This window comes from Rattus norvegicus, chromosome 6, assembly GCF_021556685.1.
Source record: "Rattus norvegicus strain SHRSP/BbbUtx chromosome 6, alternate assembly SHRSP_T2T, whole genome shotgun sequence".
Taxonomy (NCBI): domain Eukaryota; kingdom Metazoa; phylum Chordata; class Mammalia; order Rodentia; family Muridae; genus Rattus; species Rattus norvegicus.
Genome location: NC_141539.1, coordinates 105987607 through 106055296, shown reverse-complemented (window position 1 = coordinate 106055296; position 67690 = coordinate 105987607). Strand labels below are relative to the sequence as shown.

General features: G+C 45.7%; 12 pseudogenes across 1 annotated transcript; 7 read left to right on the top strand and 5 right to left on the bottom strand.

Moving 5' to 3' along the window:
• Positions 1 to 7857: 7857 nt before the first annotated feature.
• On the bottom strand, positions 7858 to 9125 carry LOC148005365 (ornithine decarboxylase pseudogene; annotated as a pseudogene).
• Positions 9126 to 12139: 3014 nt separating this feature from the next.
• On the bottom strand, positions 12140 to 12622 carry LOC148005364 (M-phase phosphoprotein 6 pseudogene; annotated as a pseudogene).
• A 446-nt stretch (positions 12623 to 13068) lies between these two features.
• On the bottom strand, positions 13069 to 13980 carry LOC134479431 (dnaJ homolog subfamily C member 17-like; annotated as a pseudogene).
• On the bottom strand, positions 16695 to 19802 carry Cwc22-ps1 (CWC22 spliceosome associated protein homolog, pseudogene 1; annotated as a pseudogene).
• Positions 23325 to 24043, top strand: LOC134479144 (dnaJ homolog subfamily C member 17-like; annotated as a pseudogene).
• A 62-nt stretch (positions 24044 to 24105) lies between these two features.
• Positions 24106 to 35366, top strand: LOC148005363 (ornithine decarboxylase-like; annotated as a pseudogene).
• LOC134479501 (dnaJ homolog subfamily C member 17-like) lies at positions 28608 to 31391 on the top strand (annotated as a pseudogene).
• A 385-nt stretch (positions 35367 to 35751) lies between the features above and the next one.
• Positions 35752 to 36470, bottom strand: LOC134479503 (dnaJ homolog subfamily C member 17-like; annotated as a pseudogene).
• A 3523-nt stretch (positions 36471 to 39993) lies between these two features.
• Positions 39994 to 42899, top strand: LOC134479417 (pre-mRNA-splicing factor CWC22 homolog; annotated as a pseudogene). Its single transcript, XR_015622500.1, has one exon. The product of XR_015622500.1 is annotated as a pre-mRNA-splicing factor CWC22 homolog, transcript variant X2 (transcript).
• Positions 42900 to 45812: 2913 nt separating this feature from the next.
• Dnajc17-ps1 (DnaJ heat shock protein family (Hsp40) member C17, pseudogene 1) lies at positions 45813 to 46721 on the top strand (annotated as a pseudogene).
• Positions 46722 to 47167: 446 nt separating this feature from the next.
• Positions 47168 to 47759, top strand: LOC134479437 (M-phase phosphoprotein 6-like; annotated as a pseudogene).
• A 3020-nt stretch (positions 47760 to 50779) lies between these two features.
• On the top strand, positions 50780 to 51802 carry LOC134479424 (ornithine decarboxylase-like; annotated as a pseudogene).
• Positions 51803 to 67690: the final 15888 nt, after the last annotated feature.

Sequence of the window (67690 nt, the reverse complement as noted above, 5' to 3'; positions counted from 1 at the left end):
ATTTAGGTGACAAAATGCTTTGGAAGTGTCAACATCTAACTGCAAAACCAAATTTTCCTTTGGATGTGCTCTGGTGACTTTCTTCGATTTCATTGTTAAAAATCTAATGTGGACTCCATTAGTGGCGGTATAGTTGATTTGAGACACTGGTTTACAGGGATTTGCATAAGTAATGCTCTCTGGAGGCACCCAAGCCTCTCCAGCAACAGAATGTCACTCTTGCTTGCACAGTCAAGTACTCTCCCAGTTGCAGCTAGAGCTCTGCTGTCATTCCACTTGTCTGTGGAAGGGAGTTAGTGGGCAAGAGATTTTAGCCACCTCACAAGCTGCTTTTGAATGTCTTCCAGGTCTGCAACATAGAAAGCATCCTTATCAGGGGAAGACTGTTCCTCTTTTTTTTTTTTTTTTTTTTTTTTTTGGTGTAGAATGTCCTTGGCAGTAAAGCCTTCATTGAGGATATGGCAATCAATCTTCTCCTTAGTAAAGCTGCTCATGGTTCTCGATATGCCTACAGAAAATAGCCCTGGGCCACAGCTGGTCAGACCGATGGTGAGGACACCATCCAAACCCTGAGGATCATCTGGCCATTTGTAGAAGCTGATCCCAGGGGCACCAAGCTTCTGCCTATGGTGGCTGTTGGTGATGTCTGCAGGGACTGACCCTCAATGTTCTTGATATTGGTGAAAATGGAACAACACCACCCAAGAGAGGTTATTGAAAATACTGAGGAACTTGGTCAACCAATGTAAGGAGGTGTTGACAGGGGAAGGGAGCCTGTAACAGTATGAAGGGGATGTGGTTATGCTTATGCATCTACAGAGAGGGAAAATGGCTATGAATAGAAGCCTATAAAGATAGATCTGATTAGGAGAAACCTCTTGTGAGCTGAGACAGTGTCTTTCCAAAGCAAACATCCCAGGTGACTCACAGACTGTGTCAGTTACTGGTTTCTCCTAACTGTGCATGCAGATCAACTTCAAAAGGGCTAGCACAGAAATTAGAGAGACAGATTGGGCAACAAATGCTACAGCTACCTTTTCTCAAACTAACCATTCATTTCTCCTTGGGGCCCATTCAGGAATTCTTCACCAAAATTCAGCAGGAAGCAGTTTTCTGAAGATCGTCGCCCTAGTCCCTTAAGGTGGGGGTGGATAGGTTTGGTCATTTGATGTGATACAATAGTTATCTAGGACGAAAGGTTATTATTGGTTATGACCAGAGATTGATAAACATTTAAAGTCATTTTATTGGAATTACTGTATAATAGAACTTTACGGTATTTTTGTTTGATTATGTTCTTAGAAATTTCAGATTTCTGTTTTACCATTACTTATGGAAAGCAATTGAAGTTTTTGTTTGCATTGTATTTTGATGGAAATTTTCAATTGTTTTGAAGTATTGTATATTGATAGAAACCTGAGGTGTTTTTTTAAAAGTATTGTATATTGATAGAAAGGTAAGGTTTTGTTAATCATTTGACTTTACTATACAAGTGGCATTAATAGAAAGTGTGATGGTTCTTAAAATAATTTCCAATGTGTATAGATTGCTAATGATAGTGAATAGGACAATTCTTAAAGAAAAAGGGGTATATGAAGAGGAGACTTCTAGGTCTTTAAAAAGGTAATTTTGCCAAAGGATGTTTTGCTGGGGCACACAGGTGAAAGGATGTCTTGCTATAGCAAACGCACGTCATAGACTTTTCCTGAAGCAGACACAGGTGAAAGGATGTTTGGATATAGCAGACACATGAAAGGGCTCCTGATGAAGGAGCATAAATCTGACCCCACAGACTGTGGGAGATGAGCACTGAGCTTTGGTTTGCTCCACCTCGCCATTCTTCAGTAAAGACACTCCATGCAATTGTTCCCCTTACATAGCATGGTTGAGCTCAACTTGTGATAAAGCTGCCATGGAGAGAAGCTCGCTCCAGAACTTATGAGTTTCCTGCAGCAGCTTGTCACTTCTGTGGCCTGACCTTAGGTCAGTGGCCAGCCTGGTGGTTTCTTCATGATTGAAGTATATCTGCCTGGTGTCTGCTTCCTGAATGGACTGGACTGTGGCTGCTCGTTCGTGCCTGTTTTCTGCCTGCCTAGAGGACTGGTCTATAGCTGCTGAGTCCTGTTTGGTGTTTGCTCTGGAAGAGAACAGCTGCCCAAGGAGAGGGAGCTCAATCCTAGAAAACTGCTGCTGAGCAGGTCCACTTGCCCACATCCTAATAACTTTTCTCTCCACTACCTCTGCTCTCCTGTGGGCTAGAGGAGAGCATTAGAGGTTTCAAAGCATTTATGCCTACAGGTGGCACCCAAAGTGCCTTAGGCATAACAGGTAACTCTGCTTCTAATGTGGTAGAGGGAACTGTAGATGATGAGGGGTGAGCAATGTTACTGAAGGAAATTGGTAAAATGGCAGCTACATTGGCTGGGTGTCCTCTGATAGTGTCCTGGAGGGGGTGTTTTGGATTCGCATATAGTCTTCATCCACCATTTTGAAAATTTGTAATAAAACCCAAAAACTTAAAAATTCACGCGATTCTCTTCTGCTAGAAAAGATTGCAGATTGGCTATGCACATAGAGTGTGTGACTAGAAGTGGAAATGCTTGGAAAGTTAAAAGAGCCAGGGGGAGAACAAGGTTTGGTGAATGAGACTGGGAATGTACCCCATGAAGGAGAGGGAAAGAAATAGACTGGAAGGGAAAGTGCCGCCCTGCCCTGCTCCTCGAGCTTTCACTACCAGGTGCCCAAATGCCTCAGGGAGACAAGGGGCTGGGAAGACCAGGAGGCAGCACAGGCACAAACTGGTAATGTATAAGTGAGTGCATTACCACAACTTTTCCTTGGGCCTCCAGAGGCACCTGCATTCGTCCCAGTGTCTCTGCAGCATGTGTCTGTTACTGATGCTATTCCTGCCACTGAGCTGACCCTTCAACTGATAGAAATGCTAGATTTAAAGCATTTTGAAGAATCTGTTGCTTTGTATCATTTACACTCTTCCTATATTAATGAAACACTAAATAACTAGGCCTCAGAATGAGGTGATCCCACAAGATTAGATGGAACGGGTTGTTGTCAGCTGGTCAACAATGACAATGGTTTTCATGGTGGAGGCATGAAGATACAGAACCAGCCCTGTAATTAACAAGTGGAATAATTGTTACTGAAGACGAGCTGCTTGATGATGGGCATCATGCTGTCTTAGGGGAATAAATCAGATCTGACAGTGAAATTGAACAATGGTGAGTTGCAACGTTAGGAGCTTGGGATTTGGTTGCAGGATCTGGAGGAAATTTTCTTTTACTATAATAGGATTCTGAAGAATCCTTTAGAGAATTCTTACAGAGGTTGAGTTCAACTGTGAATATAACCATATCAGACTTTAAAAACAGAAATTCATTGATAGAAATATGTCTTTGAGAATGCAAACACCAAATGTGAGAGAGCAGTTAGACCATTGAAAGCCATGTAGAGCCCCTATAGATGAATGGATAAGGGAAACCACTGGTATTGCTTGTCATGAGTATAATGCCAACATCATACAGCAAATGGTGGCTAGATTTATCAGCAATCAAAATGCTTGATGTTTTAATTGAGGTCCATTGGGTCATTTACAAAGACATTGTAAGGCCAAAGTATCCAGATTTCAAAATAACAAGTGCAATGATTGTAGCGAATATGGTAATCCTAGCTAAGAACAGGCAGGTTCTGGTTATTGTGAGCTACAGAGGATTCCAGGCTACTGCAGCCTCTGTGCAAAAGGCAGACATTGGTCAAAGGATTGGCAGTCTAAGAGCCACATGGATCTGCTTCATCTCCATCTTCTCTGCCCCTCTCTTCTCTGTCCTTCTCTCTTTGGAGGAAGATGGACATAATAATTGTTAGGGATTTGAATCTTGGCCTGTGCCTGGACAGAGCATGCCAAGCCACCATGTTTCCACGTGGAGAACTTTAATGTTTAGAGTAGTAGAGCCAAAATGTTTGCCGGCCATGGGAACATGAAGTGGGGGATTGGAAAAGGGGCAGGAGCAGTAAAGAAAGAGTAAGAGAGAAGTAAGAGAGGGTAAGAGGGCAAGTAGCCCCTTTGAGAGTGTCAGGCACAGGTGGCTGTTGCCAGGCATTTGTTGGGTGGAGCATACCTGGCTGTTCCCATGTAGCTGTGCTCTTGGAGCTTAGACAGAACACCAACATTCCCCTGTTTTACTTTAATTAAAAAAAATCAGCAGCAAGGGTGAAGCAGGAATTGGGTTGAGGTGATCTGACTACTACTTCTTGCTTGCTCTGTGGTGACTTGTCTCTAGGGAACCTAGAAAAATGGTATGGGGAAGTTTGTACAGTCCTAGAGTTGGCTGTCTCCCTGTTGTCCAGGGTCTGTGGAACCGTCAGAGGATAGGTCAGAAGGAACAGATCCAATAGAAGCATCTGTGTCTGAGAGGAGATTGGAACATCTGGAGGTCTCTTCTCTGGGGCTGTCCTGGGTGTAGTAAGCACCTGGACTTGATGAGGTGCTGGAACATACATACTTATTATAGGCAGAGAATAAAATTAAGCATGTTGCAGGAGATAAGTAAACTTTTTCTTAGATGGAAATTTAAAAACCAGAGGACTCCCACCCTTTGGAATAGGTAGTAAGTGGAGATTTAGGCAGATGCACTTATCTGAGTGGAATCTATTTGGTCCATAAGAATAGGTCTGAGTGGGATTCCTGTAGCTCATAGGTGTCCATTCTTCAAGATCGGCAGAGCAAGGTACTTGCAGTTGGGACAGTGGTGTGGACAGCTGGGGCAATGTGTGCAGTTGGTATTGTTAGCACGCTGGAGCAAAGTCCTGGACAGAAAGAGAGCTGGCTTATACAAGGGTCTTCGGGTCCCAGAGACGCGGAAAACAGGCCTGATAGACAGGGTTCCTCCTAAACGGGGTCAGACCTGCTTTTCACAGGGCAGGAAGCTGGAGCTACAGCAACAAGCATGGGAGAAGAGGGAGGCCTGGGAATGGGGCCAGACAGAGAGAATGGTTTCTGGTTAGTGTAAATTAGACCAAAACATCCCAGGAAATGGGGACAGGCATTGAAGACCTATAGACCCATGGGTGAGAATAGGGATTAATTGCCCCAACTTGTGCTCGGGCTAGATTTAGAGCTGGTGCTCTTGGGCCAGAGAGCAGTCTATCCAGGCCTAGGCTGACATTAATCCATCTCAAAGAGAGAAAGTCTCACTCAAGGAAAAGATCCTAGAAGGAGGCTCCATGAAAGGATCTATCCCCAGAGGTAGCACAGGTAGCTCCAAGCTCAAGAACGCTCTCCTGAAACCCTGTGTGTATACCCCGTGGAAAGTCAAGCTCTGAGGTAAAAAAAAAAAAGCACACAGAGGTGGAGTAAATACTGCTCACCTACATGTGCTTGAAGAGGGCGCTCTGCTTGGTGGGCAGCTAAAAGCAGGGCATCCTGGCCAAGGGGAGACCTGCTGGAGTGGTGTAAGTCCTGAGGTCCCAGGCAGCCAGCAAGCATTGGTGGTTTGATTGGGTCGATGTTGTGGCAGCAGCTGCGATCAAATCACTGTGATGTTCACAGAAGTGGCAGCAGATGTAATGGCAGGGCCCAACAGCAGGACGCTTGGAGGCAATCTCCAGCCATGTGCACAGAAGTGGCATGCATCTCCATTCTTCCTTGCCAAGCCAGGGAGAACGCAGAGCCAATGGTGAGCAACTGCAGCTGTGCCCACAGACCAGTGTGAACTGTGGGCAATGCAGCAACGAGGTGTTAGTGCACAGGTTCCCTCCACCTCCACCAAGGTTCTGCAGGATAAGCTGGCAGTTGCAGCGGGCAGCAGAGGCATGTGTTGGGAAAGGCCTATCCTGTGCCTCAGGGTCAGTAGAGGGATGGTGGAAGAACCAGGCCATGTGGGCAGGGGAAATCAAAATGCTCACCTGGGGGCATCCGAGTGAAGGCACCAATGTTAAGGTTCCTGGTTTGATCCAGGGTTTCGGAACCAGTGTTTGGATTTTGAATCTTGGCCCATGCCTGGACAGAACACACCCAGCCACCATTGTTCCACATGGAGAACCTTAATGAGAGAGTAGCAGAGTGCATAGGCCACTGTCAGGCACATCTGTCTGTTGTCAGGCAACTGTGGGTTAGAGAATATCTGGCTGTCCTGAGGTACCTATGTTTATAAGCATGGGGAGAGTACCAACAGTAATCATGTAAGGGCTCGGGAAAAGCAGGCTCTGCAGCCTTGGGAGGGTGGTCAGAGATACCTGGCAGGAGATGGTAGAACAAGCCTCAAGTTTAGAGGAGGAGGAGACCGAGATAATGAACTGGTAACTCCCTCCTGGAAGGCCTGCATTATCTTTGTGTAGAAATTGTGCCTGGTAGGCAAGTTATAAAATATTTTTTTTAAAGATTACTGCCTGTGAGTACGCTGTCAGGGATAAGAGGTGATAAGAGGGCATGACATCCATTACAGGTGGTTGTGAGTCACCTTTTTCTTGCTGGCAATTGAAGTCAGACCCCTTGAAGAGCAGTCAGTGCTCTTAACCCCTGAGCCATCTCTCCAGCCCTGTATCTCTTCTCCACAGTATCAAAGGTCTCAGGGGCAAGCTGGTTGCAAGAACCCACAAAGCAGTGGTGGAGAGAGAAAGAGGCCGGGTTAGGGTTGGCAGTGGCCAATCCCAGAACTCAGCATCGTGGAAGAAGAAAGGCAGGAGGGGCTGGTAGCATTGATGCAGTCCTGGGCTGAGGTGGTGGTGATTGTAAAACTACAGGCAGCCCTGTAAGCTAGAGACCCCTCAGCAAACAATGGAGTAATTTTCCTTTTTGTCAGTCAGGAGGTACCAAGCAGGCAAGAAAAGTAGGTATTTCTGATCTTATCCATGGCTACAGAGAAAGTGTAGCTTTGATCTGGCCATTGATCTCTCTTACATTATCCCCAAAAGTCACATGATAGAAGTGGACCACTGGTGTCGATGGTCCCTTACCTTCATGGACAGTGGGAATAATCTTGGGAAGAAGTGGATTCACTTCTCATGGACTCATGGTGTATCCAGGGGTAGTAGATGGGGATCCCAAGGAAGAAATAAAACCACCTAAAGGGGAGGAAGGAGATAGAACTGCTCAGCTGTTTCCCTACAACAGGGGGAAGGCTGTTCCTGTGGCATGAACAGGGGCGTTTGGGAGCACTGGGAAACATGTGCTCTGGCACACAGGTCTATGATTATAGATATAGATTGTCCAAATATGGGTGTGTGCATAGAAGGGTTGGTACATACAGGAGCTGATGTTACTTTCCCAAAAGTCTTGGAATCCACATTGGCTACCTCAGGTTTTGATGCAATTTATGGGAGTTTGTTCTTTAAAATAGCATTGTGTCCAATTGATTGCCTGTGTAGAACCAGAAGGGCAAAAAGAGAAATTGAGACCTTATGTGGCTGACATACACTTAAGCTTATATCGGGAAGGGTCGTTTTACAACAATTGAGTTCTCAAAATAGTAGCCCTGCAGTTCCAGGGACAGCAAATGAGGGAATTAGGGTGACATGGTAGTTACTCCTGGGGAAGGATTAATACAGGTAACAGAGCACAGGTTCTTTATAGCCTGGACTTCTTTACATCTTTGTTACCACGTCATAGCTTATGGTAACAATTGGCTTGAAAGGTTGTTCTTCAAAATACCCTTGCATGAGAAAGACAGGGGAAGGTTTGCATTCTCCCTACCTAGTTCGAATAATAGTCATCCGCTAAAGAGAAAACTGCAAAGTTTGTCCAAAGGGAATGTTAAATAGTCCAACTTTGTCATATTTTTGTGTAACAACCATTCACAATTATTTGTAAGCAATTCCCTCCATCTCTCATTTACCATTTGACGGAAGACATTCTGTTGGCTGATTCTGATAAAGATGGGTTAGGGAACATGGTAAAACAAAAGATTCTACTATACTTGGGATTACAGCTTGCTCCAGAAAAAATAAAGGGGAGATCCACTAGTTATCTGGGTTATAAAGTCCAACAAACAATTCAACCACCAAGGATACAGATCTGTAGGGACCAGTTGGGTACCCTTCATGATTTTCCCCAGATGCTGGATGAGTAAATCTTCTGCCCTAGGCCTTCCTATGTGCATGATCATAAGGAATGCAGGTAAATGATCCATACACTCTCCACCATTCACAGAATACATGAAGGCTTGGTCATTGACTCCTCTTCATCATCAGAACAGGCTGCTCCTTCCACACTTTCACTGGGCAATGATGTCGACTGCAACTGTGAAAGCGGAGGAGACACAGTATCTGCCCGGCTCAGCTATGGTTCTCACTCCAGAGTCGGATGGCATGTCCTCGTCCACAGCTGGGTGGATTACACTGTGTTCCCTTCAAATTTAAGCTTTGTATCTTCAGATCCAGGAGAGCCACCACCAATTTCAAGCACATCCATGCTGAAACCAACTTCTCATTCCATGTCAAAGACACAGCGGGTGTGTGATGCTGCCTGCATGAAGGTCTCAGGATCAGTACATCTACTGCCCTCATGGAAGCTGATGGTCTTTTGCCTGTTCCATGAGAAGCCTGCTGGTTTTAAGTGTGGCAACAAACTTGACATTGAGGCGACAAAAGGCTCTGGAAGTGTCAACGTCCATATGTAAAACCAACTTTGCCTTTGGATGTGCTGTGATGACTTTGATTAATTCAATTTCACTGACAAGGTCCTAATGTGGACTCCATTACTGGCGGCATACTTGACTTGAGACACTTGGTTACAAGGATTTGCATAGGTAATGCTCTCTGGGGGCACCCAAGCCTCTACACCAACTGAATGCCACTCTTGCTTGCACAGTCAAATCCTCTCCCACTTGCAGCTAGAGCTCTGCTGTCGTTCCACTTGTCTGTGGAAGGGAGTCACAAGGCAAGAGCTTTTAGCCACCTTAGATGCTGCTTTAGAATCTCTTCGAGGTGTGATATATAGAAAGCTTCCTTATTGTCAGGGAAGAGTTCTTTCTTTTTTTTCTTTTTTTCTTTTGGTGTAGAATGTCCTTGGCAGTAAAGCCTTCCTCAAGGATATGGCAACCAAAGTTTTCCTTAGTAAAGCTGCTCATGGTTCTTGATATGCCTGCGGAAAACAGCACTGGGTCACTGTTGGACAGACCCAAGGTGAGGACTGCACCAGACCCTGAGGATCATCCAGCCATTTGCTGATGCTGATCCGAGGTGGCGCCGAGCTTCTGGCTAGGGTGGCTGTTGGTGATGTCTGCAGGGTCTGTCCCTCAATATTCTTAATGTTGGTGAAAATGGAACAACACCTCGAAGAGGTTATTGAGAAACCTGAGTAACTAGGCCAAGCAATGCAAGGATGTGTTGACATGGGAAGGGAACCCAGTAATAGTATCCAGGGGATGTGTTTATGCTTCTGTATATACAGAATTGAAAACTATGGGTACGAACAGAACCTTTTACAGTTTAGATCTGACTAATAGAAACCTCTTGTGAGCTGAGACAGTGTCTTCACCAACCCCAGGTGATTCACAGACTGTGTCAGTTAATGATTCTTCTACCTGTGCATGCAAATCAACTTCAAAAGGGCTAGCACAGAAACTAGAAAGACAGATTGGGCAACCAATGCTACAGCTACCTTTTCCCAAACTAACCATTTTTTTCTCCCTTAGGGCCCATACAGGAATGGTTCACCCCAATTTAGCAGGAAGCAGTTTTATGAAGATCGTCGCCCTAGTCACTTAATGTGGGGTGTATAGGTTTGGTCATTTAATGTGATATAATTGTTATCTAGGATGAAAGGTTATTATTGGTTATGACCAGGGATTGATAAACATTTAAAAATCATTTTATTTGAATTATTATATATTAGAAATTTAATGTATTTTTTAATTATGTTCTTAGAAATTTCAGATAATTGTCTTACCATTACATATGCAAAGCTATTTAAGTTTTTGTTTGCATTATATTTTGATGGAAATTTTAAATTGTTCTGAAGTACCATACATTGATAGGAACGTAAGGTGGTTCTTTAAATACTGTATATTGATACAACCATGAGGTTTTGTTAAGTATTTATCTATTCTATACATGTGGCTTTTACTGAAAATATGATGGTTTTTACATTAATTCCCATTGCGTGTAGATCACTAATGATAGGAAAAAAGGGACAATTCTTAAAGAAACAGGGAGATATGAAGAGGAAACTTCTAGGTCATTTTGCCAAATGATTTGCTCAGGCACACAGGTAAAAGGATGTCTTGCTAAGGAAACACACCATAGACTTCTCCTGAAGCAGACACAGGTGAAAGGATGTTTGGATATAGCAGACAGGTAAAAGGGCTCATGATGAAGGAGTATAAATCTGACCCCACAGACTGTGGGAGATGAGCACTGAGCTTTGGTTTGCTCCACCTGTCCATTCTTCAGTAAGGACACCGCATGTATTGGTTCCCCTTACATAGCGTGGTTGAGCTCAACCTGTGATAAAGCTGCCATGGTGAGAAGCTTGCCCAAGAACTGCTCGTGAGGTTCCAGCAGCAGTTTGTCACCTCTGTGGCCTGACCTCAGGTCGGTGGCCAGCCTGGTGGTTTCTTCAGGATTTAGGTACAGCTGCCTGGTGTCTGCTTGCTGGCAGGACTGGACTGTGGCTGCTGGTTCGATTCTGTTTTCTGCCTGCCTAGAGGACTGGAATGTGGCTGCTGAGTTGTATTTGGTGTTTGCTCTGGGATTGAACAGCTGCCCAAGGAGATGGAGCTCAATCCAGAGAAAGACTTCTGAGCAGGTCCACTTCCCCACATCCTAATAACTTTTCTCTGCCACTGCATCTGCTCTGTGGTGGGCTAGAGGAGAGCTTAAGAGGAGGTTTCTAAACATTTATGCCTACAGGTGGCATCCAAAGTGCCTTAGGCATAATGGGTAACTCTGCTCCTAATGTGGTAGAGGGAACTGTAGATTCTCAGGGGTGAGCAATGTTACTGAAGGAAGTGGATAAAATGGCAGGTAGTGTTGCTGGGTGCTATCCTACTGTGTAACTGGAGGAGATTTTTGATTTTGCTCTGTATGTTCATAAACTATTCTGGAAGTTTGGAGTGAAAGCTGAAAACTCAAAGTTCACTCAATTCTCTTCTGCTAGAAAAGATGACAGACTTGACTATGCACGTAGAGTTTGTGACTAGAATTTGAAATGCTTGGAAAGAAGAGCCAAGCAGAGAACAATGTTCAGGCTCGGTGAATGAGACTGGGAATGTACCCATGATGAAAAGGGGGAAAGAAATAGACTGGAAGGGAAAGTGCAACCCTGCCCTGCTCCCCGTGCTTTCACTACCAGGTGCCCAAATGCCTCAGGGAGACAAGGGGCTGGGAAGAGCAGGGGGCAGCACAGGCACAAAAGGGTGATGTGTGAGTGAGTGCACTCCCACAAGATTGTCTTAGGCCTGCAGAAACGCATGCATCCTTCCCAGTGTCTCTATAGCACGTGCCTGCTACTGATGCTATTCCTGACAGTGAGCTGACCTGGTGACTGGTGGAAATGCCAGATTTTGAAGCATTTTAAAAATCAACTATTTTCCATCATTACCATAATTGTTAGGAAGTAGTAACAACTCCAGAGGTATCGACTTTTTTATATGAGACACATTTATTATGGAACATTAAAAAATGACCCAGATGACTGTTTAAAATACATAAACCCCACAATTCTATACATAAAGACCTAAGAGCATGCAGATACTCTGGGCTGGAGAGCCATGTCTGTTCCTGGTCAATCACTTCTCAAAGTTCTCAAATACTGAAATCCAAAGCAAATGAATTGGCTTGACATGATTCAAAAAGTAAAATATAAACGTAAGGGCATTAAAACCAAGGCAAGAATTAGTCTCCAATCCTCATTCCTGGAGAGTAACTGAGAGCAGGTGTCGGTGTGTGCCCTGTCTGTGTGTATACTCACACAGAATCAGGCCAAAAGTCAAGGGAGCGGCGTGTACCCACATATGTGAAGCCCCGAATGCCGTCAAAAGGATGTAGAACGTCTATCCTCCTTCTGTCTCAAGAACAGCACATTTCCAACCCTAGGCATCCCTTAGAAGGGACCAGTACCGAGGACAGGAGGGTGAGTTCAGACCATGCTGTTCTCACAGCATCCACTGCATCAGAGGCGTCCATATTAGTCTTCGGGCTTTAAGAACATCTAAATTTTCATGGCTTCTATATTTCCATTTTCATCTTCTTCATCATTGGCTCAGTCCCTATTCTTGGCAAACATTTTCCCAATTGTTCCCTCCAAAGTCTCATATCTTCTTGCCATTTCTTCCTCCGACACGTCAGCCTCTACAGTCTCCTCCTCTTCTGCCGCCGCCACTCTGTTCCTGGAATTCATCTGAAGCATGAACTTCTCAACTTCAGGATTAAAGCCTCTGAATGGCATCCTTCCATAGAGAAGGTCTTCACACAGGGAGAAGCTCTGCTCTTCTATGATGAAGCTCTCCTTCTCCTTCAACTCCGGCAAATCCAGGTACCAGGTCTCATCCCTGATCGTCTTCCGTTCCTCCTCTTCTAGCTGTTTCTGGTTTTCCGAGTCCAGGCCCCTCTGCATGAACTTCATGCGCAGCAGGTTTGTGGATAACTTCGTCTTCTGCTCCGACGCCATGTTGGATACATTTTCAGAGGCTTCCCGCTGTACTGCGCTTGCGCAGGGTCAAGAGGAGAGCAAGATGTTGTGTTCTGTGCTAACTTTTTATTCTGATGTAAACAAGATGGGTATGGCAGGATGTAAGTCAGATAAAATAAGCATGGTGGTCAAAAGTCCACATCAATTCAGAAGTCAGAATTGCATGCTATCCTTATGGTATTGGAATATCCTGAACCTCTTAACGTAATTACTGATTCGTTGAATGCAGGGTTATTTTGCCTATAGGGACTGTTGCATTTGTCCCTGATAACAACGAATTAACTTTATTCAAATGCAACAGGCCATCAGATTTAGAAATTATCCATTACATATTATACATATTTGGTTTTCTTTTTGTTTGTTTTTTAAAAAGTTTATTGGTGATGACTCAGAAAACGGTGTGGGGTAGGAAGGCTGAAGTCGGGCTACGTGGGCCGCACCTCATCTTCCTGCTGCATCTGCGCCATCAGCTGCCGTCACTCAGTGGCCTGACGCATGCCCATCATGACCAGACTCTTATATTCCCTTTCTGACAACACTGAGCCCTTCGACAGTCCTGGGGGACTGGGGTCCACCGTGCCCTGGGGCTGTCCCTCCAACCAGGAAACCTTCAGAGGGTTGTCAGCCAGGCCCACTTCATTTCTGACGGCCAACTCCGCAGCTCTGACAGTTGCAATCTCCACTATGACATTGCCTGGCTTCCTTCCGGAAACGACCAAGTTGAGAACCTCCCCATACTTATATAAAAGCCTCAGGAGGAGGTCTCTGGAGTAGCCCCCTTGGGACTCATCCTCCTTCTTGCACGTCCACTTAAGCTTTAGTTTGGGGTTTCTTTTGCCTTCTCTATTTTCTGTTCTTCCTCTCAGCCTCTGTTCTCGGTCCTGGCGGATCTGCTCCTGGATCAGCCATTGCTGCTCTTCCAACTGACGGGAACCCTCTTCTCGTAATCGAGCCATCTCCTGCTCTAGTGTGGTGGTGTTCCTGCTCTCCTCCTCTTCCTCAGTACCCTGGGCCTGGGTCTCCCACTCCCTGGCCTCCAGGTCGAGCTTCAGTTTCTTCCTGTTCTCGTCAAGTCTCTGGGTCCTCTCTGCAGCCTGCTTCCTGGCTTTCCTCTCCTTGTCATAGGCAGCCCTGGCTGCAGCATCAGTCAGTACCTCCAAGGCCTGGGACAGCTCGTGGAAGAGTTCAGCTGCTCTGGGGTTATCTAGATTTTTATCTGGGTGGCAGGAGAGTGCTTTTTGTCTGTAGGCCTTCTTCACATCTTTGTCTGTCACCTTCTCTTCGAGGCCCTGCAACAGGTAGAGATCCATTTGTACTAGCTCTTTGATCACTGCCATGATTCTGAAAGAATAAAGATTTTAAACTATCCCCCACTGACCCTGCTGTGAGGACAAGTGCACCTCACACTGAAGCACCTCACATAACATGTTTTGGGGATTTAGCCTGTCTATAGCCATCCCAAATCATCTGGCTTCCATAAGGCCTGACTCAACAGTCCTGAGAAAAAAGAGAATTAGGGTCAACTTGCCCCAGAAGCAGGGTGGCCTAGAGTTGAACTCAGCCCAAGTTACAAACCAATGAAATTGCTCTCTGTGACTGTTGCCAACTACCTATGTAATTTTCCCTATAAATACCTTCCCCTAATAGGGCTTAGGGTTGACTCCTCTGTCTCCTGTGTAAGATATGTGTTGTTCCCAGAGCTCTAGTTCCTCAAATATCCCTCTTGTTTATTACATCAAGACTCGTTTCTCATGAGTTCTTGGGGGGTTGCGTCGTCTCGAGATTTGAGTGGGGGTCTTCCCCACCCCATGGTCTTTCATTTAGGGGCTCGTCCGGGATCTCGCAACCACCCACAACTTCAAAGACCTTCTTGGAGGTAAGGGGGTCCCCAATTGTGTCTGAGTGTGCGGCCGCTGTCTGTATCTCTGTTCTGGTTCTGGTTAGTATCTGAAAAGTGCTTTGGTTTCGCCGCCGCTTTCGGAGCTGTAAAGCTCAGAAGCTGTGGTCAACAGACGTGTCGGGAGGACCACAACATGCACCCTGAGGGATGCTTCAGGGCAACAGGAGAGCCAGGGACGCCTGGTGGTCTCCTATTGGGTAGAAGAGGTTCTGTGTTCCTCTTGGAAGAGAAACTTCAAAGACCTCTTCATCTGAAACTGCTTTTGGCTGGTGCCTGTGGACTAGGCACAGCAGTTGTTGTCTGGCTATTGTGGTTTCTTTGTGTTGTCTGTTGTTTGTTTGTTTAGTGTTTTTTTGTGATGATAGGACAGACAGTAATGACTCCCGTAAGCCTGATGTTACATTATTGGACAAGTTAGGGACAGAGCACATAATATGGCAGTTGAAGTTAAGAAGGGAAAGTGGCAGACTTTGTGCACCTCTGAGTGGCCAACTTTCTGTGTCGGCTGGCCCCCTGGGGGCACTTTTGACCTGACTATGATTCTTTGTTAAAGCTATTGTTTTTCAGGAAAAAATGGGAGCACACCTGGACCAGAAACCTTACATCTAGGTCTGGCAAACCCGGTTCAAAATCCTCAGTACCCTCTGCTCCTCCTAAGATCTATCCTGAGGTGGGGGAGCCTCCTGAATGGCCAGCTCCTCCCCCGTATTTATGCCCCATTTCCTCCCCAGCAGCCTTATGACCTCTGCTCCACAGGAAGAAGAAGCGGGGAGTGGGTTTTCGGCTACAGGTACCCGAAGCTGCAGGGCTTGGACCCCACAGAGCCTGACTCAAAAGTAGCCTCGCCTTTGTGCACTTAAGCTGTCCAACCTCCTGAATCCTCTGCCCCTCTGGAGGTCCGGCCCAGGGGATGCAAAGTTGGCTAGCACTCACCCCTGACTCCTCTACTGGCCAGATTCTTGTTTTTCCCTTGCGGGCTTATAGACCTCCCCCTGGTCCAGGCAATGGGATGCAGCCCCTTCAGTATTGGCCTTTCTCCTCCTCTGATCTTTATAACTGGAAACTTAATCACGGAACTATTTACTTCATTCGTCAAAGAGTTTTACTTTGTTCTCTTGGTGCTTAACTTAGAAGTTAAAAATAATTTGCTTGAGAAAAATGGTTTTCTGCCAGGGAGTTTTATCTTTCTCTCTTGAGCCTCCTTACCAAGGAGAGATTCTCCTCCCTTTGCTCCACTTGTCCAGTCTAGCTGCTGTTAACAGTTGTGTATGAAGGACTCCAGGTTAGCGAGTGACCCTCTCTGAAGCAGGCATTATCAGAACCTAAAAGCTTTATCTTAGATCCTGAAGAAAAATTCTCCTGTTGCTTAAACATTCACAGCTTCTAAGGAAGGGACAGCGCAGAGTAGGGAAGTGTGGGGCTGATGGGCAAGCAAGTTGCAGGCTGTGCATGGGCAGGGGCCTGAGCCAGCTGGAAAAGAGTTTCAAGGTAAAGGGTCGGTTGGCCAGGGCTGATGCTTTGACAACAAAAAGAGTGCATTAAGAGAACTTTCTTTGAGAGAGCCTGCCTCCCTCCCCTTATCCGCTGGCCTTATTCTAAGAGAAGAGTCTGTCTACATGGACAGTGCCTTTGATCCTATCCCCTCAGCAGCCAGTTCCTTCCCCTGTGATCCAAATTCCCCAGGTTGGGGTGCAGGGAAGCCCCTAAATGGTTTCAAAAAGAATCTACAACAAACTGTGAAGAACTTTGTTTTGCCAGTCAAAATTTAGAATTCAGGCTTTGGCTGTGGCCAAGGTCAGGATTAATCTTTTCTTTTCCATGGGCCTTTAACCCAGTGTGACAGTTTGGTAATGGGCTGCTACTGAGGTCCTGAAAGTCCCAGGTGAACCGGTTACAATGCTTATGTCAGCCACTTGGCATCTAACACCCAGGTCCTAACCATCTCTCCATCCTTTTGTTATTAGTTCTTACTAGAGAAGAAGGGGAGACTGAGAGAGGTGAGAAGCCATGGCAGGTGATGTTAAGATTCTGCTCTGTGTATTTACAGGTTGTTGTTAATGTTCTCAAGGGATGGATGGTACCGGGCTTTGCATGTTTGAGTGGGCAATTCTATCTTACCAATTGGATCTAAGATTATTGTGTTGTGTGTTCTTTTTTTTTTTAATGATTCAATGAACATTTGTTCCTTTTATTCACAAAACATAAGATTTACCCCTTTGTTGAGTCCCTTTTCTTTATGATTTTACACAAAGAACCTTGAGATATATCAAGTATAAAACATGTCAAAAAAATCTTTACAATTTACAAACAGGTACTTTATACAGAGTTCTCTATAAAATCCATCAATGTAAAAAGGACATTGGACTGAATGTAAGGCGAGTCCAGTTGTCATTAGAGTTATTTGTGTTTTGTTGGAGACTTTTCTCTCCTCCGGTCCTGACTTCTCTTTGATTCTCTAGAATGTTCAGCGTATCTGCTAGGTTTTTCCCAGCATCTCTCAGCACCGTTCTGATACCTGTCGTCATCATCTCCTTTATGACCAGAAGGCTTCCTACTCCTCTCTCTTGACTTGGAGCGATCTTTTCTTCTAACATTATCACTGTCCTGATTTCGGGTTCTTTGCTTCTCATTTTCAGAAAAAGTATCTCTTCTCTCTCGCCGCTTCTTCTTTGGCTCGGCATGCCTGTCTTCTGGCTCTCTGTGCGAGCCTTGTTCTCGGCCATTGCCAACTCTGCTGTAACTATTCTCATGACTTCTGTCCTCCATGTGCTTTGCTGGGGGATCTCGCCAGTCTGCATCTCGTGAGTTCTGAGCTCTGTGTCTTTCAGACCTTGCTCTCTCAGTCCTCCCTTCCTGATGCCTTTGGTCATCTCTGCCTCCTTCTCGCCGCCTGTCACGTGCCTGGTGGCTCCTGGCTAACTTATCTACTTCTTCACCTCTGGCCTTTCCTTGTCTTTTCTTTCTTGTACCTTTAGCTGAGGCAGAGCTCTGACTGCTGGAGGAGGAGGAGTTGCTCGCTTCACTGGAGGACTCTGAGCTGCTCTCGCTGCTGTCAGAATCTGAGTCAGAGGAATCAGACCCCGAGGAAGACTCTGAAGATGAAGATGTCAGGACCGGTTTCTTCTGCTCAGCGTCTGCTTTCTGGGCTACGATGACCTTGGGCGTATTTTTCAGATGTTCTCGAAGTTCATCTGTCAATCCTCCGAGACCTATGGAAGTGAAGAAGTTGATGGCAAACCGGGTGTTGCGTGGGTTGTCTCGGGGTAACAGTCCTTCAAAGAACAGTTGAAGAGTTTCATCCTTTAACCTCGCATTCAGTTTAGGAAGACCCATGTATTCACACAGCTCCTGGAAGAAGATCTTGACAAAAATCCTACTGGATGATGTCGTCGTCTCTTCACTCAGCTTTATACACTCGAGAACACTCCACGGAAGTGAGTCTGTGTATAAAAGGTGAGCGAACATCTTAGCAACATTTCTCAATTTGTTTGTCTCTAGGCGGTGGATGGTGTCGTACTGTTCCTTGAATATACTTTCAAATGATTCCATGTACTCTTTTTTCAGCATACAAAACCGCCCAGCTAACAGGCCAAAAAATTTTTCATAGGTTCTTTGTTGGGCACAGCAATCAAGTATCATGTTGCAGAGTTCTTTTGTTTGGCTCTCAGCAAACTCCATTTTCAGCAACTTGTGTGCACATTCTTCAAAATCTAAACTTGACTGAATAGCAAGATATATTGTACGGCGAAACGAGACTAGGTTGATTTCTGTTTTATCATGGATAGTTACTTTTTGTCCTCCTTCCTCCTCTTCTCCTTCCTCCTCGTCTTCCTCCTCCTCCTCATCTTCACTACTTCCTGCTTCCTGGTCTGTGTTTGAGTCACTGTCTCCTTCATCAAGGATTTCTTTTTTAATAACCTTGTACTTCTCTTCATTCTCCATAAAATTAGGATCCATCTTGAAAACATTAAGAACATCTTCTGGATTGTAGTCATCCTCCAAGGGGAGCATGTGTGTAAACTGATCATCCTCTTCCACTAAGTCAAGTCCTTCCAGAATAACAGGGTAGTCCTTGAATCCATCCTTCCGTACAGCAAACATCACTTCAATCATGTACTGGACTCTTTTGTCAATCTCGGACTCATGCACAATGTTTCGCAGGCGTTCAAAGATTGCATTGATTCCCCTTGGTGACACCTGGGTTAATTTGAGACCACACTCCTTGAGGAAGCCGATAGCTACTTCAACACTGTCATCTGTTGGTCTCTCTAGCAGCAAAGTGAGCATCTCCAGGCACAGAACCTCATGTGCCACATTTTGGTTAGTTAGATGTGCCACAAATTTTGAAGCAGTCAGGCAAAGTTGCTTATCGTTCCTTCGGTATCCTTTTCGAAAATTAATAATTAGTCTCTTGAGGATCAGTTCTCCAATCTGTGGGAACTTTGAGTTGATTATCGCCACCAAAGCTGCATAAAGGTGAGTGAAGATGGGAGAAGCGCTCTGTGCTTGCAGAACAGATCTGGACAGCAGTCCTCTCCCTCTGACGATGTTCTCTTGAAGGAGCTCTTGGATAATGATGCTTATATTCGAGATGTTGACCTTGTTGATGAGACCATTGATGGATTTCTTCAGAGCCTCCCAGCTCATCCTCTGGTATGCTAAGCTGTTTTTTTCCGTAATCTGCTCCTGCATCATCCTGAGCTTTGCAGGAGGAATATACGCTCCCCCGGTGCGGGTGAGCAGCGGGTCCTGCTCATCCTTCTTCTTCTTCTTCGATGTGGGTTCTTCCTGAGTAGAACTCTGGCTCACTCCTCGGTCTGGGCTCCTCCTTTCCGGAGACGGGGATTTCCGGGACCGTTTCCGATGGTCTGCGTCTCTTTCTCTCTCTCTGCGTTTCTCTCGGTCCCTGCTTCGTGATTCCATGCTGTCATCGTAAGAGTATCCTCTTCTGCATCGCTCATAGTCTGACCGGCTGTAATCAGAATAGTCTCTATCCCGGGGGGACCGGTCTTGTTCTGTATATCTGTCTTCTGGGGAGGAGCTCCTCCGGTGGTATGAATTGTGGCTCTCCCTTCTGTCGTGACCAGAGGATTTCATGTGTGCCACACTACTTTTCATTTTCTGCTGTCGGCTGACACGATAAACCAGATTCTTCAGGTTTTTTCAAGTGACGCGTACTCAATGGTCTGAGTTCCTTGTCAGTTTTCTGTCTCCACACGTCACCTAAAGCTCCACCGCACCGCCATCACACCGGAAGTGATGTTGTGTGTTCTTTCATGTGAGGGTTTGAGTGTAGGAAAGTGTGTGGCTGGGCCGTATTTCCGCCGAAATATCTAGCAGATATCTTGGGGCACCACAGTGAGGACCTAGCGGGGTAAAAGCAAATACTCTTTTCTATTTTATATATTTTTACAGCAACAGACGCTAGCTCTAAATTTCTTAATTGTGGATGCACATGGCCGCTCTGCTGCGGATCGCCATGCTGCTACTACACCTATGACTAATACAGAAGTGAAGTGAAAAGATGTCTTAACTGGTGAATTGTGTGGCCCAGATCCCATGCTTTCGAGATCTAGGGGAGCTGTTGTGTTTTTCAACAGAATCAAGACAATCCAATCTGGGTACCTGAGCGTTTGACTCGCAAACTGCCTCCTGCTCCTCCTGACGATAGAACTATGCACTCTATTATTGCTGGGAATGGTAATCCAGGTTGATTCACTCACGCTGTGGGCTATTGCCAGATCCTGGCCAGTACCTATGCCAGTTCATAGCAATTCTACTGTTTTGCCAACTTTTTTCTCCACCTCCTGTTTGCGTGATGTTCCCTGTATAGTGCAAAATGGAGAATTGCCCCAACGGTATACTGCCACTAATCTTTCCTTGTTGCGTACATTATGTTTTACTCTTAAAAATTCCTCCCAGCCTTCTATATGGCTGCGAAGGACCACATTGGCTAATTGGTTAGATCCTATGAGCAGTAGTGCTATGGGCACTGGGGCCATCCTGGCTGCTTTGAGACAAGTTACCCAAGGAGCCTCTTCAGGCAGCAGAGACACATCAGTCGATAATTCCGCTGATCTGAACATCACAACTTTAATTATGATGCATAATTGTAGTTTTCCATCATGGCCGGGGCAAGGCAATCACACACTAGATAACTCTACCTATCGTAGAGTCTTACCCACTTGGCATCTGGCTTTCTATTAGCTAATCAATGGATAGATTTAATCCAAGAACAAATTGAAGCATTATATCATATGACACAGCTGTCCTGTGTTTCCTCCCTTAGAGGTTTATGCATTAGTCCTTTGCAAGCTAATTTTTCTCAGTATTCTCAACAGGGCAAAGAAATCTCGAATTACCTGAAAGGAAACTGGTCCATGAAAGCAGAGCAACTATCGAGACAATTGCTGATGCAAATTGCTGTCCTTAACAACACTAGATTGGAACCCATCACGTTTGGAGATTTCACCTCATGGATTACTAATGCTTTTTCCTTTTTTAAGGAATGGGCTGGCATGTTTGCCTGGGGGGCCATTGTCCTCTTGGGATGTGGAGTATGTCTATGGCTCTTCTGCCGTTTACAACGAGAACATGCTAGACACAAAGCGATTGTTTACCAGGCTATGATCGCCATTGAAAATGGTGCGTCTCCCAACATATAGCTGCCCTCTTTAAAAAATGAAGAGTTCGCCCTAGATCATTTTTGTCATGAACATGTGAAGTCATTTCATCCAGAGACGGGCAACTTTCCTCGGGCTTGGACCAACCTAAGACACGGGGCCTGGTGGCAATAGGGTAACCCAATGACGGGCAAGGCCAAGTCTCCTAGAGGTACGACCTAAGACAGGAGCAATGGCAATATTGATGTGACACCCTGATCTAGACAAGTCATAGACAGAGGTGGCTACACCCCGTTTAAACATACAGGCTGGTCAAATGCTCCTCTGCCCAGTTTCTCCCCCAATAAACACACACGTATAGCCCAGAACGGTGTGTTAAGGCATAAGTTCATTTCTCGCCGTTGGGGTGCAGTCCTAACTGCAGACTGGCTCGCCATGGCCGAGCTGGGCACTCTGTGAGGCATGTCTGATCTCTCTCAGACCACTACTTCTATCTAATGTTTTTTTATAAAACAAAAAAGGGGGAGTTGTAGGGAGTGGCACATATAGATAAAAAGATGGCGCTGACATCCGGTGGTTGTTTGTGGTAAACAACCGTACAGTGCACGTGTTGGCATACCTCCCACATCTACAAGGCCATGGTGATATTCCTGCTAATAAGGTATTTCATGCTCCACCAATCCCTAGAGGACAAATATACAGCCATAGTCTGTTTTGTATATAAGGCGAGTGCCTTTGTTGCTCGGGGTCCCCCGTATCGACAATGAGGTGTTCCTGAAATAAAGGCTGTTGAGAAGAATCCGACAGTGTTGCATCTTCCTTGCTGGCCGAGGTGGGCGTGACACTTAACAAGACAAATAATACAATGTCCTACGTTTCGGGGGATTGGGGCTAGTTCTTTAAATGAATCAATCCTGCTCCTCAAATTGGGAATCTGAGTGTCCAAGTGCTAAAGATCCTCAACCCTAAAAGGTTTTTGATTGATCAACAAAGAGCCAACAGGCAATGACTAGGCAGGTAGACTGAGGCAGGACTGTATGTGTCTGCTCTTCTTCTCTGCCATGGTGATCTCCCCCCCTTCTTCGGTCCTAGTTCCTAGCCCCTGCATATCTCAAAGTTCTGCAATTATGGAGATGCCTGCACAAATTAAAAGTGAAAATGCTCTCACATATTGTCTTAGTGAGGTTTTTCTAGAGTCACAGCACTTATTGGTAGTCTCTACATACTAAGAGAATTGGTTAATGACTTACAGTCTGTAGTCTAACTCCCCAACAATGATCAGCAGCAGCAGCTGTGAATCTAGGATCTAGCACTGGCTTCCCCCCAGGAGGCAGGCAGGCAACAAAGGACAGACTCTTTCCTTCCGAAAATGTCCTTATGTAAGTCCCCAGCAGAAGGTATGTCCCAGATTAAAGGTGTGTACCACCACACCTGGCTCTGGGGCTTGCTTTGTCCCAGGTGACCTTGAACTCAGATCTCTTTGCCTTAAGCTCCTGGGATTCATAGTCACTTTGCCTCAAGATCTTCATACCAAAATCCAGGCCAGAAACCTATATCTCCCAGCCTCAAGATCAGGATCTAAGGTGTTGGTGGTCTGATGGCTTAGCTGGTGAGACAGCAGCGGTGATTTAATCTCCGTGATGCACACAGAAGTGGCAGCAGGTGTAAAGGCAGTGCTCAACATCAGGACCCTCAGTAGCAATCTCGGGTCATGTGTGCCCAAGAGGCTTGCACTGCAATTCTAGGGCAATGTGACTTTGTCCTGGGAGTGCACAGTTCCATCCATCTTTACAAAGGCTCCCTGCCACAAGCCCAGGGTAGACCAGGATGGTCCCAACTACAGACAACAGACATGTGGTGAGGAAGGCCTATCCTCTGCTCCAGAGTTCGGTGGCAGTGGGGCAGGGGTGCCAGGCCACATGGGCTCGGGAATATCAAAATCCTCACGAGGTGCATCTGAGTCGTGGCACCAATGTGAGAGTTCCTGGTTCAATCGTGTGATTCAAACTAATGTTAGCTTTTCAAATCTTGGCCCATGTCTGGACAGAACACACCCAACCCCTATGATTTCCTTGAGACAATGAACCAAGTACCCTGTATAAGAAAATCATGTACAGGACTCCTGGGAGTTGTATCAATGCAGGTTTAGGGTAGAATCATGACGGTGACCAAAGAGCTCTTACAGATGGATCTGTACACACTGCTGGGTGTCGAAGAGAAGGTGGCAAACACAGAGGTGAAGAAGGCCTATAGACAAAAAGCACTCTCCTGCCACCCAGACAAAAATCCAGATAACCCCAGAGCAGCTGAACTCTTCCACCTGCTGTCCCAGGCCTTGGAGGTTCTGACTGATGCTGCAGCCAGGGCTGCTTATGACAAGGAAAGGAAAGCCAGGGCCACAGAAAGGACCCAGAGACTTGAGGAGAACAGGAAGAAACTGAAGCTCGACCAGGAGGCCAGGGAGTGGCAGGCCCAGGCCCAGGGAACTGAGGAAGAGGAGGAGAGCAGGCGCGCCACCACACTAGAACAGGAGATTGCTCGATTTCGAGAAGAGGGTTCCCGTCAGTTGGAAGAGCAACAAAGGCTGATCCAGGAGCAGATCCGCCAGGACCGAGAACAGAGGCTGAGAGGAAGAACAGAAAATAGAGAAGGCAAAGGAACCCCCAAACTAAAGCTTAAGTGGACATGCAAGAAGGAGGATGAGTCCCAAGGGGGCTTACTCCTGAGATGTCCTCCTGAGGCTTTTACACAAGTATAAGGAGGTTCTTAATTGGTACTTTCCAGAAAGAAGGCAGGCAACACATAGTGGGGTATGCAACTGTCAGAGCTGCGGAGCTTGCCGTCAGAAGTGAAGTCAGAACCAGCCCTTGTGATTAACAAGTGGAATAACTGTTACTAAAGACCAGCTGCTTGGTAATGGGCTAGGGTGGCTGTTGGTGATGTCTGCAGGTTTTCCGTACTCAGAGAAAATGTTTATAAGGTTCTGTTGGTAGCCTTGTTTTTCCTTCTCTGTAGATACATAAGCATAGCCACATCCCCTTAATATTTTTGCAGGTTTCCATACTAAAGTCGTTTCATTTTCACTAACATTAAGAACACTGAGGGTCAGAACCTGCAGACATCACCAACAGCCACCCTAGCCAGAAGCTTGGTGCCACCTTGAATCAGCTTCTGCAAATGGCCAGATGATCCTCAGAGTTTGGTGATGTCCTCACCACTGGTCTGACCAGCTGTGGCCCAGTGCTTTTTCTCTGTAGGCATATCAAGAACCGTGAGCAGCTTTACTAGGGAAAAGCTTGATTGCTATTTCCTCAATGAAGGCTTTACTGCCAAGGATATTCTACACCAAGAAGAAGAAAGAAGAAGGAGGTGGAGGAGGAGAAGGAGCAGGAAGAAGAAGAAGAAGAAGAAGAAGAAGAAGAAGAAGAAGAAGAAGGAGGAGGAGGAGGAGGAGGAGGAGGAGGAGGAGGAGGAGGAGGAGGAGGAGGAGGAGGAGGAGGAGAAGAAGAGGAGGAGGAGGAGGAGGAGGAGGAGGAGGTGGAGGAGGATGAGGACGGGGAGGAGGATGAGGACGGGGAGGAGGAGGTGGAGGGGGAGGGGAGGGGGAGGGGAGGGGGAGGGGGATGAGGAGGAAGAGGAAGAGGAAGAGGAAGAGGAAGAGGAAGAGGAAGAGGAAGAGGAAGAGGAAGAGGAAGAGGAAGAGGAAGAGGAAAAGTTGTTTCTTCCCCTGACAATAAAGATGCTTTCTGTATTGCAGATCTCAAAGACATTCTAAAGCCCAGCAGCATGTAGAGATCCATCTGTAAAAACTCTTTGGAGAATTCTAGCCTAAACTTGAATTGATACTACAACTCCCAGGAGTCCCATACTTGGTTTACTTATACAGGGTGCCTGGTTCATTGGCTCAAGGAAATGATGAAATGGACAAATTACTAATAGGAAACAGGTTTAGAATCCTCAAATTTTCTTGACAGACATGTTTATGGGAAAGGTTTAAAGAACAAAACTTCCATCCCTGAACAAGACAAATAATACAATGTCCTAAGTTTTGGGGGATTGATGCTAATGCTTTAAATGAATCCTGCCTCCAAAAATGGGAATCAGAGTGTCCAAATGCTAAAGATCTTCATCCCCAGATGGTTTTTGATTGATCAACAAAGAGCCAACAACCAATGACAAGGCAGGTAGACTGAGGCAGGACTGTATGTGTCTGCTCTTCTTCCCTGCCATGGTGATCTCGCCCCCTTCCTCTATCCTAGTTCCTAGCCCCTGCAGATCTCAATGTTCTGCAGTTACGGAGATGCCTGCACAAATTAAAAGTGAAGATGCTCTCACATATTGACTTAATGAGGTTTCTCTAGAGTCACAGAACTTATTGGTAGTCTCTACACAGCAAGAGAACTGTTTGATGACTTACAGTCTGTAGTCCAACTCACCAACAACGATCAGCAGCAGCAGCTGTGAATGGAAGTCCAAGGATCTAGCAATGGCTTCCTCCCAGGAGGCAGGCAGGCAACAAGAGACAGACTCTTTGCTCCTTCCAGTGTCCTTATGTAGGTCTCCAGCAGGAGGTGTGTCCCAGATTAAAGGTGTGTACCGGATTAAAGGTCCGTCCCAGATTAAAGGTGTGTACCACCTCCCATGGCTCTGGGACTTGCTTTGTCCCAGTTGACCTTTGATTCAGAGATCTCTTTGCCTTAAGTTCCTGGGATTCATAGCCACTTTGACTGCAGATCTCCATACCAAGATCCAGGCCAGAAACTTGTATCTCCCAGCCTCAAGATCAGGATCAAAGGTGAGCCTTCCAGTGCTGGATTTTAGTTCATTCCAGATATAATCAAGTTAACAATCAGGAATAGCCACTACAAGATCTTATCCAATAAGGTGCAACAATTCCTAGCATATAAGAACATAAAACCTGTTACAATATACCATATAATCCCATGGGACAAGTTATTCTAGAAAGAGTCAATTGTACCATCAAAAGAGATGCCCGTTAAATAAAAAAAGAAAGTAAAAACGGACAAACAAACAAACACAGAAAAAAAAAACAACCCAAGGACAGAATAAATAATGCATTGTTAACTCTCAGGGGTTTTTTCCAAGATTCTTTATTTTCAAAATTATCTCTGTTGTGGTTTGCCCTGGAGTTATCTTTATTTTGATGCTAATTCCACTTCTTCAAGGACAGTCAAGAACTCAGGATTCAGGTGACTTCACCAGAACCTTATCTCCATTGAATTTGTAAAATACAGGTGAGAGTCAGGGACAGGATAGAAGGAGGCCTGTCATTGGGTGAGATGGAAGGAGAGGCGGGAGAAACGTTTGAAGGAAGAGGTGGAGACCGGGATGGAAAGGAGAGAGAGGAGCAAGGAGAGAGAGGGAGAGAAACCATGGCAGGTGACTTCAAGATTCTGCTCTGTGTGTTTACAGGTTGTTATTAATGTTCTTATGGGATGGATGGTACTGGGCTTTGTATGTTTCGATGGACAATGATAACATACCAATTGGGTCAAAGGTTATTGTGTTGTGTGGTCTTTCAGGTGTAGATTTAAGTGAAATAGAATGTGGGGCGGCTGGTCTGGGCCACCACAGAGTTGGGATGTGTTTCTCCCAGGATATCCAGCAGATTTCTTGGGGCACCACGGTGCCGGATCTAGCAGGATAAAAGACAACCTTGTACTTTTTTTAAAAATTTTTTATATTTTTACAACAACAGGTCACAACATAAGCTTTTGGTGCATTCTGCCAATGTACAAGCTACAAATGCTTGCTCAGCAGCTGGGGGGCACTCAATCGTATCATGTCTGAAAAGTAAATAAAAGTCCATATAAAACACTGTGTTCTTATGGAAACTTTAAACATTTAAGTGTGACCCCATTTCCTAGCTTTCCATATTGCATTGGTGCCAACTCTACTCTTACAAAGATGTTGGGACCTACCTTGGTGTTTCCCTCCCCCCTCACTGAGCCTTTTAGCCTGCCATAGCAAGAAATTGTTTACACCCTTGGGAGCTGCTCTGGGAGCTGCTCCTAGCCCCTGACTTGGGGCTGGGATTCTCCATGGCACCCTTCCTCCCCACTGAGCCTTCCTGCTTGTTGTTGTTAAGAAGTTGTTTATGCCCCTGATTGGGCCTGAACTTTCACCACATAGACTTTTCCTGTTTTCCTGGTTGGGGGTTTTCACCTGCCTTGTTGTTTTCCAAGGCTTTTGCCTTGGGTATATAAGGAGATCTCAGTAAAGCCTTGGAGGCACTCGCTGAAAACGGATGACCTGTGTACTTGATTTATTTCAATCCCGCAGACCTACGCCCCATATTCACACACTGTCGGTGCAGGCGCCAACACAAAGAGATTCCAAACCAGCAGTAAATCAGTTAAATGATCCCCCAAATGCCTGAATTCAAACTAAACAGGCAGGAAAGAGCTACAAGGATGGCATAAAGATCTGACTGACCAGCCACAGAGGGGGTAGATGCCATCTGGTTCATAGATGGGAGCAGCTTCTTAGAGAAGGAAAAAGATGGGCTGGGGCAGCAGTGGTAGATGGAAACAGAGTCATATGGGCTCAGGCCCTACCAAAAGGCACCTCTACTCAGAGGGTAGAGCTCGCTCCCCTCACCAAAGCCCTTGAGCTGAGAAAGAGACTTAACATCTATGTGGACAGCAGGTATGCCTTTGCTACAGTCTATCAGCAGAGGGGCCTGCTGACATCTGAGGGCAAGAAAAAAAGAGCTTCTGGCTCTGTTAAGGGCCCTCCATGACCCAGCCAGGCCGAGGAAGAGACTCTGGTACACGTAAACGGGAAAGAAGATCCTGCTACAAAATACAGGGAGAGGCCATGATAAAACAAATGCATCAATGGACTCATTTAGGGGTAAGCAAACTCATCCAGACATTTTCAAAAACTAAATATTATGTCACAGGTCTCAAGTATCTCTTGGAACAGATAGTACACTGATGTATACCAAGCCAAAAGGTAACTGTTTTCAGGAAAGTTGACTCTGGCAGGAGGCTCCATGGGGAACGGCCTGAATCCTACTGAGAAGTGGACTTCACAGAGATAAAACCAGGAAAATATGGTTACAAATGTTTCCTAGTGTTTATCGATACCTTTTTAGGAAAAGGTAGAAGCTTTCCCCCCCAAGCAAGAGATGGCCTTGGTAGTGATCAAGAAAATACTGGAAGAAATCTTCCCCCTGTTTGGAGTGCACAAGGTAATCGGTCAGACCACGGCCCTGCTTTCGTTGTCAAGGCAAGCCAGGGTGTAGCCAGGTATTCAGAGGTCGATTAAAAAAATTATATTACATCTACAGACCTCAAAGTTCAGGACAGGTAGAGAGAATAAATAAAATTCTAAAAGAGACCCTGACCAAATTGACCACGGAGACTGGCGCAGACTGGGTGGCACTCCTTTCCTCTTGCTCTCTTCAGAGCAAAAAATGCCCCTTCTGGATTCAGCCTTACCCATGTCCCTGAAGAGACTACAGAGTTCAGGGCAGGTAAAAAAGATAAATAGAACTATAAAGGGGCCTTGACAAAATTGGCCTTAGAGACTGGGGGGGGAGACTGGACTGTCCTTCCTTTTGCTTTGTTCCGAGTATGGAACACTCCTGACCCTCTTGGCCTAACACCTCATGAGATTATGTATGGGAGCTCCCCCTCCACCTCACTGAATCGGGCGGGGCCCCCTACCCTGAGGTCTTTCCTAAAACCCTGTTTGCTCATTTAAAGGCTTTAGAAACAGTCCCAAGTGGAATTTGGAGCCAAGTGAAGGATGCCTACAACACAGGAGGTCCAGGATGCCTTACCAGTTCCCAGTGGGAGACGCAGTCCTGGTCCAGGGACACCAGGCTGAGAATTTAGAGCCTCACTAGAAAGGACCCTATCTAGTACTGTTAACCACTCCAACTGCTGTTAAGGTAGATGGGATTGCTGCATGTGTCCACGCCTCCCATTTGAAGATAGCACCAGATGTTCTCAGAAATGAATAGAAGTTAGAAAAGTCTGCTAATCCTCTTGAGCTCCATCTCTGTTGTAAGCACTCATAATCCCCATATCCCCCCAGAAACTGACTTGGCAAGTTTCCTCCCAGGCTGGGGAGGTAATATGGTCCATCTCCAAGGTGGCCCCACCATACTCATGGTGGCCTGCTCTCCCCCTGACTTTTGTAAGTTGGTAGCTGGGCTGGACAGCTAGGACATTCCTGACACAGATCCTCAGAGTATGCCCTAAGAAGTCTCAAAGAGATTTCACCTGGGGGCAAGTTTGGATGCGCAAGTCCAGAGGCAAGGTGCCAATTGGGAAGACTAAGGTTTTACATTTGCCCCCGAGATGGCTGAGACCAGGCTACCATCCGGCCTTGTGGGGGCTTAGAAAGTTTGTACTGTTCTGCTTGGCAAGCTGAGACTAATTTCCACGCTCCTAGGACCCTCAGTTATTCTCTTATTAAAAATACAGGGTCCAAATGTCAAAAGTAATAAGTTAACACCCTTTATTAGAGAAAGAGTTAGTGCAGTGCAGATTTTAATGCTGCACCAACTATATCAAGCCTCAGAAGAACTTAGGGGAAAAATTGTAGAAGGTGGCCCTGAGTTCTAAGGTTAGAACTAATCACAAGCAGAAGTGGGGAATGAAAGAATAAAGATTTTAAACTATCCCCCACTGACCCTGCTGTGAGGACAAGTGCACCTCACAGCAAAGAATAACAAAACATGTTTTGGGGATGTAGCCTGGCTATAGCCATCACAAACCATCTGACCTCGATAAGGCCTGACTCAACAGTCCTGAGAAAAACGAGAGTTAGGGTCAACTTGCCCCAGAAGCAGGGTGGCTAGAGTTGAACTGAGCCCAAGTTACAAACCAATGAAATTGCTTTCTGTGACTGTTGCCAACTACCTATGTAATTTTCCCTATAAATAACCTTCCCCTAATTGGGCTTGGGTTCAACTCCTCTGTCTCCTGTGTGAGATAGGTGTCATCTCCAGAGCTCTGGTTCCTCAAATACACCTCTTGTTTATTACATCAAGACTGGTTTCTCGTGAGTTTTTTGGGGGGTTGCGTCATCTCAAAATTTGAGTGGGAGTCTTCCCCACTCCGGTGGTCTTTCAATTCTTGCCTAAACTTGAATTGATACTAAACTCCCAATAGTCCCATACTTGGTTTACTTAGACAGGGTGCCTGGTTCATCGGCTCAAGGAAATGATGAAATTGACAAATACTAATAGGAAACAGGTTTAGAATCCTCAAATATTCATGAGAAACATGTTAATAGGAAAGGTTCAAAGAACAAAATTTCCATCCCTTAAGACAAATAGTACAATGTCCTCAGTTTTGGGGGATTGATGCTAATGCTTTAAATGAATCCTGCCTCCAAAGCTAGGAGGCGAAGGTGAAGGAGGTGAAGAAGTCCTAGAGACAAAAAGCGCTCTCCTGCCACCCAGACAAAAATCCAGATAACCCCAGAGCAGCTGAACTCTTCCACCAGCTGTCCCAGGCCTTGGAGGTACTGACTGATGCTGCAGCCAGGGCTGCATATGACAAGGAGAGGAAAGCCAGGAAGCAGGCCTCAGAGAGGACCCAGAGACTTGACAAGAACAGGGAGAAAGTAAAGCTTGATCTGTAGGCCAGGGAGTGGGAGGCCCAGGGTACTGAGGAAGAGGAGGAGAGCAGGAACACCACCACACTGGGGCAGGAGATTTCTCGACTTCGAGAAGAGGGTTCCAGTCAGTTGGAAGAGCAGCAAAGGCTGATCCAGGAAAAGATCCCCAGGACCGAGGACAGAGGCTGAGAGGAAGAACAGAAAATAGAGAATGCAAAGGAACCCCCAAAGTAAAACTTAAGTGGACATGCAAGAAGGAGGATGAGTCCCAAGGGGGCTACTCAAGAGATGTCCTCCTGAGGCTTTTACAGAAGTGTGGGGAGGTTCTCAACTTGGTACTTTCCAGAGAGAAGGCAGTCAACACCATAGTGGAGATTGCAACAGTCAGAGGTGTGGAGCTGGCAGTCAGAAATGAAGTGGGCCTAGCTGACAACCCTCTGAATGTTTCCTGGTTGGAGGGACAGCCCCAGGGCATGGTAGACCCCAGCCCCCCAGGACTGTCGAAGGGCTCAGTGTTGTCACTAGGGACTGTGAGGGTCTGGTCATGATGCACATGCGCCAGGCTGCTGAGCGACAGCAGCTGTTGGCCCAGTTGCAGCAGGAAGATGAGGTGCGGCCCACATAGCCGGGACTTCATCCTTCCCACTCCACATCCTTTTCTGAGTCATCACCAATAAACTTTTTAAAAAACAAACAAAAAGAAAACCAAATATGCATAATAGGTAATGGATAATTTCTATCCTGATGGCCTGTTGCATTTGAATAAAGTTAATTCATTATTATCAGGGACAAATTCAGGAGTCTCTATGGGCAAAATAACCCTGCATTCAATGAATCAGTAATTACGTTAAGAGGTTTGAGATATTCCAATACCATAAGGATAGCACACAATTCAGACTTCTGAATTGATGTGGACTTTTGGAGCAGGAGGAGGAGAAGGAGAAGGAGGAGGAGGAGGAGGAGAAGAAGAAGTTTCTTCCCCTGACAATTAAGAAGCTTTCTGTATTACAGACCTCAAAGACATTCTAAAGCAGCATCTGACATGGCTAAAAGCTCTTGCCCTTTCACAGACAGGTAGAATGACAGCAGAGCTCTAGCTGGAAATTCTACAGGATTTGACTGTGCAAGCAAGACTGAAATACAATTGGTGTACTGGATTGGGTGCCTCCAGAGAACATTAGCTATGCAAATCCTTGTAAACCAGTGTCTCAAATCAAGTATGCCACCAGTAATGGAGTCCACATTAGGAATTTTGACAGTGAAATGGAATTGATGCAAGTCACCAGAGCACAGACAAAGGCAAAGTTGGTTTTGCAGTTGGACATTGACACTTCCAAAGCATTTTGTCCCCTCAATGTTAAATTTGGTGTCTCACTCAAAACCAGCAGGCTTCTCATGGAAAAGGCAAAGGAGATAAAGATTGACATCATTGACATCAGCTTCCATGGGGGCAGTGGATGTCCTGCCCCTGAGACCTTCTTGCAGGCACTGACAGATGCCAGTTGTGTCTTTGCCAAGGGCACAAAAGTTGTCAGCATGTATCTGCTTCATATTGGTTGCGGCTCTCCTGTATCAGAAGATACAACATGTAATTTCATGCTCTACGAAATTTTGAGAACATGGGTGCATACACCATTGTTCCTGCTTCTACTTTCATTGGACTCCAGAGGACAAACATCTATTCTTTACTCTCACCACCAATGTGGTTACTCATGCAGGAGATACAGAGCCATGGCTTCCCTCCAGAGGTGGATGAGCAGGATGTTGGCATTCTTCCCATTTCTTGCCTCCAGGAGAGCAGGAAGGACCCTCACCCTACAGCCTGTGCCTCTGCTACTCTCAAGTGTAAATGCCATTCTTGTAGCTCTTTCCTGCCTGTTTAGTTTGAATTCAGGCATTTGGGGGGATCATTTGACTAATTTACTGCTGGTTTGGAATCTCTTTGTAAGAGTAGGGTTGGCACCAATGCTGTATGGAAAGCTAGGAGATGGGGTCACACTTAAATGTTTAAAGTTTCCATAGGAACACAGTGTTTTATATGGACTTTTATTTACTTTTCAGACATGATACGATTGAGTGCCCCCCAGCTGCTGAGCAAGCATTTGTAGCTTGTACATTGGCAGAATGCACCAAAAGCTTATGTTGTGACCTGTTGTTGTAAAAATATAAAAAATTAAAAAAAAGTACAAGGCTGTCTTTTATCCTGCTAGATCCGGCACCGTGGTGCCCCAAGAAATCTGCTGGATATCCTGGGAGAAACACATCCCAACTCTGTGGTGGCCCAGACCAGCCGCCCCACATTCTATTACACTTAAATCTACACCTGAAAGACCACACAACACAATAACCTTTGACCCAATTGGTATGTTATCATTGTCCATCGAAACATACAAAGCCCAGTACCATCCATCCCATAAGAACATTAATAACAACCTGTAAACACACAGAGCAGAATCTTGAAGTCACCTGCCATGGCTTCTCTCCCTCTCTCTCCTTGCTCCTCTCTCTCCTTTCCATCCCAGTCTCCACCTCTTCCTTCAAACGTTTCTCCCGCCTCTCCTTCCATCTCACCCAATGACAGGCCTCCTTCTATCCTGTCCCTGACTCTCACCTGTATTTTACAAATTCAATGGAGATAAGGTTCTTGTGCAGTCACCTGAATCCTGAGTTCTTGACTGTCCTTGAAGAAGAGGAATTAGCATCAAAATAAAGATAACTCCAGGGCAAACCACAACAGAAATAATTTTGAAAATAAAGAATCTTGGAAAAAACCCCTGAGAGTTAACAATGCATTATTTATTCTGTCCTTGGGTTGTTTTTTTTTTTTCTGTGTTTGTTTGTTTGTCCGTTTTTACTTTCTTTTTTTATTTAACGGGCATCTCTTTTGATGGTACAATTGACTCTTTCTAGAATAACTTGTCCCATGGGATTATATGGTATATTGTAACAGGTTTTATGTTCTTATATGCTAGGAATTGTTGCACCTTATTGGATAAGATCTTGTAGTGGCTATTCCTGATTGTTAACTTGATTATATCTGGAATGAACTAAAATCCAGCACTGGAAGGCTCACCTTTGATCCTGATCTTGAGGCTGGGAGATACAAGTTTCTGGCCTGGATCTTGGTATGGAGATCTGCAGTCAAAGTGGCTATGAATCCCAGGAACTTAAGGCAAAGAGATCTCTGAATCAAAGGTCAACTGGGACAAAGCAAGTCCCAGAGCCATGGGAGGTGGTACACACCTTTAATCTGGGACGGACCTTTAATCCGGTACACACCTTTAATCTGGGACACACCTCCTGCTGGAGACCTACATAAGGACACTGGAAGGAGCAAAGAGTCTGTCTCTTGTTGCCTGCCTGCCTCCTGGGAGGAAGCCATTGCTAGATCCTTGGACTTCCATTCACAGCTGCTGCTGCTGATCGTTGTTGGTGAGTTGGACTACAGACTGTAAGTCATCAAACAGTTCTCTTGCTGTGTAGAGACTACCAATAAGTTCTGTGACTCTAGAGAAACCTCATTAAGTCAATATGTGAGAGCATCTTCACTTTTAATTTGTGCAGGCATCTCCGTAACTGCAGAACATTGAGATCTGCAGGGGCTAGGAACTAGGATAGAGGAAGGGGGCGAGATCACCATGGCAGGGAAGAAGAGCAGACACATACAGTCCTGCCTCAGTCTACCTGCCTTGTCATTGGTTGTTGGCTCTTTGTTGATCAATCAAAAACCATCTGGGGATGAAGATCTTTAGCATTTGGACACTCTGATTCCCATTTTTGGAGGCAGGATTCATTTAAAGCATTAGCATCAATCCCCCAAAACTTAGGACATTGTATTATTTGTCTTGTTCAGGGATGGAAGTTTTGTTCTTTAAACCTTTCCCATAAACATGTCTGTCAAGAAAATTTGAGGATTCTAAACCTGTTTCCTATTAGTAATTTGTCCATTTCATCATTTCCTTGAGCCAATGAACCAGGCACCCTGTATAAGTAAACCAAGTATGGGACTCCTGGGAGTTGTAGTATCAATTCAAGTTTAGGCTAGAATTCTCCAAAGAGTTTTTACAGATGGATCTCTACATGCTGCTGGGCTTTAGAATGTCTTTGAGATCTGCAATACAGAAAGCATCTTTATTGTCAGGGGAAGAAACAACTTTCTTCTTCTTCTTCTTCTTCTTCTTCTTCTTCTTCTTCTTCTTCTTCTTCTTCTTCTTCTTCTTCCTCTTCCTCTTCCTCTTCCTCTTCCTCTTCCTCTTCCTCTTCCTCTTCCTCCTCCTCATCCCCCTCCCCCTCCCCTCCCCCTCCCCTCCCCCTCCACCTCCTCCTCCCCCTTCCTCCTCCCCGTCCTCATCCTCCTCCACCTCCTCCTCCTCCTCCTCCTCCTCCTCCTCCTCCTCTTCTTCTCCTCCTCCTCCTCCTCCTCCTCCTCCTCCTCCTCCTCCTCCTTCTTCTTCTTCTTCTTCTTCTTCTTCCTGCTCCTTCTCCTCCTCCACCTCCTTCTTCTTTCTTCTTCTTGGTGTAGAATATCCTTGGCAGTAAAGCCTTCATTGAGGAAATAGCAATCAAGCTTTTCCCTAGTAAAGCTGCTCACGGTTCTTGATATGCCTACAGAGAAAAAGCACTGGGCCACAGCTGGTCAGACCAGTGGTGAGGACATCACCAAACTCTGAGGATCATCTGGCCATTTGCAGAAGCTGATTCAAGGTGGCACCAAGCTTCTGGCTAGGGTGGCTGTTGGTGATGTCTGCAGGTTCTGACCCTCAGTGTTCTTAATGTTAGTGAAAATGAAACGACTTTAGTATGGAAACCTGCAAAAATATTAAGGGGATGTGGCTATGCTTATGTATCTACAGAGAAGGAAAAACAAGGCTACCAACAGAACCTTATAAACATTTTCTCTGAGTACGGAAAACCTGCAGACATCACCAACAGCCACCCTAGCCCATTACCAAGCAGCTGGTCTTTAGTAACAGTTATTCCACTTGTTAATCACAAGGGCTGGTTCTGACTTCACTTCTGACGGCAAGCTCCGCAGCTCTGACAGTTGCATACCCCACTATGTGTTGCCTGCCTTCTTTCTGGAAAGTACCAATTAAGAACCTCCTTATACTTGTGTAAAAGCCTCAGGAGGACATCTCAGGAGTAAGCCCCCTTGGGACTCATCCTCCTTCTTGCATGTCCACTTAAGCTTTAGTTTGGGGGTTCCTTTGCCTTCTCTATTTTCTGTTCTTCCTCTCAGCCTCTGTTCTCGGTCCTGGCGGATCTGCTCCTGGATCAGCCTTTGTTGCTCTTCCAACTGACGGGAACCCTCTTCTCGAAATCGAGCAATCTCCTGTTCTAGTGTGGTGGCGCGCCTGCTCTCCTCCTCTTCCTCAGTTCCCTGGGCCTGGGCCTGCCACTCCCTGGCCTCCTGGTCGAGCTTCAGTTTCTTCCTGTTCTCCTCAAGTCTCTGGGTCCTTTCTGTGGCCCTGGCTTTCCTTTCCTTGTCATAAGCAGCCCTGGCTGCAGCATCAGTCAGAACCTCCAAGGCCTGGGACAGCAGGTGGAAGAGTTCAGCTGCTCTGGGGTTATCTGGATTTTTGTCTGGGTGGCAGGAGAGTGCTTTTTGTCTATAGGCCTTCTTCACCTCTGTGTTTGCCACCTTCTCTTCGACACCCAGCAGTGTGTACAGATCCATCTGTAAGAGCTCTTTGGTCACCGTCATGATTCTACCCTAAACCTGCATTGATACAACTCCCAGGAGTCCTGTACATGATTTTCTTATACAGGGTACTTGGTTCATTGTCTCAAGGAAATCATAGGGGTTGGGTGTGTTCTGTCCAGACATGGGCCAAGATTTGAAAAGCTAACATTAGTTTGAATCACACGATTGAACCAGGAACTCTCACATTGGTGCCACGACTCAGATGCACCTCGTGAGGATTTTGATATTCCCGAGCCCATGTGGCCTGGCACCCCTGCCCCACTGCCACCGAACTCTGGAGCAGAGGATAGGCCTTCCTCACCACATGTCTGTTGTCTGTAGTTGGGACCATCCTGGTCTACCCTGGGCTTGTGGCAGGGAGCCTTTGTAAAGATGGATGGAACTGTGCACTCCCAGGACAAAGTCACATTGCCCTAGAATTGCAGTGCAAGCCTCTTGGGCACACATGACCCGAGATTGCTACTGAGGGTCCTGATGTTGAGCACTGCCTTTACACCTGCTGCCACTTCTGTGTGCATCACGGAGATTAAATCACCGCTGCTGTCTCACCAGCTAAGCCATCAGACCACCAACACCTTAGATCCTGATCTTGAGGCTGGGAGATATAGGTTTCTGGCCTGGATTTTGGTATGAAGATCTTGAGGCAAAGTGACTATGAATCCCAGGAGCTTAAGGCAAAGAGATCTGAGTTCAAGGTCACCTGGGACAAAGCAAGCCCCAGAGCCAGGTGTGGTGGTACACACCTTTAATCTGGGACATACCTTCTGCTGGGGACTTACATAAGGACATTTTCGGAAGGAAAGAGTCTGTCCTTTGTTGCCTGCCTGCCTCCTGGGGGGAAGCCAGTGCTAGATCCTAGATTCACAGCTGCTGCTGCTGATCATTGTTGGGGAGTTAGACTACAGACTGTAAGTCATTAACCAATTCTCTTAGTATGTAGAGACTACCAATAAGTGCTGTGACTCTAGAAAAACCTCACTAAGACAATATGTGAGAGCATTTTCACTTTTAATTTGTGCAGGCATCTCCATAATTGCAGAACTTTGAGATATGCAGGGGCTAGGAACTAGGACCGAAGAAGGGGGGGAGATCACCATGGCAGAGAAGAAGAGCAGACACATACAGTCCTGCCTCAGTCTACCTGCCTAGTCATTGCCTGTTGGCTCTTTGTTGATCAATCAAAAACCTTTTAGGGTTGAGGATCTTTAGCACTTGGACACTCAGATTCCCAATTTGAGGAGCAGGATTGATTCATTTAAAGAACTAGCCCCAATCCCCCGAAACGTAGGACATTGTATTATTTGTCTTGTTAAGTGTCACGCCCACCTCGGCCAGCAAGGAAGATGCAACACTGTCGGATTCTTCTCAACAGCCTTTATTTCAGGAACACCTCATTGTCGATACGGGGGACCCCGAGCAACAAAGGCACTCGCCTTATATACAAAACAGACTATGGCTGTATATTTGTCCTCTAGGGATTGGTGGAGCATGAAATACCTTATTAGCAGGAATATCACCATGGCCTTGTAGATGTGGGAGGTATGCCAACACGTGCACTGTACGGTTGTTTACCACAAACAACCACCGGATGTCAGCGCCATCTTTTTATCTATATGTGCCACTCCCTACAACTCCCCCTTTTTTGTTTTATAAAAAAACATTAGATAGAAGTAGTGGTCTGAGAGAGATCAGACATGCCTCACAGAGTGCCCAGCTCGGCCATGGCGAGCCAGTCTGCAGTTAGGACTGCACCCCAACGGCGAGAAATGAACTTATGCCTTAACACACCGTTCTGGGCTATACGTGTGTGTTTATTGGGGGAGAAACTGGGCAGAGGAGCATTTGACCAGCCTGTATGTTTAAACGGGGTGTAGCCACCTCTGTCTATGACTTGTCTAGATCAGGGTGTCACATCAATATTGCCATTGCTCCTGTCTTAGGTCGTACCTCTAGGAGACTTGGCCTTGCCCGTCATTGGGTTACCCTATTGCCACCAGGCCCCGTGTCTTAGGTTGGTCCAAGCCCGAGGAAAGTTGCCCGTCTCTGGATGAAATGACTTCACATGTTCATGACAAAAATGATCTAGGGCGAACTCTTCATTTTTTAAAGAGGGCAGCTATATGTTGGGAGACGCACCATTTTCAATGGCGATCATAGCCTGGTAAACAATCGCTTTGTGTCTAGCATGTTCTCGTTGTAAACGGCAGAAGAGCCATAGACATACTCCACATCCCAAGAGGACAATGGCCCCCCAGGCAAACATGCCAGCCCATTCCTTAAAAAAGGAAAAAGCATTAGTAATCCATGAGGTGAAATCTCCAAACGTGATGGGTTCCAATCTAGTGTTGTTAAGGACAGCAATTTGCATCAGCAATTGTCTCGATAGTTGCTCTGCTTTCATGGACCAGTTTCCTTTCAGGTAATTCGAGATTTCTTTGCCCTGTTGAGAATACTGAGAAAAATTAGCTTGCAAAGGACTAATGCATAAACCTCTAAGGGAGGAAACACAGGACAGCTGTGTCATATGATATAATGCTTCAATTTGTTCTTGGATTAAATCTATCCATTGATTAGCTAATAGAAAGCCAGATGCCAAGTGGGTAAGACTCTACGATAGGTAGAGTTATCTAGTGTGTGATTGCCTTGCCCCGGCCATGATGGAAAACTACAATTATGCATCATAATTAAAGTTGTGATGTTCAGATCAGCGGAATTATCGACTGATGTGTCTCTGCTGCCTGAAGAGGCTCCTTGGGTAACTTGTCTCAAAGCAGCCAGGATGGCCCCAGTGCCCATAGCACTACTGCTCATAGGATCTAACCAATTAGCCAATGTGGTCCTTCGCAGCCATATAGAAGGCTGGGAGGAATTTTTAAGAGTAAAACATAATGTACGCAACAAGGAAAGATTAGTGGCAGTATACCGTTGGGGCAATTCTCCATTTTGCACTATACAGGGAACATCACGCAAACAGGAGGTGGAGAAAAAAGTTGGCAAAACAGTAGAATTGCTATGAACTGGCATAGGTACTGGCCAGGATCTGGCAATAGCCCACAGCGTGAGTGAATCAACCTGGATTACCATTCCCAGCAATAATAGAGTGCATAGTTCTATCGTCAGGAGGAGCAGGAGGCAGTTTGCGAGTCAAACGCTCAGGTACCCAGATTGGATTGTCTTGATTCTGTTGAAAAACACAACAGCTCCCCTAGATCTCGAAAGCATGGGATCTGGGCCACACAATTCACCAGTTAAGACATCTTTTCACTTCACTTCTGTATTAGTCATAGGTGTAGTAGCAGCATGGCGATCCGCAGCAGAGCGGCCATGTGCATCCACAATTAAGAAATTTAGAGCTAGCGTCTGTTGCTGTAAAAATATATAAAATAGAAAAGAGTATTTGCTTTTACCCCGCTAGGTCCTCACTGTGGTGCCCCAAGATATCTGCTAGATATTTCGGCGGAAATACGGCCCAGCCACACACTTTCCTACACTCAAACCCTCACATGAAAGAACACACAACATCACTTCCGGTGTGATGGCGGTGCGGTGGAGCTTTAGGTGACGTGTGGAGACAGAAAACTGACAAGGAACTCAGACCATTGAGTACGCGTCACTTGAAAAAACCTGAAGAATCTGGTTTATCGTGTCAGCCGACAGCAGAAAATGAAAAGTAGTGTGGCACACATGAAATCCTCTGGTCACGACAGAAGGGAGAGCCACAATTCATACCACCGGAGGAGCTCCTCCCCAGAAGACAGATATACAGAACAAGACCGGTCCCCCCGGGATAGAGACTATTCTGATTACAGCCGGTCAGACTATGAGCGATGCAGAAGAGGATACTCTTACGATGACAGCATGGAATCACGAAGCAGGGACCGAGAGAAACGCAGAGAGAGAGAAAGAGACGCAGACCATCGGAAACGGTCCCGGAAATCCCCGTCTCCGGAAAGGAGGAGCCCAGACCGAGGAGTGAGCCAGAGTTCTACTCAGGAAGAACCCACATCGAAGAAGAAGAAGAAGGATGAGCAGGACCCGCTGCTCACCCGCACCGGGGGAGCGTATATTCCTCCTGCAAAGCTCAGGATGATGCAGGAGCAGATTACGGAAAAAAACAGCTTAGCATACCAGAGGATGAGCTGGGAGGCTCTGAAGAAATCCATCAATGGTCTCATCAACAAGGTCAACATCTCGAATATAAGCATCATTATCCAAGAGCTCCTTCAAGAGAACATCGTCAGAGGGAGAGGACTGCTGTCCAGATCTGTTCTGCAAGCACAGAGCGCTTCTCCCATCTTCACTCACCTTTATGCAGCTTTGGTGGCGATAATCAACTCAAAGTTCCCACAGATTGGAGAACTGATCCTCAAGAGACTAATTATTAATTTTCGAAAAGGATACCGAAGGAACGATAAGCAACTTTGCCTGACTGCTTCAAAATTTGTGGCACATCTTATTAATCAAAATGTGGCACATGAGGTTCTGTGCCTGGAGATGCTCACTTTGCTGCTAGAGAGACCAACAGATGACAGTGTTGAAGTAGCTATCGGCTTCCTCAAGGAGTGTGGTCTCAAATTAACCCAGGTGTCACCAAGGGGAATCAATGCAATCTTTGAACGCCTGCGAAACATTGTGCATGAGTCGAGATTGACAAAAGAGTCCAGTACATGATTGAAGTGATGTTTGCTGTACGGAAGGATGGATTCAAGGACTACCCTGTTATTCTGGAAGGACTTGACTTAGTGGAAGAGGATGATCAGTTTACACACATGCTCCCCTTGGAGGATGACTACAATCCAGAAGATGTTCTTAATGTTTTCAAGATGGATCCTAATTTTATGGAGAATGAAGAGAAGTACAAGGTTATTAAAAAAGAAATCCTTGATGAAGGAGACAGTGACTCAAACACAGACCAGGAAGCAGGAAGTAGTGAAGATGAGGAGGAGGAGGAAGACGAGGAGGAAGGAGAAGAGGAGGAAGGAGGACAAAAAGTAACTATCCATGATAAAACAGAAATCAACCTAGTCTCGTTTCGCCGTACAATATATCTTGCTATTCAGTCAAGTTTAGATTTTGAAGAATGTGCACACAAGTTGCTGAAAATGGAGTTTGCTGAGAGCCAAACAAAAGAACTCTGCAACATGATACTTGATTGCTGTGCCCAACAAAGAACCTATGAAAAATTTTTTGGCCTGTTAGCTGGGCGGTTTTGTATGCTGAAAAAAGAGTACATGGAATCATTTGAAAGTATATTCAAGGAACAGTACGACACCATCCACCGCCTAGAGACAAACAAATTGAGAAATGTTGCTAAGATGTTCGCTCACCTTTTATACACAGACTCACTTCCGTGGAGTGTTCTCGAGTGTATAAAGCTGAGTGAAGAGACGACGACATCATCCAGTAGGATTTTTGTCAAGATCTTCTTCCAGGAGCTGTGTGAATACATGGGTCTTCCTAAACTGAATGCGAGGTTAAAGGATGAAACTCTTCAACTGTTCTTTGAAGGACTGTTACCCCGAGACAACCCACGCAACACCCGGTTTGCCATCAACTTCTTCACTTCCATAGGTCTCGGAGGATTGACAGATGAACTTCGAGAACATCTGAAAAATACGCCCAAGGTCATCGTAGCCCAGAAAGCAGACGCTGAGCAGAAGAAACCGGTCCTGACATCTTCATCTTCAGAGTCTTCCTCGGGGTCTGATTCCTCTGACTCAGATTCTGACAGCAGCGAGAGCAGCTCAGAGTCCTCCAGTGAAGCGAGCAACTCCTCCTCCTCCAGCAGTCAGAGCTCTGCCTCAGCTAAAGGTACAAGAAAGAAAAGACAAGGAAAGGCCAGAGGTGAAGAAGTAGATAAGTTAGCCAGGAGCCACCAGGCACGTGACAGGCGGCGAGAAGGAGGCAGAGATGACCAAAGGCATCAGGAAGGGAGGACTGAGAGAGCAAGGTCTGAAAGACACAGAGCTCAGAACTCACGAGATGCAGACTGGCGAGATCCCCCAGCAAAGCACATGGAGGACAGAAGTCATGAGAATAGTTACAGCAGAGTTGGCAATGGCCGAGAACAAGGCTCGCACAGAGAGCCAGAAGACAGGCATGCCGAGCCAAAGAAGAAGCGGCGAGAGAGAAGAGATACTTTTTCTGAAAATGAGAAGCAAAGAACCCGAAATCAGGACAGTGATAATGTTAGAAGAAAAGATCGCTCCAAGTCAAGAGAGAGGAGTAGGAAGCCTTCTGGTCATAAAGGAGATGATGACGACAGGTATCAGAACGGTGCTGAGAGATGCTGGGAAAAACCTAGCAGATACGCTGAACATTCTAGAGAATCAAAGAGAAGTCAGGACCGGAGGAGAGAAAAGTCTCCAACAAAACACAAATAACTCTAATGACAACTGGACTCGCCTTACATTCAGTCCAATGTCCTTTTTACATTGATGGATTTTATAGAGAACTCTGTATAAAGTACCTGTTTGTAAATTGTAAAGATTTTTTTGACATGTTTTATACTTGATATATCTCAAGGTTCTTTGTGTAAAATCATAAAGAAAAGGGACTCAACAAAGGGGTAAATCTTATGTTTTGTGAATAAAAGGAAAAAATGTTCATTGAATCATTAAAAAAAAAAGAACACACAACACAATAATCTTAGATCCAATTGGTAAGATAGAATTGCCCACTCAAACATGCAAAGCCCGGTACCATCCATCCCTTGAGAACATTAACAACAACCTGTAAATACACAGAGCAGAATCTTAATATCACCTGCCATGGCTTCTCACCTCTCTCAGTCTCCCCTTCTTCTCTAGTGAGAACTAATAACAAAAGGATGGAGAGATGGTTAGGACCTGGGTGTTAGATGCCAAGTGGCTGACATAAGCATTGTAACCGGTTCACCTGGGACTTTCAGGACCTCAGTAGCAGCCCATTACCAAACTGTCACACTGGGTTAAAGGCCCATGGAAAAGAAAAGATTAATCCTGACCTTGGCCACAGCCAAAGCCTGAATTCTAAATTTTGACTGGCAAAACAAAGTTCTTCACAGTTTGTTGTAGATTCTTTTTGAAACCATTTAGGGGCTTCCCTGCACCCCAACCTGGGGAATTTGGATCACAGGGGAAGGAACTGGCTGCTGAGGGGATAGGATCAAAGGCACTGTCCATGTAGACAGACTCTTCTCTTAGAATAGGGACAGGGGATAAGGGGAGGGAGGCAGGCTCTCTCAAAGAAAGTTCTCTTAATGCACTCTTTTTGTTGTCAAAGCATCAGCCCTGGCCAACCGACCCTTTACCTTGAAACTCTTTTCCAGCTGGCTCAGGCCCCTGCCCATGCACAGACTGCAGCTTGCTTGCCCATCAGCCCCACACTTCCCTACTCTGCGCTGTCCCTTCCTTAGATCTGTGAATGTTTAAGCAACAGGAGAATTTTTCTTCAGGATCTAAGATAAAGCTTTTAGGTTCTGATAATGCCTGCTTCAGACAGGGTCACTCGCTAACCTGGAGTACTTCATACACAACTGTTAACAGCAGCTAGACTGGACAAGTGGAGCAAAGGGAGGAGAATCTCTCCTTGGTAAGGAGGCTCAAGAGAGAAAGATAAAACTCCCTGGCAGAAAACCATTTTTCTCAAGCAAATTATTTTTAACTTCTAAGTTAAGCACCAAGAGGACCAAGTAAAACTCTTTGACGAATGAAGTAAATAGTTCCGTGATTAAGTTTCCAGTTATAAAGATCAGAGGAGGAGAAAGGCCAATACTGAAGGGGCTGCATCCCATTGCCTGGACCAGGGGGAGGTCTATAAGCCCGCAAGGGAAAAACAAGAATCTGGCCAGTAGAGGAGTCAGGGGTGAGTGCTAGCCAACTTTGCATCCCCTGGGCCGGACCTCCAGAGGGGCAGAGGATTCAGGAGGTTGGACAGCTTAAGTGCACAAAGGCGAGGCTACTGTTGAGTCAGGCTCTGTGGGGCTCCAAGCCCTGCAGCTTCGGGTACCTCTAGCCGAAAACCCACTCCCCGCTTCTTCTTCCTGTGGAGCAGAGGTCATAAGGCTGCTGGGGAGGAAATGGGGCATAAATACGGGGGAGGAGCTGGCCATTCAGGAGGCTCCCCCACCTCAGGATAGATCTTAGGAGGAGCAGAGGGTACTGAGGATTTTGAACCGGGTTTGCCAGACCTAGATGTAAGGTTTCTGGTCCAGGTGTGCTCCCATTTTTTCCTGAAAAACAATAGCTTTAACAAAGAATCATAGTCAGGTCAAAAGAGCCCCCAGGGGGCCAGCCGACACAGAAAGTTGGCCACTCAGAGGTGCACAAAGTCTGCCACTTTCCCTTCTTAACTTCAACTGCCATATTATGTGCTCTGTCCCTAACTTGTCCAATAATGTAACATCAGGCTTACGGGAGTCATTACTGTCTGTCCTATCATCACAAAAAAACACTAAACAAACAAACAACAGACAACACAAAGAAACCACAATAGCCAGACAACAACTGCTGTGCCTAGTCCACAGGCACCAGCCAAAAGCAGTTTCAGATGAAGAGGTCTTTGAAGTTTCTCTTCCAAGAGGAACACAGAACCTCTTCTACCCAATAGGAGACCACCAGGCGTCCCTGGCTCTCCTGTTGCCCTGAAGCATCCCTCAGCGTGCATGTTGTGGTCCTCCCGACACGTCTGTTGACCACAGCTTCTGAGCTTTACAGCTCCGAAAGCGGCGGCGAAACCAAAGCGCTTTTCAGATACTAACCAGAACCAGAACAGAGATACAGACAGCGGCCGCACACTCAGACACAATTGGGGACCCCCTTACCTCCAAGAAGGTCTTTGAAGTTGTGGGTGGTTGCGAGATCCCGGACGAGCCCCTAAATGAAAGACCATGGGGTGGGGAAGACCCCCACTCAAATCTCGAGACGACGCAACCCCCCAAGAACTCATGAGAAACGAGTCTTGATGTAATAAACAAGAGGGATATTTGAGGAACTAGAGCTCTGGGAACAACACATATCTTACACAGGAGACAGAGGAGTCAACCCTAAGCCCTATTAGGGGAAGGTATTTATAGGGAAAATTACATAGGTAGTTGGCAACAGTCACAGAGAGCAATTTCATTGGTTTGTAACTTGGGCTGAGTTCAACTCTAGGCCACCCTGCTTCTGGGGCAAGTTGACCCTAATTCTCTTTTTTCTCAGGACTGTTGAGTCAGGCCTTATCGAAGCCAGATGATTTGGGATGGCTATAGACAGGCTAAATCCCCAAAACATGTTATGTGAGGTGCTTCAGTGTGAGGTGCACTTGTCCTCACAGCAGGGTCAGTGGGGGATAGTTTAAAATCTTTATTCTTTCAGAATCATGGCAGTGATCAAAGAGCTAGTACAAATGGATCTCTACCTGTTGCAGGGCGTCGAAGAGGTGACAGACAAAGAGGTGAAGAAGGCCTACAGACAAAAAGCACTCTCCTGCCACCCAGATAAAAATCTAGATAACCCCAGAGCAGCTGAACTCTTCCACGAGCTGTCCCAGGCCTTGGAGGTACTGACTGATGCTGCAGCCAGGGCTGCCTATGACAAGGAGAGGAAAGCCAGGAAGCAGGCTGCAGAGAGGACCCAGAGACTTGACGAGAACAGGAAGAAACTGAAGCTCGACCTGGAGGCCAGGGAGTGGGAGACCCAGGCCCAGGGTACTGAGGAAGAGGAGGAGAGCAGGAACACCACCACACTAGAGCAGGAGATGGCTCGATTACGAGAAGAGGGTTCCCGTCAGTTGGAAGAGCAGCAATGGCTGATCCAGGAGCAGATCCGCCAGGACCGAGAACAGAGGCTGAGAGGAAGAACAGAAAATAGAGAAGGCAAAAGAAACCCCAAACTAAAGCTTAAGTGGACGTGCAAGAAGGAGGATGAGTCCCAAGGGGGCTACTCCAGAGACCTCCTCCTGAGGCTTTTATATAAGTATGGGGAGGTTCTCAACTTGGTCGTTTCCGGAAGGAAGCCAGGCAATGTCATAGTGGAGATTGCAACTGTCAGAGCTGCGGAGTTGGCCGTCAGAAATGAAGTGGGCCTGGCTGACAACCCTCTGAAGGTTTCCTGGTTGGAGGGACAGCCCCAGGGCACGGTGGACCCCAGTCCCCCAGGACTGTCGAAGGGCTCAGTGTTGTCAGAAAGGGAATATAAGAGTCTGGTCATGATGGGCATGCGTCAGGCCACTGAGTGACGGCAGCTGATGGCGCAGATGCAGCAGGAAGATGAGGTGGGGCCCACGTAGCCCGACTTCAGCCTTCCTACCCCACACCGTTTTCTGAGTCATCACCAATAAACTTTTTAAAAAACAAACAAAAAGAAAACCAAATATGTATAATATGTAATGGATAATTTCTAAATCTGATGGCCTGTTGCATTTGAATAAAGTTAATTCGTTGTTATCAGGGACAAATTCAACAGTCCCTATAGGCAAAATAACCCTGCATTCAACGAATCAGTAATTACGTTAAGAGGTTCAGGATATTCCAATACCATAAGGATAGCATGCAATTCTGACTTCTGAATTGATGTGGACTTTTGACCACCATGCTTATTTTATCTGACTTACATCCTGCCATACCCATCTTGTTTACATCAGAATAAAAAGTTAGCACAGAACACAACATCTTGCTCTCCTCTTGACCCTGCGCAAGCGCAGTACAGCGGGAAGCCTCTGAAAATGTATCCAACATGGCGTCGGAGCAGAAGACGAAGTTATCCACAAACCTGCTGCGCATGAAGTTCATGCAGAGGGGCCTGGACTCGGAAAACCAGAAACAGCTAGAAGAGGAGGAACGGAAGACGATCAGGGATGAGACCTGGTACCTGGATTTGCCGGAGTTGAAGGAGAAGGAGAGCTTCATCATAGAAGAGCAGAGCTTCTCCCTGTGTGAAGACCTTCTCTATGGAAGGATGCCTTTCAGAGGCTTTAATCCTGAAGTTGAGAAGTTCATGCTTCAGATGAATTCCAGGAACAGAGTGGCGGCGGCAGAAGAGGAGGAGACTGTAGAGGCTGACGTGTCGGAGGAAGAAATGGCAAGAAGATATGAGACTTTGGGGGGTTGGGGATTTAGCTCAGTGGTAGAGTGCTTGCCTAGCAACCGCAAGACCCTGAGTTCGGTCCCCAGCTCCGAAAAAAAAAAAAAAAAAAAGATATGAGACTTTGGAGGGAACAATTGGGAAAATGTTTGCCAAGAATAGGGACTGAGCCAATGATGAAGAAGATGAAAATGGAAATATAGAAGCCATGAAAATTTAGATGTTCTTAAAGCCCGAAGACTAATATGGACGCCTCTGATGCAGTGGATGCTGTGAGAACAGCATGGTCTGAACTCACCCTCCTGTCCTCGGTACTGGTCCCTTCTAAGGGATGCCTAGGGTTGGAAATGTGCTGTTCTTGAGACAGAAGGAGGATAGACGTTCTACATCCTTTTGACGGCATTCGGGGCTTCACATATGTGGGTACACGCCGCTCCCTTGACTTTTGGCCTGATTCTGTGTGAGTATACACACAGACAGGGCACACACCTACACCTGCTCTCAGTTACTCTCCAGGAATGAGGATTGGAGACTAATTCTTGCCTTGGTTTTAATGCCCTTACGTTTATATTTTACTTTTTGAATCATGTCAAGCCAATTCATTTGCTTTGGATTTCAGTATTTGAGAACTTTGAGAAGTGATTGACCAGGAACAGACATGGCTCTCCAGCCCAGAGTATCTGCATGCTCTTAGGTCTTTATGTATAGAATTGTGGGGTTTATGTATTTTAAACAGTCATCTGGGTCATTTTTTAATGTTCCATAATAAATGTGTCTCATATAAAAAAGTCGATACCTCTGGAGTTGTTACTACTTCCTAACAATTATGGTAATGATGGAAAATAGTTGATTTTTAAAATGCTTCAAAATCTGGCATTTCCACCAGTCACCAGGTGAGGTCACTGTCAGGAATAGCATCAGTAGCAGGCACATGCTATAGAGACACTGGGAAGAATGCTTGCGTTTCTGCAGGCCTAAGAAAATCTTGTGGGACTGCACTCACTCACACATCACCCTTTTGTGCCTGTGCTGCCCCCTGCTCTTCCCAGCCCCTTGTCTCCCTGAGGCATTTGGGCACCTGGTAGTGAAAGCACGGGGAGCAGGGCAGGGTTGCACTTTCCCTTCCAGTCTATTTCTTTCCCCCTTTTCATCATGGGTACATTCCCAGTCTCATTCACCGAGCCTGAACATTGTTCTCTGCTTGGCTCTTCTTTCCAAGCATTTCAAATTCTAGTCACAAACTCTACGTGCATAGTCAAGTCTGTCATCTTTTCTAGCAGAAGAGAATTGAGTGAACTTTGAGTTTTCAGCTTTCACTCCAAACTTCCAGAATAGTTTATGAACATACAAAGCAAAATCAAAAATCTCCTCCAGTTACACAGTAGGATAGCACCCAGCAACACTACCTGCCATTTTATCCACTTCCTTCAGTAACATTGCTCACCCCTGAGAATCTACAGTTCCCTCTACCACATTAGGAGCAGAGTTACCCATTATGACTAAGGCACTTTGGGTGCCACCTGTAGGCATAAATGTTTTGAAACCTCCTCTTAACCTCTCCTCTAGCCCACCACAGAGCAGGCGTAATGGCAGAGAAAAGTTATTAGGATGTGGGGAAGTGGACCGGCTCAGCAGTCTTTCTCTGGATTGAGCTCCCTCTCCTTGGGCAGCTGTTCAATCCCAGAGTAAACACCAAATACAACTCAGCAGCCACAGTCCAGTCCTCAAGGCAGGCAGAAAACAGGATCGAACCAGCAGCCACAGTCCAGTCCTGCCAGCAAGCAGACACCAGGCAGCTGTACCTAAATCCTGAAGAAACCACCAGGCTGGCCACCAACCTGAGGTTAGGCCACAGAGGTGACAAACTGGTGCTGGAACCTCACGAGCAGTTCTTGGGCAAGCTTCTCTCCATGGCAGCTGTATCACAGGTTGAGCTCAACCACGCTATGTAAGGGGAACCAATACATGCAGTGTCCTTACTGAAGAATGGCCATGTGGAGCAAACCAGTGCTCATCTCCCACAGTCTGTGGGGTCAGATTTATACTCCTTCATCAGGAGCCCTTTTACCTGTCTGCTATATCCAAACACCCTTTCACCTGTGTCCGCTTCAGAAGAAGTCTATGACGTGTTTCCTTAGCAAGACATCCTTTTACCTGTGTGCCGGAGCAAATCATTTGGCAAAATGACCTAGAAGTTTCCTCTTCATATCTCCCTGTTTCTTTAAGAATTGTCCCTTTTTTCCTATTATTAGTGATCAACCCGCAATGGGAATTAATGTAAAAACCATCATATTTTCAGTAAAAGCCACATGTATAGAATAGATAAATACTTAACAAAACCTCATGGTTGTATCAATATACAGTATTTAAAGAACCACCTTAGGTTCCTATCAATATACGGTACTTCAGAACAATTTAAAATTTCCATCAAAATATAATGCAAACAAAAACTTAAATAGCTTTGCATATGTAATGGTAAGACAAATATCTGAAATTTCTAAGAACATAATTAAAAAATACATTAAATTTCTAATATATAATAATTCAAATAAAATGATTTTTAAATGTTTATCAATCCCTGGTCATAACCAATAATAACCTTTCATCCTAGGTAACAATTATATCACATTAAATGACCAAACCTATACACCCCACATTAAGTGACTAGAGCGACGATCTTCATAAAACTGCTTCCTGCTAAATTGGGGTGAACAATTCCTGTATGGGCCCCAAGGGAGAAAAAAATGGTTAGTTTGGGAAAAGGTAGCTGTAGCATTGGTTGCCCAATCTGTCTTTCTAGTTTCTGTGCTAGCCCTTTTGAAGTTGATTTGCATGCACAGGTAGAAGAATCATTAACTGACACAGTCTGGGAATCACCTGGGCTTGGTGAAGACACTGTCTCAGCTCACAAGAGGTTTCTATTAGTCAGATCTAAACTGTAAAAGGTTCTGTTCCTACCCATAGCTTTTCAATTCTGTATATACAGAAGCATAAACACATCCCCTGGATTCTATTACTGGGTTCCCTTCCCATGTCAACACATCCTTGCATTGCTTGGCCTAGTTACTCAGGTTTCTCAATAACCTCTTCGAGGTGTTGTTCCATTTTCACCAACATTAAGAATATTGAGGGACAGACCCTGCAGACATCACCAACAGCCACCCTAGCCAGAAGCTCGGCGCCACCTCGGATCAGCATCAGCAAATGGCTGGATGATCCTCAGGGTCTGGTGCAGTCCTCACCTTGGGTCTGTCCAACAGTGACCCAGTGCTGTTTTCCGCAGGCATATCAAGAACCATGAGCAGCTTTACTAAGGAAAACTTTGGTTGCCATATCCTTGAGGAAGGCTTTACTGCCAAGGACATTCTACAGCAAAAGAAAAAAAGAAAAAAAAAGAAAGAACTCTTCCCTGACAATAAGGAAGCTTTCTATATATCACACCTCGAAGAGATTCTAAAGCAGCATCTGAGGTGGCTAAAAGCTCTTGCCTTGTGACTCCCTTCCACAGACAAGTGGAACGACAGCAGAGCTCTAGCTGCAAGTGGGAGAGGATTTGACTGTGCAAGCAAGAGTGGCATTCAGTTGGTGTAGAGGCTTGGGTGCCCCCAGAGAGCATTACCTATGCAAATCCTTGTAACCAAGTGTCTCAAGTCAAGTATGCCGCCACTAGTGGAGTCCACATTAGGACCTTGTCAGTGAAATTGAATTGATGGAAGTCACCAGAGCACATCCAAAGGCAAAGTTGGTTTTACATATGGACGTTGACACTTCCAGAGCCTTTTGTCGCCTCAATGTCAAGTTTGTTGCCACACTTAAAACCAGAAGGCTTCTCATGGAACAGGCAAAAGACCATCAGCTTCCATGAGGGCAGTAGATGTACTGACCCTGAGACCTTCATGCAGGCAGCATCACACACCCGCTGTGTCTTTGACATGGAATGAGAAGTTGGTTTCAGCATGGATCTGCTTGAAATTGGTGGTGGCTCTCCTGGATCTGAAGATACAAAGCTTAAATTTGAAGGGAACACAGTGTAATCCACCCAGCTGTGGACGAGGACTTGCCATCCGACTCTGGAGTGAGAACCATAGCTGAGCCGGGCAGATACTGTGTCTCCTCTGCTTTCACAGTTGCAGTCGACATCATTGCCCAGTGAAAGTGTGGAAGGAGCAGCCTGTTCTGATGATGAAGAGGAGTCAATGACCAAGCCTTCATGTATTCTGTGAATGGTGGAGAGTGTATGGGTCGTTTACCTGCATTCCTTATGATCATGCACATAGGAAGGCCTAGGGCAGAAGATTTACTCATCCAGCATCTGGGGAAAATCATGAAGGGTACCCAACTGGTCCCTACAGATCTGTATCTTTGGTGGTTGAATTGTTTGTTAGACTTTATAACCCAGATAACTAGTGGGTCTCCCCTTTATTTTTTCTGGAGCAATCTGTAATACCAAGTATAGTAGAATCTTTTGTTTTACCATGTTCCCTAACCCATCTTTATCAGAATCAGCCAACAGAATGTCTTCTGTAAAATGGTAAATGAGAGATGGAGGGAATTGCTTACAAATAATTGTGAATGGTTGTTACACAAAAATATGACAAAGTTGGACTATTTAACATTCCCTTTGGACAAACTTTGCAGTTTTCTCTTTAGGGGATGACTATTATTCGAACTAGGTAGGGAGAATGCAAACCTTCCCCTGTCTTTCTCATGCAAGGGTATTTTGAAGAACAATCTTGCAAGCCAATTCTTACCATAAGCTATGATGTGGTAACAAAGATGTAAAGACGTCCAGACTATAAAGAACCTGTGCTCTGTTACCTGTATTAATCCTTCCCCAGGAGTAACTACCATGTCACCCTAATTCCCTCATTTGCTGTCCCTGGAACTGCAGGGCTACTATTTTGAGAACTCAATTGTTGTAAAACGACCCTTCCCGATATAAGCTTAAGTGTATGTCAGCCACATAAGGTCTCAATTTCTCTTTTTGCCCTTCTGGTCCTACACAGGCAATCAATTGGACACAATGCTATTTGAAAGAACAAACTCCCATAAATTGCATCAAAACCTGAGGTAGCCAATGTGGATTCCAAGACTTTTGGGAAAGTAACATCAGCTCCTGTATGTACCAACCCTTCTATGCACACACCCATATTTGGACAATCTATATCTATAATCATAGACCTGTGTGCCAGAGCACATGTTTCCCAGTGCTCCCAAACGCCCCTGTTCATGCCACAGGAACAGCCTTCCCCCTGTTGTAGGGAAACAGCTGAGCAGTTCTATCTCCTTCCTCCCCTTTAGGTGGTTTTATTTCTTCCTTGGGATCCCCATCTACTACCCCTGGATACACCATGAGTCCATGAGAAGTGAATCCACTTCTTCCCAAGATTATTCCCACTGTCCATGAAGGTAAGGGACCATCGACACCAGTGGTCCACTTCTATCATGTGACTTTTGGGGATAATGTAAGAGGGATCAATGGCCAGATCAAAGCTACACTTTCTCTGTAGCCATGGATAAGATCAGAAATACCTACTTTTCTTGCCTGCTTGGTACCTCCTGACTGACAAAAAGGAAAATTACTCCATTGTTTGCTGAGGGGCCTCTAGCTTACAGGGCTGCCTGTAGTTTTACAATCACCACCACCTCAGCCCAGGACTGCATCAATGCTACCAGCCCCTCCTGCCTTTCTTCTTCTTCCACGATGCTGAGTTCTGGGATTGGCCACTGCCAACCCTAACCCGGCCTCTTTCTCTCTCCACCACTGCTTTGTGGGTTCTTGCAACCAGCTTGCCCCTGAGACCTTTGATACTGTGGAGAAGAGATACAGGGCTGGAGAGATGGCTCAGGGGTTAAGAGCACTGACTGCTCTTCCAGGGGTCTGACTTCAATTGCCAGCAAGAAAAAGGTGACTCACAACCACCTGTAATGGATGTCATGCCCTCTTATCACCTCTTATCCCTGACAGCGTACTCACAGGCAGTAATCTTTAAAAAAAATATTTTATAACTTGCCTACCAGGCACAATTTCTACACAAAGATAATGCAGGCCTTCCAGGAGGGAGTTACCAGTTCATTATCTCGGTCTCCTCCTCCTCTAAACTTGAGGCTTGTTCTACCATCTCCTGCCAGGTATCTCTGACCACCCTCCCAAGGCTGCAGAGCCTGCTTTTCCCGAGCCCTTACATGATTACTGTTGGTACTCTCCCCATGCTTATAAACATAGGTACCTCAGGACAGCCAGATATTCTCTAACCCACAGTTGCCTGACAACAGACAGATGTGCCTGACAGTGGCCTATGCACTCTGCTACTCTCTCATTAAGGTTCTCCATGTGGAACAATGGTGGCTGGGTGTGTTCTGTCCAGGCATGGGGCAAGATTCAAAATCCAAACACTGGTTCCGAAACCCTGGGTCAAACCAGGAACCTTAACATTGGTGCCTTCACTCGGATGCCCCCAGGTGAGCATTTTGATTTCCCCCTGCCCACATTGCCTGGTTCTTCCACCATCCCTCTACTGACCCTGAGGCACAGGATAGGCCTTTCCCAACACATGCCTCTGCTGCCCGCTGCAACTGCCAGCTTATCCTGCAGAACCTTGGTGGAGGTGGAGGGAACCTGTGCACTAACACCTCGTTGCTGCATTGCCCACAGTTCACACTGGTCTGTGGGCACAGCTGCAGTTGCTCACCATTGGCTCTGTGTTCTCCCTGGCTTGGCAAGGAAGAATGGAGATGCATGCCACTTCTGTGCACATGGCTGGAGATTGCCTCCAAGCGTCCTGCTGTTGGGCCCTGCCATTACATCTGCTGCCACTTCTGTGAACATCACAGTGATTTGATCGCAGCTGCTGCCACAACATCGACCCAATCAAACCACCAATGCTTGCTGGCTGCCTGGGACCTCAGGACTTACACCACTCCAGCAGGTCTCCCCTTGGCCAGGATGCCCTGCTTTTAGCTGCCCACCAAGCAGAGCGCCCTCTTCAAGCACATGTAGGTGAGCAGTATTTACTCCACCTCTGTGTGCTTTTTTTTTTTTTACCTCAGAGCTTGACTTTCCACGGGGTATACACACAGGGTTTCAGGAGAGCGTTCTTGAGCTTGGAGCTACCTGTGCTACCTCTGGGGATAGATCCTTTCATGGAGCCTCCTTCTAGGATCTTTTCCTTGAGTGAGACTTTCTCTCTTTGAGATGGATTAATGTCAGCCTAGGCCTGGATAGACTGCTCTCTGGCCCAAGAGCACCAGCTCTAAATCTAGCCCGAGCACAAGTTGGGGCAATTAATCCCTATTCTCACCCATGGGTCTATAGGTCTTCAATGCCTGTCCCCATTTCCTGGGATGTTTTGGTCTAATTTACACTAACCAGAAACCATTATCTGTCTGGCCCCATTCCCAGGCCTCCCTCTTCTCCCATGCTTGTTGCTGTAGCTCCTGGTTCCTGCCCTGTGAAAAGCAGGTCTGACCCCGTTTAGGAGGAACCCTGTCTATCAGGCCTGTTTTCCGCGTCTCTGGGACCCGAAGACCCTTGTATAAGCCAGCTCTCTTCTGTCCAGGACTTTGCTCCAGCGTGCTAACAATACCAACTGCACACATTGCCCCAGCTGTCCACACCACTGTCCCAACTGCAAGTACTTGAGCACTCCCGCTTATACCTTGCTCTGCCGATCTTGAAGAATGGACACCTATGAGCTACAGGAATCCCACTCAGACCTATTCTTATGGACCAAATAGATTCCACTCAGATAAGTGCATCTGCCTAAATCTCCACTTACTACCTATTCCAAAGGGTGGGAGTCCTCTGGTTTTTAAATTTCCATCTAAGAAAAAGTTTACTTATCTCCTGCAACATGCTTAATTTTATTCTCTGCCTATAATAAGTATGTATGTTCCAGCACCTCATCAAGTCCAGGTGCTTACTACACCCAGGACAGCCCCAGAGAAGAGACCTCCAGATGTTCCAATCTCCTCTCAGACACAGATGCCTCTATTGGATCGGTTACTTCTGACCTATCCTCTGACGGTTCCACAGACCCTGGACAACAGGGAGACAGCCAACTCTAGGACTGTACAAACTTCCCCATACCATTTTTCTAGGTTCCCTAGAGACAAGTCACCACAGAGCAAGCAAGAAGTAGTAGTCAGATCACCTCAACCCAATTCCTGCTTCACCCTTGCTGCTGATTTTTTTTAATTAAAGTAAAACAGGGGAATGTTGGTGTTCTGTCTAAGCTCCAAGAGCACAGCTACATGGGAACAGCCAGGTACGCTCCACCCAACAAATGCCTGGCAACAGCCACCTGTGCCTGACACTCTCAAAGGGGCTACTTGCCCTCTTACCCTCTCTTACTTCTCTCTTACTCTTTCTTTACTGCTCCTGCCCCTTTTCCAATCCCCCACTTCATGTTCCCATGGCCGGCAAACATTTTGGCTCTACTACTCTAAACATTAAAGTTCTCCACGTGGAAACATGGTGGCGTGGCATGCTCTGTCCAGGCACAGGCCAAGATTCAAATCCCTAACAATTATTATGTCCATCTTCCTCCAAAGAGAGAAGGACAGAGAAGAGAGGGGCAGAGAAGATGGAGATGAAGCAGATCCATGTGGCTCTTAGACTGCCAATCCTTTGACCAATGTCTGCCTTTTGCACAGAGGCTGCAGTAGCCTGGAATCCTCTGTAGCTCACAATAACCAGAACCTGCCTGTTCTTAGCTAGGATTACCATATTCGCTACAATCATTGCACTTGTTATTTTGAAATCTGGATACTTTGGCCTTACAATGTCTTTGTAAATGACCCAATGGACCTCAATTAAAACATCAAGCATTTTGATTGCTGATAAATCTAGCCACCATTTGCTGTATGATGTTGGCATTATACTCATGACAAGCAATACCAGTGGTTTCCCTTATCCATTCATCTATAGGGGCTCTACATGGCTTTCAATGGTCTAACTGCTCTCTCACATTTGGTGTTTGCATTCTCAAAGACATATTTCTATCAATGAATTTCTGTTTTTAAAGTCTGATATGGTTATATTCACAGTTGAACTCAACCTCTGTAAGAATTCTCTAAAGGATTCTTCAGAATCCTATTATAGTAAAAGAAAATTTCCTCCAGATCCTGCAACCAAATCCCAAGCTCCTAACGTTGCAACGCACCATTGTTCAATTTCACTGTCATATCTGATTTATTCCCCTAAGACAGCATGATGCCCATCATCAAGCAGCTCGTCTTCAGTAACAGTTATTCCACTTGTTAATTACAGGGCTGGTTCTGTATCTTCATGCCTCCACCATGAAAACCATTGTCATTGTTGACCAGCTGACAACAACCCCTTCCATCTAATCTTGTGTGATCACCTCACTCTGTGGCCTAGTTATTTAGTGTTTCATTAATATAGGAAGAGTGTAAATGATACAAAGCAACAGATTCTTCAAAATGCTTTAAATCTAGCATTTCTATCAGTTGAAGGGTCAGCTCAGTGGCAGGAATAGCATCAGTAACAGACACATGCTGCAGAGACACTGGGACGGATGCAGGTGCCTCTGGAGGCCCAAGGAAAAGTTGTGGTAATGCACTCACTTATACATTACCAGTTTGTGCCTGTGCTGCCTCCTGGTCTTCCCAGCCCCTTGTCTCCCTGAGGCATTTGGGCACCTGGTAGTGAAAGCTCCAGGAGCAGGGCAGGGCGGCACTTTCCCTTCCACTCTATTTCTTTCCCTCTCCTTCATGGGGTACATTCCCAGTCTCATTCACCAAGCCTTGTTCTCCCCCTGGCTCTTTTTCCTTTCCAAGCATTTCCACTTCTAGTCACACACTCTATGTGCATAGCCAATCTGCAATCTTTTCTAGCAGAAGAGAATCGCGTGAATTTTTAAGTTTTTGGGTTTTATTACAAATTTTCAAAATAGTGGATGAAGACTATATGCGAATCCAAAACACCCCCTCCAGGACACTATCAGAGGACACCCAGCCAATGTAGCTGCCATTTTACCAATTTCCTTCAGTAACATTGCTCACCCCTCATCATCTACAGTTCCCTCTACCACATTAGAAGCAGAGTTACCTGTTATGCCTAAGGCACTTTGGGTGCCACCTGTAGGCATAAATGCTTTGAAACCTCTAATGCTCTCCTCTAGCCCACAGGAGAGCAGAGGTAGTGGAGAGAAAAGTTATTAGGATGTGGGCAAGTGGACCTGCTCAGCAGCAGTTTTCTAGGATTGAGCTCCCTCTCCTTGGGCAGCTGTTCTCTTCCAGAGCAAACACCAAACAGGACTCAGCAGCTATAGACCAGTCCTCTAGGCAGGCAGAAAACAGGCACGAACGAGCAGCCACAGTCCAGTCCATTCAGGAAGCAGACACCAGGCAGATATACTTCAATCATGAAGAAACCACCAGGCTGGCCACTGACCTAAGGTCAGGCCACAGAAGTGACAAGCTGCTGCAGGAAACTCATAAGTTCTGGGGCGAGCTTCTCTCCATGGCAGCTTTATCACAAGTTGAGCTCAACCATGCTATGTAAGGGGAACAATTGCATGGAGTGTCTTTACTGAAGAATGGCGAGGTGGAGCAAACCAAAGCTCAGTGCTCATCTCCCACAGTCTGTGGGGTCAGATTTATGCTCCTTCATCAGGAGCCCTTTCATCTATCTGCTATATCCAAACATCCTTTCACCTGTGTCTGCTTCAGGAAAAGTCTATGACATGTGTTTGCTATAGCAAGACATCCTTTCACCTGTGTGCCCCAGCAAAACATCCTTTGGCAAAATTACCTTTTTAAAGACCTAGAAGTCTCCTCTTCATATACCCCTTTTTCTTTAAGAATTGTCCTATTCACTATCATTAGCAATCTATACACATTGGAAATTATTTTAAGAACCATCACACTTTCTATTAATGCCACTTGTATAGTAAAGTCAAATGATTAACAAAACCTTACCTTTCTATCAATATACAATACTTAAAAAAAAAACACCTCAGGTTTCTATCAATATACAATACTTCAAAACAATTGAAAATTTCCATCAAAATACAGTGCAAACAAAAACTTCAATTATTTCCATAAGTAATGGTAAAACAGAAATCTGAAATTTCTAAGAACATAATCAAACAAAAATACCTTAAAGTTTTATTATACAGTAATTCCAATAAAATGACTTTAAATGTTTATCAATCTCTGGTCATAACCAATAATAACCTTTCGTCCTAGATAACTATTGTATCACATCAAATGACCAAACCTATCCACCCCCACCTTAAGGGACTAGGGCGACGATCTTCAGAAAACTGCTTCCTGCTGAATTTTGGTGAAGAATTCCTGAATGGGCCCCAAGGAGAAATAAATGGTTAGTTTGAGAAAAGGTAGCTGTAGCATTTGTTACCCAATCTGTCTCTCTAGTTTCTGTGCTAGCCCTTTTGAAGTTGATCTGCATGCACAGTTAGGAGAAACCAGTAACTGACACAGTCTGTGAGTCACCTGGGATGTTTGCTTTGGAAAGACACTGACTCAGCTCACAAGAGGTTTCTCCTAATCAGATCTATCTTTATAGGCTTCTATTCATAGCCATTTTCCCCTGTCTGTAGATGCATAAGCATAACAACATCCCCTTCATACTGTTACAGGCTCCCTTCCCCTGTCAACACCTCCTTACATTGGTTGACCAAGTTCCTCAGTATTTTCAATAACCTCTCTTGGGTGGTGTTGTTCCATTTTCACCAATAGCAAGAACACTGAGGGTCAGTCCCTGCAGACATCACCAACAGCCACCATAGGCAGAAGCTTGGTGCCCCTGGGATCAGCTTCTACAAATGGCCAGATGATCCTCAGGGTTTGGATGGTGTCCTCACCATCGGTCTGACCAGCTGTGGCCCAGGGCTATTTTCTGTAAGCATATCGAGAACCATGAGCAGCTTTACTAAGGAGAAGATTGATTTCCATATCCTCAATGAAGGCTTTACTGCCAAGGACATACTACACCAAAAAAAAAAAAAAAAAAAAAAAAAAAAAAAAAAAAAAGAGGAACAGTCTTCCCCTGATAAGGATGCTTTCTATGTTGCAGACCTGGAAGACATTCCAAAGCAGCTTGTGGGGTGGCTAAAATCTCTTGCCCACTAACTCCCTTCCACAGACAAGTGGAATGACAGCAGAGCTCTAGCTGCAACTGGGAGAGTACTTGCCTGTGCAAGCAAGAGTGACATTCTGTTGCTGGAGAGGCTTGGGGTGCCTCCAGAGAGCATTACCTATGCAAATCCCTGTAAACCAGTGTCTCAAATCAACTATACCGCCACTAATGGAGTCCACATTAGATTTTTAACAATGAAATCGAAGAAAGTCACCAGAGCACATCCAAAGGAAAATTTGGTTTTGGAGTTAGACGTTGACACTTCCAAAGCATTTTGTCACCTAAATGTTAAGTTTGGTGCCACACTCAAACCCTGCCAGCTTCTCATGGAACAAGCGAAAGCTCCCAAGATTGACATCATTGACCTCAGCTTCCATATTTTACCAATAATTTGTCAATTCCTATAAATTGCATCAAAACCTGAAGTGGCCAATCTGGATTCCAAGAATGTTGGGAAAGTATATTAGCATCAGCTCCTGTATCAACCAGCCTTTCTATGTCAACACACATATTTGGACAATCTGGGGTCTCTGATCAGAGACCTTTGTTTGCCAGAGCACACGTTTCCTAGTGCTCCCAAAAGCCCCTTTTCTTTTTTTTTTTTTTTTTTTTTTCGGAGCTGGGGACCGAACCCAGGGCCTTGCGCTTCCTAGGCAAGCGCTCTACCACTGAGCTAAATCCCCAGCCCCCAAAAGCCCCTTTTCATTCCACAGGAGCACCCTTGCTCCTGATGTAGGGAAATAACTCAGCCATTCGATCTCCTTTCTCACCTTTAGCAGGTTTTATTTATTTCTTGCCATCCCCATCTACTAAACCAGGATAGACCATAAGTCATTGAGGAGTGAATCCACTTCTTCCCAAGATTATTCCCACTGTCCCTGAAGTTAAAGGACCATACATACCAGTGGGTAACTTACAATCTTCCTCTTTGGGGGTAATGAAAGAGGGATCTGTGCCCAGATCCAAAGCTAACCTTTCTTCTGCAGCCATGTATAAGATCAGAAACACCTTATGCTTCATACGTACAGACTGAGCACAAGGAAAACTTCAACTGTTTGTTCTGGGACTCAGGCTGACAGGCCCTCAGTGTTCCCTATAGTTTTAAAATCACTACCACCTTAGCAGCCCAGGCCTAAGGCCAATGATACCAGCCCCTCCTGCCTTTCCTTCTCTTCCACGTTGCTTAGTTATGGGATTGTCCTCTGCCAACCCTAACCTGGCCTCTTTCTCTACACATCACTGCTCTGGGGTTCCTGCCACCAGCTTTCCTCTGAGCCCTTTGAATCTGGGGACAAAAAACACAGGGCTGGAGGTATTGCACAGAGGTTAAGAGCACTGACTGCTCTCCCAGAGTTTGACTTTAAATCCCAGAAAACACATGGTGGCTCACAACCAGTTGTTTTGGGATCTGAGGCCCTCTTCTGGTGTTGTCTGAAGACAGGGACAGTATACTCACATGAAAAAAATCTCAAAAAAAAGAAAAAAAAAAGACTTCATAATTTGCCTACTAAGCACAGTTGCTATGCAAAGATAAGGCAGGCCTTCCCGGTGGGAGTTACCAGTACATTAACATTGGTGCTGTTCACTCCGATGTCCTGCATGAGGATTTTGATTTTCCCCTTGCTCAGATGTCCTGATGCTCCCACCACCCTGCCACCAACTCAGGGGTAGAGGACAGGCCTTTCCCACTCCATGCCTCTGCTCCCCAAGGCAGTCCACAGCCTGCCCTGGGATGCTTAAGGCCAGGAACTCGGAGCATCAGTCGAGATGGATGGAACCATGCACTCCTGCCACATCGCCCCACTGCCCGAAGTCCACTCTGGGCCCAGGGCCCAGGGCCCAGTCACACTTGCTTGCCATGGACTACTCACTCACACTGGCTGTGGCAGGAAAAATGGAGGTTTATGCCATTCCTATGCACATAACTGGAGATTGTCAACAAGCATCCTGCTGATGGACACTGTCATTAAAACTTCTGTGGCTTCTGCAAGTATCAGAGGGATTCGATCAGAGCTGCCGCCTCACCATCTACATCAGACCACCACCATCTGTTGGCTGCTGTAGGCCCTCAGGACTTACACCACTCCTCAGGCTTCCCCATCGCCATGACACCCTGCTAATAGCTGTCCACCCACGAGAGTGCCCTCTTCAGCATGTGCTGGTGAGTGGTACTTACTCAACCTCTGTGCACTTTCTTTACCTCAGGGCTTGACTTTCCGTGGTGAACACATGGTTTCAGGAGAGCATTCTTGAGCTTGGAGAGCTAGCTGTGCTGCTTCTGGGGATAGATCCTTTCATGGAGCCTCCCCTTCTAGGACTTTTCCCTTGGGTGAGACCTTCTTTCTCCTTTTGAGACAGTTTAATGCCAGGCCGGGCCTGGATAGACTGTTCTCAGGCTCAGGAGCACTGGCTCTAACTTTAGACCCAGCACAAGTCAGGGTAATTAATCACTATTCTCACCCATGGGTCTCTAGATCTTTATTGCCTGTCCCCATGTCCTGGGATGTAATTTACACTAAACAGAAAACAGTATCTCTGTCTGGTCTCATACCTAGGCCTCCCTCTTCACCCTTCTTTGTTGCTTTAGGTCCTGGTTTGTGCCTGAGCAAATCATTTGGCAAAATTAACTTTTTAAAGAACTAGAAGTTTCCACTTCATATTCCCCCTTTTCTTTAAGAATTATCCTTTTCCCTATCATTAGGAATCTATACACACTGGAAATTTATTGTAAGAACCACCATATTTTCAATAAATGCCACATGTAGAGTATACTCAAATAATTAACAAAACCTTACCTTTCTATCAATATACAAACCTTCAAGACAATTTAAATTTTCTATCAATACAATTCAAACAATAACTTAAATTGCTATCAATTTGTAATGATAAAAAAATCTGAAAATTCTAAAAACATAACAAAATACCTTAAATTCATAGAATACAATAATTCCAAAAAAGGCTAAATTTTTAGCAATCTTTCATCATAATAATGACCTTCCATCCTAGACAGCAATTAGAACACATTAGATGACCAAACCTATCCACCCCAGCCTAAGGGACTAGGGCGACGATCTCCAGAAAACTGCTTCCTGCTGAATTGGGGTGAAGAATTCCTAAATGGGCCCCAGGGAGAAAAAAATGGTTAGTTTGAGAAAAGGTAGCTAAAGCCTTTGTTGCCCAATCGGTCTTTCTAGTTTCTGTGATAGCCCTTTTGAAGTTGATTTGCATGCACAGTTAGGAGAATCAGTAACTGACACAGTCTGTGAGTCACCTGGGATGTTTGCTTTGTGGAGACACTGTCTCAGCTCACAAGAGGTTTTCCCTAGTCAGATATAAAATTTATAAGGTTCTATTGGTAGCCATATTTTTCAGTCCCTGTAGAAACTTAAGCATAACCACATCCCCTTAATACTATTACCATGTTCACTTCTCCTGTCAACACACCCTTACATTGGTTGGTCTAGTTCCTCAGTTTCTCTTTTTTGACCTTGTACTCTGTCACCTGTATCATTACCTTCCCAAGGAGCAACTACCATATCATTTTCTCATTCGTTGTCCCTGGAATTGCGGGAATATCAATTTGAGTACCCATTTTTGTAAAAGATGCCTTCCCCATAAGTTTATGGGTATGTCAGCCATGTAAGTTCTCAATTTCTCTGTTTTCCCTTCTGGGTCCACATAGGCACCATCCCATTCATGGCAATTAGGCAGTTTCTATAAATTGTATCTAAAGTGGACAATCTGGATTCCAAGACTTTTGGGAAAGTAAACTAACATCAGCTCCTGTATCTTCCACTCTTCCTATGTGCACACCTGCATTTGGACAACCTGGGTCTCTGATCATAGACCTGTGTGCCAGAGCACACCTTCCCCAGAGCTTCCAAAAGCCACGTTCATGACACAGGAGCAGCCTTGCACCTATTGTAGGGAAATAACTCAGCCATTCTGTCTCCTTCTTCCCCTTTAGCAGGTTTTATTTCTTCCTTGTGATCCCCATCTACTACACCTGGATAGACCATGAGTGCTTGAGCAGTGAATCCACTTCTTCCCAAGATTACTCCCACTGTCCCTGAAGGGAAGGAACCGCACCCACCAGTCCTTAACTTAACAACATTCCTCTTTGGGGATAATGAAAGAGGGATCTGTGGCCAGATCCTAAGCTACACTTCCTTCTGCAGCCACATCTAAGATCAGAAACACATAATGCTTCATTCGTCCAGACTGACCAAAAAGAAAACGTTAATTGTTTCCTCTGGGGACTCGGGCTGACAGGCCCCTTGATGTTGCCTGTAGTTTAACAATCATTACCTCCTAAGCCCAGGCCTAAGGCCAATGCTACCAGCCCCTCCTGCCTTTCCTCTTCGTCCACCATTCTTAGTTATGGGATTGTCCTCTGCCAACCCTAACCTGGCCTCTTTCTCTACACATCACTGCTCTGGGGGATCTTGCCACCAGCTTGCCTCTGAGCCCTTTGACTCTGGGGACAAAAGACACCTTGCTGGAGGTATTGCACAGAGGTTAAGAGCACTGACTGCTCTTCCAGAGTTTCTGACTTTTAATTTCCAGCAACCACATGGCTGCTCACAACCAGCTGTAATGGGATGTGAGGCCCATTTCTGGTGTGTCTGGTGACAGGGACAGTGCATGCACGTGAAACTAATCTTAAAAAAAAAAAACTAAATAATTTGCCTACTAAGCACAATTGCTATGCAAAGATAAGTCAGGCTTTCCAGGTGGGATTGACCAGTTCATTACCTCTGTGTCTCCTCCTGCTCTAAACTTGAGGCTTGTTCCACCATTTCCTGCCAAATATCTTTGACGACCCGCCCAAGGCTGCAGACCTTAGCTTTCCCAGAGCCCTTCCATGATTATTGCTATTCGGTCTAAGCTCTACCCCCACAGCTACCTGGTAAAACCAGGTATGCTGTGTCCCACAGTTGCCTGGCGATAGCCAGTTGTGCCCGACAGTAAAAATGTGGGCCGCTTGCCCTGTCTTACCCTCTCTTACTTCTCTTACCCTTTATTCTTCACTGCTCTTGCCCCCTTCCTCAGGACACCATGCGAATGCACGTGGCTGGCCGCCGTTCTGCTCTTCTACTCTTCTCTCATTAACATTCTGCACCTGGAATCATGGTGGGTGGGTGTGTTCTGTCCAGGAATGGGCCAAGATTCAAAATGCTAACATTAAACCGAATCACGGGATTGAACCAGGAACCCTCACATTGGTGCCATGACTCGGATGCACCACGTGAGGATTTTCATCTCCCTGAGCCCATATGGTCTGGCACCCCCGCCACACTGCTGCCTTCCATGAGACAGAGTATAGTTCTTCCTCACCGCATGCCTCTGCTTCTGCAGGGGCCCCCATTCCACCCTGGGCCACCTCTGGCCTGGGGCACGAGCCTTGCTGAAGATGGATGAAACGATGGACTCCTGAGACAATGCCCTGTTGCCAAAGAATTGCAGTGCAAGCCTCTTCGGCGCGCATGCCACAAGACTGCTGCTGAGCGTCCTAATGTTGAGTCCTACCTTTACTTCTGCTGCCTCTTCTGTGGGCATCACACGGATTAAATCAAACCAGCTGCCACACCATGTTAGCCATCAGACCACTAACACCTGCTGACTGCGGGGGGACTCAGGACTTACACATCTCCAGCAGGCCTCCGCATCGCCATGATGCCCTGCGTATAGCTGCCCACCAAGCAGAGCACCCTCTTCAAGCACATGCTGGTGAGAGGTACCTACTCCACCTCTGTACGCTTTACCTCAGAGCTTGACTTTCTATGGGGTACACATGGTTTCAGGGGAGCGTTCGTGAGCTTGGAGCTACCCATGCTGCCTCTGGGGATAGAGCCTTTCACTGAGCCTCTTTTTGGGCATTTCCCTTGGGTGAGACTTTCTCTTTTTGAGACGGATTAATGCCAGGCCAGGCCTCTATAGAATGCTCACTGGCCCAGGAGCACTGGCTCTAAGTCTACCCCCAGCACTGCACTGGTCGGGGCAATTAATCCCTATTCTCACACATGGGTTTCTAGGTCTTCGCTGCCTGTCCCCATTTCCTGGGATGTTTTGGACTAATTTACACTAACCAGAAAACAGTATCTCTTTCTGCCCCATTCCCAGGCCTCCCTCTTCTCTCTTCTTTATTGCTGTAGTTCCTAGTTTGTGAAAAGCAGGTCCAACCCCATTCTTCAGGAACCTTGTCTGTGAAGAATGCTTTCCCACACATGTGTGGCCTCGAACAACCTTGTACAAGCAAGCTCTCCCTCTCTCTGTCCAGGACTTTGATCCAGCGTGCTCACACTGCCAGCCAAGCACAGTGCCTCAGCTGTGCACACCAGTTTCCCAGCTCCCTGTGAATGCACACACTTGCTTATCCCTTGCTCTGCAGATCTTAAAGAATGTAAACTTTTATAAGCTACAGGAAATACTCAGACCTACCTCTTATGAACCAAAGACTCCACTCAGAGAAGTTCATCTGCCTAAAGATCCCACTTACTACCTATTCATGTCCCATTCTTTCTGTCTGTCTCTTCAGACAAATGAGGACATAATTGTTAGGGTTTCGAATTTTGGCCTGTGCCCTCACAGAACACGCCAAGTCATCATGGTTCCATGATGTCCTGGACAGAAAGAGAGCTTGTTTGTACAAGGGTTTAGTGGTTGAAAACGCATAGGAAAGCAGGCATCTCATACAGGGTTCCTCCTAAAAGGGGTCAGACCTGCTTTTCCTGAGGCACAAACCAGGAACTACAAGAGTGAGATAGGGTGAAGAGAGAGGCTATTTCCCTACATCAGGGGGACGGCCGCTCCTGTGGAATGAACAGGGGCTTTTGGGAGCACTGGGAAACATGTGCTCTGGCACATAGGTCTATGATCTGAGACCCAGATTGTCCAAATATGGGTGTGGACATAGAAGGGTTGGTACATACAGGAGCTGATGTTAGCTTACTTTCCCAAAAGTCTTGGAATCCAGATTGGCCACCTCAGGTTTTGACACCATTTATAGGAATTGGTAAATTATTGAGAATAGGATGGTGTCCAACGGATTGCTTGTGTGGGAGCAGAAGGGCAAAAATAGAAATTGAGACATTATGTGGCTGACATACACATAAACCCATATCGCGAAGGGTTGTTTTGCAACAATTGGGTACTCAAAACATTGAAATATCTGAAAGGCCAACCAATATAACAATGTGTTGATAGTGGAATGGAAACCGGCAATACTATTAAGGGGATGTGGCTATGCGTATGTATCTACAGAGAATGAAAAACATGGCTACCAACAGAACTTTGGAAAGATCATATCTGACTAGGAAAAACCTGTTTTCTGCTGAGACCGTGTCTTTACCCAACAAACATCCCAGGTGACTCACAGACTGTCTCAGTTACTGATTCTCCTAACTGTGCATGCAAATCAACTTCCAAAGGACTAGCACAGAAACTAGAAAGACACATTGGGCAACAAATGCCACAGCTACCTTTTCTCAAACTAACCTTTTTTTTCTCCTTTGGGGCCCATACAGGAATTCTTCACCCCAATTCAGCAGGAAGCAGTTTTCTGAAGAACATTGCCCTAGTCCCTTAAGGTGGAGTGGATAGGTTTGGTCATTTGATGTGAAGTTATTGTTATCCAGGGTGGAAGAATATTATTGGTTATAATCAAACATTGATAAAAATGTACTCATTTTTGTACTTATTATATATTGGAAATTTAAGGTATTTTTGTTCCTTTATTTTCTATTGATAGACATTTAAGGTTTTCACTTAATCACTGCATATTGACAGAAATTTAAGTTTTCATTTGAATAATTGTACATTGATAGAAATATTAAATTATTTTGAATTATTCTATATAGGTAGTAACATAGGGTTTTGCTACTTATTTGACTATATTAAACGAATGGCATTTATTGAAAATGTGATGGTTCTTACAATAATTTCCGTTATGTGTAGATTTCTGATGAGAGGGAAAAAGGACAATTCTTAAAGAAAAAGGGGGATATAAAGTGGAAATTTTAGTTTTTTGGAACATTCATTTTGCCAAA